This window comes from Bufo gargarizans, chromosome 6, assembly GCF_014858855.1.
Source record: "Bufo gargarizans isolate SCDJY-AF-19 chromosome 6, ASM1485885v1, whole genome shotgun sequence".
NCBI classification, from domain to species: Eukaryota; Metazoa; Chordata; class Amphibia; order Anura; family Bufonidae; genus Bufo; species Bufo gargarizans.
The window spans coordinates 101,687,686-101,759,774 of record NC_058085.1 but is presented as its reverse complement, the minus strand read 5'-3'; the positions used below and the strand labels follow the sequence as shown (position 1 = coordinate 101,759,774).

At 40.3% G+C, this 72,089-nt stretch overlaps 1 protein-coding gene across 1 annotated transcript; it reads right to left on the bottom strand.

Annotated features, from left to right (window-relative positions):
- Positions 1 to 19,354: 19,354 nt before the first annotated feature.
- On the bottom strand, positions 19,355 to 59,323 carry MEOX1 (mesenchyme homeobox 1). The gene is made up of 3 exons (XM_044298715.1): positions 58,621 to 59,323; positions 21,400 to 21,572; positions 19,355 to 20,073 (listed from the first exon to the last, which is right to left on the bottom strand). Exons 1-3 carry the CDS (start codon positions 59,066 to 59,068, stop codon positions 19,951 to 19,953), a joined length of 744 nt encoding a protein of 247 aa, XP_044154650.1. The 5' UTR covers positions 59,069 to 59,323; the 3' UTR covers positions 19,355 to 19,950.
- Positions 59,324 to 72,089: the final 12,766 nt, after the last annotated feature.

Here is a 72,089-nt window from a genome sequence, read left to right as displayed (position 1 = left end):
TTGTAGGCTTGGTCAAGCCCAGGAGAGGCAGTTCTCTTAGTGTTAAGGACCCATCTGCAGAAGCCACCTTGATGCCTGGTAGATGGGTCCGACACATGTTTGATCAAAAATTTGCACAAAGAGCTTCTATTTTTTCATTTATAATAGGTATAATATCACTTTAATTTATAATAGTCCCTATTTACCAGTTTTAGTGTTTGTATGTGAAATGCTTTGCTGCAATACCTGTTTTTGTCTGCTTTCTACATGCTAGCTTTATGAATGTGCACCTGCGACTATGAATGTGCTAGTCTAAATTTTCTTGTAGTAACTTAGCAAGGTCTAAACATTATAAATGCCACTTGATAGGTGGGGACAGATAAAGATTTTGGATCGGGGTCCAGGAGCTGTAAGTTACACCTCTGCATTTATCCTTTGGTTTCAGCTCAAATAACACAATTTATGCTCTTTTGAGCATTAATACTTTTAGCTTACTGTAAAGAAGATCAGGGGTCTATATTTGATGTTACTGTGGGGCCCCGTGGAATCTACTTAGACCATGTATCATTACCACCAAATGATCCATCCATGATCATGCTCGGCAACTCTGTCCACTAAACCCTGATTATAATTTATGACTAGGTCTGGAGTGAATTTATTGAATTTGACGGGAAATGTTGTATCCTAGATTTCTGCCATGTATCAACTAGTACTTACTTATGCCTTACTCATGCACATCTTAACCTTTGCTTTGTAACTCATCATTTATCCTTGTTATTTTCTGCTCAGTTTCTTTCCTTAGTTTGAGTGTTGTCTAGATCTAATTCAAAAGGATATTCTGGTTTTGCAGTTTTCAACAACAGGAAACAACATATAACTTACTAATAGTGATTGTTCGTCAGTAATGACCCGTTTTCCTGCACTTTATTGTGTTCACGTGACATCAGTGTCTGACTGGCCCATCAGAGTATTAGAGGATCCTGCTGTGGGCCATGCTCTCATACTATATTGTGCCCTAAAGGTTCGGGAGAAAAATCCCATTTGGAGCTTCCTTTGGAGCTAGTCACTTAGGTCTATTTATTTATTGATGATATATGGGTTAGGCCTTGACAATAATTATCTCCCCAGTCTGACACTGCGTGACATTTTCCACTGTGTTGATTCTATATTTCGATCACATTATGTCTGCAACAAGGCTTGTAAATCTCTGTCCTGTCGACACAATATCCTCAATGACCTTGCCTCTGAGGGTGGTGTTCTGCTCATTCTCCTGGACCCTGCTCTGTAACCGTGTGTGTTAAGGTGGGAACCTTTCGTCAGAGCTTCAAGCTAGCTTGGAGGGGAAGGAGAGGGAGAGACCTGATGCTACAGACCCTCCCTGTGAGTATTGCACCAGGATGTGCTCCCTTGATCTAATATATGCTGGATGAGTTAAAATGCATAAATGCACTTCATCATCTGACTTTTATAACGCAGAAAGGTTCAATACTGGTCTTATTTTTTATCAATCCAGAAATATTTTTTATTAATCCAGAAAACACCCTTAAAAATTTGTTTTGTTCCCATTTGTCTGCAACAAAATATGGACCTTTGTAAAAATCCCCACCTGCGTTTATTCTAGTGGATTTTTCCACTATGTATGAAGGCACCCTTAGCTTTGTTTTCTTTTTGGAAGGAAAGTTAGGCCTCGTTCACATCAGCGTTCAGCCTTTCCATTCTCCTGCTCCATTATAGGAGCAGGAGAACGGAAAGGACGGATTGGGCACATAACTGAGGCGAGCGGAGCCTACGGACCCCATAGACTATAATGGGGTCCGTTAGGTTTACACTCAGAAAATTATTTTGGAGCGGAGACAAAAGTCCTGCATGCAGGAGAACGGAAAGGCTGAACGCTGGTGTGAACTCAGCCTTAGTTTGCTTATCATTTCCCCAGAAACACAGAGGAGCGTTACCTCATGCTTACTAGGTATTCTCCATAAGGAGAAATAGTCCCCCCTTAATCCTGACCAAGGTATCTTACCTAGCTAAGCCAGTGCTTTCTGCTCTGCACTGATAAGTAGTGATGAGCGGCAGGGGCTATATTCAAATTTGCAATATTTCACAAATATTTTGTATTATATTCATCAAATATTCGCGAATTTTGAGAATTTTAGATTGTTTTATTGAATGCGAAAAATCAGCAATGTAAAAATCGCGTAATTTGAATTTCTCAAAGCGAAATACAGGAGTGGGTCACTTTGGCTACATTTTTCAAGCTGCTAGAAGTTTCATGAGTTTCTCCTGAGACTGGAGAAAATAGTTGGCACTGCAGAACATTACAATAGCTTTATATTCGCGATTGCGCTAATTGGCAGTGATTAGAATATTTTTTCGCACTACGTGCAACTTCACATTTTAGCAGGTCTGACTACAGATTACTAATTGGTGCACTAAGTATTGTTGTGAACTTAACATTGCTTCCTTCTCATTGGCCCACAAGCAAGAAGCAGAGAGGAATCCTGTGTTCAGATGGAAAAAAATGCTGACTATTCGATATAACGAATACATAGCACTATATTCTAAATATTCGCGAATTCTCGAAGTGGCGATATTCACAATAAAAATTTGCTGTTCGAATATTCGTGCTCAACACTACTGATGAGGGGCAATCATCCTGAACTGCAGAGGAAGAAACAAGTCATGGTTTGAGGCCTGTTTAAAAGGTTGAACATCAACTTTTCCTTTCAGCCAGAAAGAAAGTGTCTTCATTTTTCAGAGAATCTTATAGGAACATTGCCTGGCCTAAGGCTGGGTTCACACTTGAGCGTTGCGCAAACGCGCGTTTTACGCGCGTTTTTGACGCGCATTTTTATGCGCGTTTTTGTAATAGTAAACGCGCGTTTGACGCGCGTTTGTGTGATTCACTACAGTGTCCTATGGCCACAAACGCCCCAAAAGTCGCTCATGTACTTTTTGGAGCGTCGGGCGTTTTACAGCGCGATCGTACGCGCTGTAAAACGCCCAAGTGTGAACCATTCCCATAGGGAATCATTGGTTTCTCCTTGTTGAGCGTTTTACAGCGCGTAGGAACGCGCTGTAAAACGCTCAGGTGTGAACCCAGCCTAAGAGACTAATGAGAAAATGTAAAGATTCAGAAAAAAAAGTCTGGTCCAATTTTGCTTCTATGGAATCGATTCTCTCATCTCTTATCTAATTATTTATATTTTATGTATTCATCTAAATTTGCTTTGAGGCACCTTCCTAAATCTATCTGTGAGAAATGGACCACAATTTTCTTAACTTTTATTATCTGTGTATGTTTTATATCTGCCGTGTGACCTCATATATGTTCATACCATTCTATGATTGTATGTGCCAGTTCCGTCTGGGCCTGCAGTTGGAATACGCATTACCCTTGGAGGAAATCATTTTATCACCTGAATGTTAAAAAACTGGCCTTTTGCAAGTGGTAATGGAAAAGGTGGTTCCTGGAAATGCAGCCACTCAGACAGCCTGGAACCTCACCCCACAGGGGTAGAGAAGCTTTTCATATACAGTGCCAGGGGATGAAGAAAATATCTTATAAGCAATAACTCATCTCTGATACATCATTGTATTCCGCATGATGTGGGCATCGTAGGGGGTCTAAACATCCCATCCCTGATAGCCAGCATGCCCACATAACCAGTATCTCACCTTCTGGGACAACCACACCGGTCATGTGTGGCATCAAAATGATCAGCCAGATATAATATACATTATTAAAACATGTTGAGTCCCGAATATCCATTAGTGTGGACGGGAAGCCATGTTTTAATAATATTTCATGTATGCCAGCTGAGTAAGAAAGATGGAGCATGCACAGGTAATGAGGGCTACCCCAGAAGGCTGGGACACAATAGGAGGGAGACTCTTCTCAGCTCCACCCTCTGCCAAATGGGGATAAAAAACAGTCAGTATCTGGTGAGGCTACCATTTGCCTCACACAGTGCAACACATCTCCGACGCATAGAGTTGATCAGGTTGTTGATTGTGGCCTGTGGAATGTTAGTCCACTCCTCTTCAATAGCTGTGCAAAGTTGCAGAATATTGTCAGGAACTGGAACATGCTGTTGTATACGCCATATCCAGAGCATCCCAAACATGCTCAATGGGTGACATGTCCGGTGAGTATGCTGGCCTATGCAAGAACTGGGATGTTTTTAGCTTCCAGGAATTGTGTACAGATCCTTGCAATATAGGGCCAAGCATTATCATGCTGCAACATGAGGCGATGGTCATGGATGAATGGCACAACAATGGGCCTCAGGATCTCGGCACAGTATCTCTGTGCATTTAAAATGCCATCAATAAAATGCACCTGTGTTCGTCCATAACATACGGCTGCCCATACCATAACCCCACCGCCACCATGGGCTACTCGATCCACAACGCTGATGTCAGCAAACCGCTCACCCACACAACGCCACACATGCTGTCTGCCATCTGCCCTGAACAATTATAAAAATGGGACTTATTCATGAACAAAACACCTCTCCAATGTGCCAGACACCATGGAATGTGAGCATTTTCCCACTGAAGTCGGTTACGACGACGAACTGTAGTCAGGTCCAGACCCCGATGAGGACGACGAGCGTGCAGATGAGCTTCCCCGAGACGGTTTCCGACAGTTTGTGCAGAAATTCTTTGGTTATGCAAACTGATTGTTGCTGCAGCTGTCCGGGTGGCTGGTCTCAGACGATCATGGAGGTGAACATGCTGGATGTGGAAGTCCTGGGCTGGTGTGGTTACACGTGGTCTGCGGTTGTGAGGTCGGTTGGATATACTGCCAAATTCTCTCAAACGCTTTTGGAGACGACTTATGGTAGAGAAATAAACATTAATTTCATGGGCAACAGCTCTGGTAGACATTCCTGCAGTCAGCATGCCAATTGCAAGCTCCCTCAAATGTTGCGACATCTGAGGCTTTGTGCTGTGTGATCAAACTGCACATTTCAGAGTGGACTTTTATTGTGGGCATTCTATGGCACACCTGTGCAATATTCACGCTGTCTAATCAGCACCTTGTTATGCCCCACCTGTGAGGTGGGATGGATTATCTCGGCAAAGGAGAAGTGCTCACTAACACAGATTTAGACAGATTTGTGAACAATATTTGAGAGTAATGGGTCTTTCAGCTCATGCGTTTATATTTTTGTTCAGTGTATCTATATGTTCAAGATCATTGCTATGGTCTTAAAAGATCAGAGGCACAACCCAAAGATAGCCTCATCCTCATCTACCCCCTCATTAAAAAGAAGATGGTCTGCTAATTATTCAGACTTGAGCAATGAAGTATCTACCATGAAAATGGCCCTTCAAGCTTCAGCAGGGGAATATTTTGAAGAAAGAGCCTCATAAAAATTGGTCCTTACCCCATAGTTGTAATGCATTTATGTAGTTGGCATCCCTTTGTACATGTATCTTAGCACTAGCAAACAAGAGAGGTCAAATTTTTGCCTCTGTTTTTCCTCACATACTGTAACATGGAGAGGAGTAGTGAGAAGTTCATAATTTTTGGGGTTTTCTAATATTACGCTGTTATGGGTAAACCAAAGATCTCCCTCTGGCTGACTTGGCCCCTCCATGCATCACATAATGAGCTGTCATTCATATATCTAGTTGTCACGAAATGATAAATCGAAATGTATAATCAGCTAGAACTTCCCCATGCTATGTGGGGGCCATATTATGTATCTGTAATATTGTGCTCTGCTTTATAAATAAAGCAGATGAATTAATACAGTAGGGCTGGTCTTTGTTTGCCCTTGTGCAGCCGAAGGCCTAGCCTAATTTATGAAAAGGTTCGTGTCTCCTCATACATTAGGCTATTCTCTAGAAAAACTAGGTCAGCCCCAAAATGGCATTGTTTTTTGGAAACATGTATGCCTGGAAACAGCCGTACATGTTAATAAATTTGCAAGGGCCGACGTTTCAGTCCCAGCCCTGCCTTTACATGCCCACGGTCTGGCTCAGTCCTGCCCAACTGTTGAACTTTTTACACCGGCTATGTGACTTAATATTGTTGCATAGCCAGTCAAAAAGGAGACTTGCAACTATTTTTACAACTAAAATAGTCACATTCCCCAGTATTTTTAGAAATTGAAAAACTAGAAATTAAACTAGCTTTTTAACATTTTATAGTGTATATATATTATTACTTTTCACATGAAGAATTAGAACTAAGATTTATTTTTACATTAGTGAGTGGTATACCATTTTTGGTCTCTTGCTTGCTAACCTTGTGCTTACCATCTGGATCATCTACTTCTTTTAATCAGCATTTCAGCCAATCTATCAGCCTTTAAAGTGAAAACACATCACAAACGATAATCGTATGTCTCTTGCGCTCATCTTCTTCCTCCATAAATACAGGGAGTTCCCATGAGAAAGCAAGGGTAACTGACAGTGATCTGGGCCTCTGGGCAATAATATTCATTGGGTTCTTATCAACCACCTCTTGACTGAAGATAATATAATCACTTTGATCTTTATTTGGAGACCCTGCACTTAAACTTGAATGTACCTGGCTTAAGCTGGCCATACACATTGCATAGTTATCTGTCAAAAGCTATTTGTCTCAGCTATCTCATACATATGTACCATATACTCAGCCAAGTGTGCACATGGCCTCAATAGGGACAGGAGGGTAAAGCCTGTATTACAACTGCTGATTTTTCGGCAGATGATCGAAAACTAGCATTCGTATGAACGCTTGTTAACGATCATCTGGCAATCAAAATCTTTTAAAGTTAATAGCAGCGGTCTCCTCCTCTAATGAGCAGGCGGTTACTGGGAGGAAACGCTTCACTCCCAACAACCGTCTGCCACATTGGGCTGTGTAAGGCTACTTTCACACTGGCGTTTTGGCTTTCCGATTGTGAGATCCGTTCAGGGCTCTCACAAGCGGTCCAAAACGGATCAGTTTTGCCCTAATGCATTTTGAATAGAAAAGGATCCGCTCAGAATGCATCAGTTTACCTCCGTTCCATCTCCATTCCGCTTTGGAGGCGGACACCAAAACGTGTTTTGGTGTCCGTCTGACGAAACTGAGCCAAACGGATCTGTTCTGACACACAATGTAAGTCAATGGGAACGGATCCGTATTCTATTACACAATCTGGCACAATAGAAAACGGATCCGTCCTTAATTGACTTTCAATGGTGTTCATGACAGATCCGTCTTGGCTATGATAAAGATAATACAAACTGATCAGTTCTGAACGGATGAAAACGGTTGCATTATCTGAACGGATCCGTCTGTGCAGGTCCAAATGCGAGTGTGAAAGTAGCCTAATACAGCCTTAAGCCAGTGCCTGACTCTATTGATGGCGGCTTATCTCCCTGAGAACAATAGGATTGGGTTGTTGAAATCCAACTGCTCCATCCTTCTTTTTGATACAGTCTTTGAAGCCATTATCAAAGTCTTAAAAATAGATACTTTTCTTTTTTTGAATCCATTCCTGGGGTTGGCTTCAAAAGCTGCTACAAAATACCTGAACATGTGACTATACCGGTGATGATTGGCCGGTCCCAATGACTTGTCCGCAGATATACATCTATTTGGTCAGTCAGTTTCTACAAGAAAGGCTCACTTTACCTTTATATATCTGCCATTAGCACAGTGTGGTACATGCATGACCTTTCTAAATCTTGCCATACATATTAGAAAAGAGTCTACTAAATGTGTTGATGTTGGTGGAATCATTGGCCATGGAGAAAGAATTGGGCATGCAGGATTGTAAAATGCCCAATCCTTTGCTCCCATAAGAGAAAAAACAGCTGGCAGAGATGTCTGGCTGTGAGTTATTCCCCTCTCTCAATTGCAATAAACATATATTCTTGGCTGAGTATACATGTATATGAGTTGTGAAAAAAGCGCTATTGGTCTGCCTGTCAGAACTTCTAGATCACAAGTCCATTCACCAAGCTTTCTTTTACTGCATAAACTTAGAGAACATCTGTAGCGAGCCCCTGAGCAGCTGGGGATGGGAGAGTTAGTGGCCCTGATGAGATGTTGTGTCATGGTGTACTGCCTCAGGTTATCGCACCCTGGGGTTCAGTACAGTGAAAAGGTAGTTTGAAGAATCAGACCAGAAGTAAAAAAAAGTCTCTCATTAATTAGTGCAATGTATAACTTGTGGTACATCCATGTTGTAGATGCTTAGTTGCACACTGCTTCCCGTGTGTACAGATTTCTTGGAGTCGGGTCCCCACCCCACTAGATAATGTATAATAAAACTCCAGAAAAATAATATTGAGATTTATCTTATGGAATATGAGTTTTTTATTAGATATGCAGCTGTTTAGTTTGTGGTACATCCAGCAGTATAACGTACAAAGTGCAGTTTCTGGCACCAGATGAGGTGTGGTGGCTGGTTGTGTGGTAATAGATTGGCAGTAGCAAGCACTTGTGGATATACTGTAGGTATCCTCTATGATACAGACTTGATGTTAGTCTGGCCTAGCAATGGGTTAGGTAGGTAGTGGTGTCTGAGCTGTTGTCCCTCACTTTGCAGCAGTATCTGTAAAGCTCTATTTTGCTGATCGCTGCCTATCTTGCCACACTGATGCTTTCTTGTAGCTTTGCTCTTGAACTTTGCTGATATCTCTGGAGTGTTGGTCTCACGGGAGAACTGATCTAGTTCCTGAGATTCCCTCTGGAGTGTTGGTCTCACAGGGAAATTAGGTACAGTTCCTTGGAGAAGAAGCTCTGACATTTGCATCGCCACTACCCCACTATCCGAACATTCATTTTCCTCTTCCTTGTCTGTCCTCACTACACTCGCCCACTCCTTCCAAGAGGGGGGTAACAGGGTGGGTAATCCTGTTCCTGCCAACCATTGCCTCCCCTGCTAGAATAAATGGGATAGCATCTCATTACATAGAATTGCATATAAATCAATTCCAGATATCCCCAGGTCTAGGATACTGTATATCTAGTAAATACATACACAAGAGAACCATGTAACCCAGAGGGGGGAGTGACAATTACTTAAAACATATCTTTTACTGATGAATATTAAAAAGAAAACAAAACCACTGTGTGATGCATCAATGATAAAAACTAAGGGTCCAATACTGGTACCCCAACACTGGTAGAAAAGTAGAATAAATATATCCTGCTCCACCTAGGGATAGGTGCGAGCATTCTCCTGGAGGTATCAGTGATGGCAATTCTGGATGGAGATGTGGTATTGGTCCGGTGGAACAAGCCAGGGGTAAAGGATGGGTCAGTGCAGGTGGAGGAGCTCTGTACCCTATTGGGCCCTATTATGCCCTACTTGAAGGGGAAGGGGTCTATTATAGTCCTACCTGTCTATACAAAGCAACCAGCCCCGAAAGGCGCGACCCCGTCCGGATACCTGTCCCTGCTTGGGCCTAGTCCCTGGTTCTGGATGCTAATAAACACCTTATTGAGCGCCTAATAACATCCCGACGTGGCACGTTTCTGTCCGTGTTGACTCTACAGGGGATATAATGTACAAAGGAACCACCGCAGCAAATAAATTCTATAAGTCAAAAGGTCTACCCCTCGGGTGAGAGGAGGCACCAGCAGAAGGAGTTGATAATCTTATGCTAATTACTTGGCTACTGATATCCCCTATGGTTGGGGGAACCTACTAGCAATTGCAATGCACTGAAGATTGGAATTTAAATGGTGCAGACGCTCGCTTCCCTGTCAGGGCTTCCTCCCGCTCCCGCACCACGGTCACATGTAGACAGGTGGCCAATGAGCAGGTAAGGAGAGGTAGCATTAGGTGGTTGCCTGGATACCCATGTAATCCAGGAAACAGAAGGGGGACGCGACTGATAATGCGTGTCCATAGTAACCTGGTAACTAAGCTTTAACCAGTAATGTAAATAACCGGCATTTCACAGCAGGATAAGTAGCAGCGAGATAATGGTTAGATGAAGATATACAAGCTGTCCCAACTATTCATTTAATACACAAAATATAAAAGTGTCGATTAGACAAAAATATAGATTGACTATGGAACAATATAAGGAATTCAGCAATATAGAGTATCCAGCTATGTAGCCATGATCTGAGTATCAAACAAAGCAGCCGTAGTTAAGCCTCTCATTGAGACCCAGAGGGGTGGATGTTTTTAGATAGAAAATCCAGTGTGTTTCCTGCTGGAGAAGGATCTTGTCCCAATCACCCCCTCTGGTTGGTGGTTTGACAAGGTCAACACCCATGAAACGCAGTTGAACCCTGCCATCATGGACAAGATGCACATGTTTAGCCACAGGGGTGTCTCTCTTGTGTAAGATATCATTGAGGTGCTCCCCCATCCTCCTCCAGAATTCCCAGTTTGGTCCACAGCCATTTCACTTCTATCAATATGCATTTAACGTGGCGGCGTTCCAATGTCATAGGATGCTACAGATGCGGAAACTGCATTGCCTGTAAACATATACAGGTCACGAAAACCTTTACCAGTTTTGTTACAGGCAAGACTTACTCCATTTTACACTTTATCAACTGTAAATCTTAGGAAGTTATTTATCGCATCTCGTGTAAATGTGGCATTGAGTACATTGGAAAAACAATACTGGAATTCCGGAGGAGGGTGGGGGAGCAGCTCAATGATATTTTACACAAAAGAGACACCCCTGTGGCTAAACATGTGCATCTTGTAAATGATGGCAGGGTTCAACTGCGTTTCATGGGCATTGACCTTGTCAAACTACTAACCAGAGGGGGTGATTGGGACAAGATCCTTCTCCAGCGGGAAGCGCTCTGGATTTTCTATCTAAAAACATTGACCCCTATGGGTCTCAATGAGAGGCTTAACTACGGCTGCTTTGTTTGATTCTCAGATCATGGCTACATGATACTCTATATTGCTGAATTCCTGAAACTGTTACATAGTATATTTTTTACTAATCGCCACTTTGTTTATCAAATGAATAGTTGGGACAACTTTTACATCTTCATCTAACCATTGTCCCACCGCCACTGTGAAGTGCCGGTTATTTACATTACTGGTTAAAGCTTAGTTACCAGGTTACTATGGACACGCATTATCAGTCGCGTCCCCCTTCTGTTTCCTGGATTACATGGGTATCCAAGCAACCACCTAACACTACCTCGCCTTACCTCCTCATTGGCCGGCTGCCTCCATGTGACTGCGGCGCCGGCGTCTGATGCCACACTCCGGCGCGACACGTGGGGAGGCTGTCCTGGCAGGGAAGTGAGCGTCTGCACCATTTAAATTCCACTCTTCAGTGCACTGCAATTGCTGGTAGGTTCCCCCAACCATAGGGGATATTAGTAGCCAAGTATTTAGCATAGGATCATCAATTCCTTCTGCTGGTGCCTCCTCTCAGGGGTAGACCTTTTGACTTATAGAATTTATTCACTGCAGTCTAAAAATCTTAGGCTGCGGTGGTTCCTTTGTACATTATATCCCCTGAAGAGTCGACACGGACAGAAACGTACCACGTCAGGATGTTATTAGGAGCTCAATAAGGTGTTTATTAGCATCTAGAACCAGAGACTAAGCCCGAGCAGGGACAGGTATCGGGACAGGGTCGCCCCTTTCGGGGCGGGTTGTTCTGTATAAACAGGTAGACTGTAATAGACCCCTTCCCCTCAAGTAGGGCATAATAGGGCCCAATAGGGTACAGAGCTCCTGCACTGGCCCCGTCCTTTACCCCTGGCTTGTTTCACCGGACCAATACCACAACTCCATCCAGAATTGGCATCACTGATACTTCCAGGAGAATCTGGTCCCACTACATGTATTGGTTCTGGTAAGACTGTTCGCACCTATCCGTAGGTGGAGCAGGATATATTTATTCTACTTTTCTACCAGTGTTGGGGTACCAGTATTGGACCCTTAGTTTTTATCATTGATGCATCACACAGTGGTTTTGTTTTCTTTTTAATATTCATCAGTAAAAGTTATGTTTTAAGTAATTGTCACTCCCCCCTCAGGGTTAAATGGTTCTTTAGATTTTTGGAGTGCTTACACTACATTGCTCTCATTAGTGATTTATAAATACATACACTAGATGGTTGAAACAAGTGCATACGTACTACAGAGACAGACCAGTCAGATTCTATGTGGCCCTTAGAGAGAAGGGGCCCTTGTTAGTTCCATCTTCTTTGCTACTGTGTGGTGAGAACCTGAGAATTTGCTTCTCTAGTAGAGCTACATATTTAGCAAGCAAGGTGGTGGACACTTATAAACAGGCACTTTCCCCACTGATCTTAAGACCCTTTGTGCAGCTGGAGGAAGTGCCAAAATTACTGTATATAGAGGCACAGGCCTCTCACTAAGTTTAGCGCTGTCTCCAGCAGACTGCATGACAGACTTAAATTTACACCAGCTCACTTGTACAGGGCTCCAGATGGCGACCAAAATGGTTGCCAATGTGACTTAGAATTTCAAAATGGTGACAAGACTACAGTAGTCTTGTCGCCATTTGTGCCTAGACCCTCCGCTGCTCTGCCTCTTTCACACACGAATTGAACTGACATGGGACTCACTGCTGTCAGCGCGTGCCATGTTCTCCTCAACAGCACAGGGGAGAAGGAGGCAGTCCCTCCCCCTGTGCCGCTGCTGCTGCTGCCACCAATGGACTGATAGCAGGGAGGAGAAGAGGAGGGGCTGTGGCCACTGCGCCACCAATGAATATAGTTTATGCCTGAATACAAACGCAGGCTGCTGGTGCCGGCCATATCCCATACCCGGCACCCAGCCTCTATGACTGCGCGCTGCGATCTGCCATAATTAACCTCTTAGGTGCAGCACCTGAGGGGTTAATTGCAGAGGATCGCAGCACGCAGTCATAGAGGCCGGTATGGGATATGGCCGGCACCAGCAGCCTGGGCTTGTATCCAGGCATAAACTATATTCATTGGTGACACAGTGTGGCCCTCCCCAACCCCAGTATTATAAAGTATAATCATTGGTGGCGCAGTGCGCCCCCCCCCCTACCCCAGTATTATAAAGTATAAACATTGGTGGCACAGTGCCCCCCCAACCCAAATATTATAAAGTATAATCATTGGTGGTGCAGTGCGCCCCCAAACCCTCCCCCCCCAGTATTATAACTACTATAATCATTGGTGGCAGTGGCCACAGGGTCCCCTCTCCCCTCCTTTGCATTGGTGGCAGTGGCCACAGGGTCCCCTCCCCTCCTCCTCATTGGTGGCAGTGGCAGCTTCTGATCGGAGCCCCAGCAGTGTAATCCTAGGGCTCCAATCGGTTACCATGGCAGCCAGGATGCTACTGAAGCCCTGGTTGCCATAGTCAGCTCCCTGCTGCTGTGTGTACTATGCACAGGGCAGCAGGGAGAGTGTGAGATCCTATTCACCCTAAAGCCTCATTCACACGTCAGTGTTTTGGTCAGAGATTTCCATCAGTGATTGTGAGCCAAAACCAGGATTGGAGCCTCCACAGGTATAAGGGAAAAATCCGCACCCGTTCTGTGTTTAGAGCCGCACCTGGTTTTGGCTCACAATCACTGATGAAAATCACTAACCAAACACTGACTGTGTGAATAAGGTATAATAGAGCTCTATCAGGGTGAATAGGACAAGGGATGAAAAGATCCCAGGCTCTAGCCCATAAGGGGGCTAATAGTAAATAAAAAGTAAAAAAAATATATATATATGGATTCCAGTGTTATCCAATACATTCCAGAACAGTAAGGGTTACATAACATCATAAATCAATGTAATGCTATGTGACCCCCAGCAGTGCTGGGAGGTCAGGCCGGGAGCTGCGTTGCGGACTTGCTGTGGGAGGAACGCTCGTCTGCAAGGGGCCTAAAAGTTAAAATCGCCCCTTTCCCAATTTGACATATAAAATATATAAACAATAAAAAAATAAACATATTACATATCTCCACGCCCGATAAAGTGTAAAATATTAAAATATTTTAAAATATTCCCTATGCAGTGAACGCCGTAACAGAAAAAAAAAATATAAACTCTCAATTTGCCATTTTTGGTCACCTTGTCCTGACAAAAATTTGGATCGGACTGTTCTATTATGGTCCAAATGTTCCATAAAACGCAGAATGCACGCAACTTTTTGGGTGTTTTATTTTTTTTTCGAGTGGTATCGAGTATCACAATACTTTTTTATGGTATCAAAATCTAATCAAAATGTTGGTATCGTGACAACACTAGGTAATAGACACGTCTTTTTGTTTATTATTATACCGTAATTATGTATTTAAAATTTGGCGACAAATTTTTTTATTTGGCTCCTAAATTTTTCAGGTTAGGAGCCAATGGCTCCTTGATTATTATTTTTTTGTCTGGAGCACTGTTGTAGTTTTAACCTATTTTCCACACTGAAAATAATGCTCTATAATAATAGATGCAAGCATAACTCTATTTATACAATCTGAGACACTTGGTCAATACATTTTGATCAAAGCACATCTAAGCCCACCTACCAAGCGACAAGGTGGTCTCAGTTCAGGCGGGTCCTATGCTAAACCTGCCTATGCCGTTATGCATTTATGTTCAGGAGCGCAGATCCCGCACATATAGTGTGTTGCTCCTAGTTACCTCCATGTGCAACAGCAACCGGTGGGAGGAGGAGCACACAGCTATATGTACCACCTTAAATCAAGGTTGCCTAGATAGTGGGGCAAAAGTGCACTTGAATGCTACTCCCAAGATAGGAGCGTATTCACAAATGAAGGTGCCACTCCTTCAAGACAAGTTAAACAAATCACGGAAAAAAAATAAAATAAAACATCCTGCACGATATGATCATTAATGTTGCGGATGTACATGGCTACATAAAATCTGGTGTGGAAAATAATAAATGAGCTGGGCCTGCTCGCTACCCCACCCACAACACCCCCCTTTTCTCGCCACTTTGGAAAAGTGGCATGAGTAGAATATGTATGTTAATAAATGACCCCCCCTCCATGTGTTTCAATCCTGGGTAGCAAAACCCAGCACCATAATGTGAGGCCTAATTAAATTTTTGCTATGGAGCATTGTCTCTTCTACATACACCATGGGGTTGAAATAAAGTCTAACGTCATGTGCCGGTGGTGTTTGAACCTACCTGGTTTTGATTAAGAAACATTTCATAGCTCTTACTCCACAAAATAAATTGAAAAAAAAAAAAAAAGTCATTAAAAATGGATCATGCACTCACATTTGAGGGTAAAATATTGTATGCAGAAAGCACTTAATTTTCAGATTTATTTAACCACTGAGATTAAGCGAGATATTATATTGCACACATATTTTGTTACCTAATTGCTGGAGGACCTTACATTATCATGTGTGCACAGACATGATCATGTTATTGCAGCAAACGAGAAATCCCCTTTATACAATAAAATCATTAATCAAAGACAGAAGTAACATCACACCAGACAAAAATGATACCCAGGGGGACCACTATCTCCCAGCATCTGGTTTTGTCCTCAGCAGAAAATCCACTGACTAGATAATAAAATATAAAAGTTTGGAACTTTGAAGTAGGATTTATCAGAACACAGTCGTGCAGCAGGTGGATTAGGTTTCAAAAGACGCATTAGAACTAAACCCAAGACTGTCCAAGCTTGCCATTATTCTTCCAAGGTCAATGACATATAGAGTATCTTGAAATGTTCATAGATTTGACCTGTTTATTGTTGGGCGTGTGCAAGGCAATAGGATGTCAGTTTATTTTTACTGGTACTATCCTTCCCCAGTTTTAAAGGGATTTTCCATGGTTTGAAAAACATGGCTGCTTTCTTCCAAACAACAGTACGTGATCTCATTCAACTGAACGGAGCTAAGCTACGATTCCAGTTACAAGCCATGGAAGAAAGCAACCATGCTTTACTACTGGTATACATTTCTTTTGATGACCAGGATGTCATGCACAGCTGGTCATGAAGATTTATTCACTTTTGATTCGAGTAAAATTAATTTAGACCTGATTGTAATCACACCCCCCGTTCGAAAGAATCAGATCCAAACAAATTTTCTAAAATTTGCTTATCACTGAGTATATAGGTGAATTCTGGAGACTAGATAGGTACTAGGGTGGTATCAGGAGTTGCCTTTCACCTGTCATATCCTGAAAATATATATTCTAAGCGCAATTGATTTGGGTCTGAATTGAATCACGCCCCGTTCGAAAGAATCAGACCAAAAATAAACATTTAAATATTTGCTTATCTCTAAGTGAGACTAGAGGTGAATTCTGGAGACTAGATAGGTACTAGGGTGGCATGAGGAGATCCACTAAGGTGCCCTTTGACTGATACAGCCTTAAAAGATTTACTAAGGGTACTTTCACACTTGGTTAAAGTTTTCCGCTATTGAGTTCCGTCCTAGGGGCTCAATACTGGAAAAAAACGGATCAGTTTTATCCTAATGAATTCTGAATGGAGCGCAATCCGCTTAGTATGCATCAGGATGTCTTCAGCTCAGTCACTCTTCCGGTATTTGTCCGTCCAAAATTCCGGAACACTTGCCGGAATGCTGGATCCTGCATTATTTTCCATTGAAATGCATTAATGAAATGCATTGTAATGCACCAATTGTTCCAGCAAAATGGATCCGGTTTTCTGGTCTGTGCATGTGCAGACCTTTAAAAATGAAAATAAAAATATATACCGGATCCGTTTTTCCAGATGATACCGGAGATACGGATCCGGTGTTTCAATGCATTTGTTAGACGGATCCACATCCATATCAGTCTACAAATGCTATCTGTTTGCGTACAGGTTTCCGGATACGGCAGGCAGTTCCGGTAACGGAAGTGTGAAAGTGTAAAAGTGCCCTAAGCCCAATGGAAATAGTTAATAAAAAAGTAATAATAGTATGGTATAATAGGTATAATATAATAGTATAATAAAATACTTTATGTCTACAAGTAGCAAGAGGCTACTCTGCACCAGAGTCAGTATAACTACAGTATACATGCACTTAAATGTATGAAAAGAACCCATTTTGATAGCAGAACTGGGACACTTCAAGAAGTAGTATGGTTCCAGCAAATAAGGCTTATCCCTTGTTTAATGAAAAGTTAAATGATTTTACAATACAATTTCTGTACCAATTCCTCCCTGTTCTCATCATCACTGCTTACCAACAGTTAATAGGAAACATCACTGTATACTTCACGAGGATGAAAATCTGTCCTGGTCATGAAGGTTCCTATTGAATGGCAGCAAATTGGTTTAGTCACATTCATTTGAACCGGGATGAGCTGCAATACCTGACACAACCTATGGATAAGAGTGGCAGTGTTGCTAGAAAAAAAAAACAGACCTTTTTTTTCCAATGTTGGACAATAACGTTAACAATTGTGAATAGTTGATTAAAAAAAAGTATTGGAAAATTGCAAATTGTAAATTTTAAATACACAATGAATAACTTTTATTTTCTGGAGTACCCATTTATTGAAAGGACTAAAGAAAATATTCCTAGTTTAAGACTACATACTTTAGATCTCATTTGTGTACCTGAAATATCTCTACGGCGGTGTCATGTACTGCAATACAGGTGTCTTCTTTATGTTGATTTTCGGCCAACATCTACACAAGCTCCTTTCATACGTCACTTGCTACACTGTAGGTGGAACAGAACTCACAAGCTCTGCCATTTATGGTCAACTTGTCTTATACTTTTTCTTTATCGAAACTGAGCTCCTTTCACATGAACGTTTGACAGCTCAGACACTGTGAAATACAGTATTGCACATTCTCTGCAGTAGACTTTGGGATAGATTTGCACAGTCTTAAAAAGGAACTTGATGGAGAAAAATGTGCCAACTTGGCGAGTCTTGAGCTTTTCTGAAAACAGACAATAAAATCTACGCTTCTTAGGAGTAGGCATAAATTTATGCTATTATTTGTGACATTTCTAGGGATAACAGACTTAGGCTACATGCACACGACCGTGCCATTTTTTTTGCGGTCCGCAAACCGCGGATCCGCAAAAAATGGAAGCCGTTCGCGTGCCTTCCGCAATTTGCGGAACGGAACGGGCAACCCATTGTAGAAATGCCTATTCTTGTCCACATAACAGACAAGAATAGGACATGCTATATTTTTTTTTGCGGGGCCAGTGAAGTAAATGTGTCCGCATCCGAGCCGCAAAAACGGCAGCTTGGATGCGGACCAAAACAACGGTCGTGTGCATGAGGCCTAAGGGTACTTTAACACTAGCGTTTTTCTTTTCCGGCATAGAGTTCCGTCACAGAAGCTCTATACCGGAAAAGAACTGATCAGTTTTATCCCCATACATTCTGAATGGAGAGTAATCCGTTCAGGATGCATCAGGATGTCTTCAGTTCAGTCGTTCAGTTGACTGATCAGGCAAAAGAGAAAAACATAGCATGCTACGGTTTTATCTCCGGTGAAAAAAACTAAACACTTGCCTGAAGGCATGTTTTTTCATAGGAATGTATTAGTGCCGAATCCGGCATTCAAAATACTAGAATGCTGGATCCGTCCGTGCGGTCTACGCATGCGCAGACCAGTAAAAATTTGAAAAAAAATCTAAACGGACAAACGGACAGACGGATCCGTTCTTGCAATGCATTTTTAAGATGGATCAGGATCCTGATCAGTCTTAAGATGCAATCAGTTTGCATGCGTTTTGCCAGATTCGGCAGGCAGTTCCGGCGATGTCGCAAGTGTGAAAGTAGCCACAATGGAATGGCTTAAAGGGCCATTCCAATCTGAAAGTGTATGGCATTGTCAAAGAATATGCTATAAAATAAATGTCAGATAGTGTGGATCCCACCTCAGGAGAATAGAGCCCTATCTCACTGCCACTGAGAATGGAGATGTAGCAGTGCCAAGGTTATGCCAATTTTTAAAACTCCCTAGAAAACCCATTTTTGGATAATAGACAAGAATAGGCTAAACACTGCATATAGTATGATTATAAGGGATTGATCTAAGCAGTGCAATTCTGCAAAATAGGCTCTGCATGTACATAGGCTTAGACTGGCCAAACTAAACACCAGAGGATTTTCTGTTGGGCTCAGGTTCTGAAGGTCAAAAAACCCATTTGGAGCCAATCACTTGTTAGCATGGTCTATTTCTTATGGGTTAAAGCAAACTTTTTTTTTTAAGTATACCTCGTAGAGTAATTATTTATTTTATAGGCAAATGGTGGGTCAATGAGATCTTATGGATATGATCAGCTACTGTGATGACCTATGACAAATGTACACTGTAAATAGCCTAAAAAACTGCATCATCCCCATAGATCTCCCTCCCAACCTCTCTAGCCAATTAGTGCTGAAGGTGTATGACATGACATTCAAGGTCTTCCATATAATTCGGAAATAAATTCTGTATGATATTTATGTAAATAAATTATTACAACTACTTTGTAAACAGCACATTTTATTAATAAAAAACTTGTAATAAAAGAGAAGCTTTACACAGTATTTCTCGCAATACAATAAAAAAATGTAAAAAACAACATAAAACATTGTTTGTCTTGGGGTAAAAAAAAAAAAAAGGAATTATTTTGGCATCTTATTCAGTTGAACAGTTAATAAAAATATGAGATGAACTTGTCTGATCATGAAGAAATACATAGAAATTTCCATCTGAGACCTGTCAGAAATAAATTCATGAGATGGGCTTCTTTTTATGCATTTCAATATAGAGGAACCTTGTGGAAAAGTAGTACAAAAATATTATTACTATACCAATTTCAATATACATTTTCCGTATACAAAGATGTCTGAGATAGCTTACAACTATAAGTTGGGGACATTTTATGATTGTGAAAACATTGAATAGTCTCATAATGCATTTCCCGTCCTCTGGGATCCTACCCATTATGTTTTCAAATAAGAAACATAGGATAAATGTATCTGCAAAGGAAAAAGGTAAAAACATACTAGCTTGGTTAACCAGTATGATCAAGGTTGGAAGACCAAGAATGGAGAGTTGTCTTGTGGAAGTATAATACTAAAGTTCATGGAGCATGATGTAAGCATGCTATTCAGAGCTAGGAGATGCTGTAGAGTCTAAGTCATCTGCATCTTGATCATTTGGAGACACTGGCTGTCCACCTTTGACACGTTTCCACTTCATTCTTCTGTTCTGGAACCAAACTTTAACCTAAAAAAGCAAAGTAAAAATGTCTTAGCACAGATACAAATTACAATTTTAGGTAATTTTGGGGCCAGCTCTAATATGTAAGCCCTTGGGCAACACATTCATAGTCTACCCCTGTCTTGGTTTGACAAATGTAGAACATGTTTTCCCTTGTGACAATAGACCCGGTTTGGTGATAACCTAAATTTTTGCTATCCTTACTGTGGTTACCCCTAACTGGATGACCCCCTATCCATATATATATATACAAAAGAGAAAAAAGAGATTGGCAGCACCGTCCTAAATGCAAACGGATAAAGGGTGCACCACCCCAATGTGGATATAAGCCAATCCAAATGAACACAAAAATATGTAAAAACGGGCAGCACTCCAACGGATAAAAATAGAAAAATACTTTATTTACCCACAAAGATCATGCAACGTTTCGGCTCTACACAGGAGCCTTCCTCAAGCAACTGCTTGAGGAAGGCTCCTGTGTAGAGCCGAAACGTCGCATGATCTTTGTGGGTAAATAAAGTATTTTTCTATTTTTATCCGTTGGAGTGCTGCCCGTTTTTACATATATATATATATATATATATATATACTGTATAGGCTGTCATTGAAGGGATCTCCTGCTAGGGACCCCTCTTTACCGATCAGAGGACAAAACTTTGACAAAGAGGGATTTTTTTTTGCTCTGGCAGACCCAGTAGGACTATTTGAATGGTCACCATGTGCTATAATCTTCTCCACAGTTGTTTACTGCATGGGTTTTGGCTTTTAAGGCATTCGGCACAACTCCTTTAAACAGGGTCCTCAGTCTTATTGTCTTATATATCACTGAGATATAAAATAACATTAAAGGGGAATTAAAAGAGATAACTATTAGATTGTGGGGTTTCAACCACTTGGACCCCCTCCAATCATGAGAATGAGTGCTTGGCTGTCTATTGAACTCCTGCAGAGATGAACAGAGTGGCCATGTGCATGCTCAATCTCTTGATCCAATAATTTCAGGGGCCTCTGAGAGTGACACCCTTTATTATGAGTGATGGTGGTCCCAGTGGTAGGATCCCCACTGATCTAATAGTTATCCCTCATCCTTTGGATAGGGGACACCTTTTAACAACCAGAATACACCTTTAATAAAGATTGTGAGCTGGAACCCCTGAACAAGATCATCCTATTCATGGTCATGGCTTTATTGAAATTAAATAGTGCCATCAGAGACAATGAGGGTTGCCCGACACCCTTTAGCTTAAAGGATGTCTGTACCCTGGAAATTGTTAAGGATAATAGAGGGTTCAGTCATGTTACCTAACTCGTAGGACAGCAGATTGGTCATACCTGTCTTTCAGTGAGGTCGAGGTTCACAGCTATCTCGTATCTTCGAAGTCGGGTCAGGTAATTATGATGAGCAAATTCAGCTTCCAGCTCCCTCAGCTGTTCTTTGGTGAAGGCTGTTCTTTCTTTTCTGGCTTTGCTGTTTGTTTCTGGTTTGGTGACAGTATCTCCATTTTCTGTGCAAGAGAAGACACAAGAACATGTAATAAACTACCATTTACAAATTATATTAATATACCATTAAAAGTCAAAATCACAGCTTTAAATTAGTAAGTAAGATGTCCTTGAAACAACTACTTTTGAAAACTACTGACACATCTATGGTGGTCCATAGGTTGACTATGAAGGGAAGAGTTTATAGTGCAACTCAACTGTCTGTAGCTCATGTATGGGGTTGAGGCAGATAGTGGAGATCTGAATTTACCATTCTCAGTTTAGATCTTATAACAAGTGTATATTAGGGAACTGTATGTGTTGTAGCCCCTAATTATATTAGTGTACCAGTAAACTGGAGGGATTTTGTAAAGTATACATTTGAGATATGATAAGCACCCCATCATCCCTATCCAAAAATTAGGATTGACCCCTTGTTTTATAGAATATAAAATTAATATTGTGTTATACAATGTTCTTGCTCAGTTTATCATGTTCTTAGCGTTTTTATATATTCTATACTTCTGTAGACAGACAGCACATATTCAAGGTCAAAATATGCTTCAAGGGCATCTGTCAGCAGATTTGTATCTATAAAACTGGTTGAACTGTTACAAGTGCTAACACCTGGTCCCTGACTTCTCCGAAACTTCAGTATCCGTGACAGGAGCAGTATAGGCAAGAGGCTTGCACTTGCACAACTTTCCATAAATGAATAGTGCAGGGCAGGGGAATATAAGAAACTTTGTAATATATATTTTGATAAAGAAAATTGCTTCTATCTGCTTTTAACAGGCTGCTTTGCTCTTTCCTGCTTTTACATTGATGTGTACGGAGTGAAGCTGCTGGATGAGAGACGCACAAACTGCAGTTGCTGAGCTCTGCTACACTTGTACATCTAGTAGGATAAGGCTCTACCACTGTTCAGAGTGAGGTAATAAATCACTCCCGTACATGCTGTTAGTAGCCTTCTCCATTGTGTGTGAGGCTAGAGACTGAGAAATGAGTTAACAGAGATAAGAGGCTGAGTGAAGGGAAACAGGAGGAAAACAGCATGAGAAGCAAAGTAGTAAGCATCATTCTATAATAAGAAACATTACAAAGTTTCTCATATTTATAACTGAAGGTACACTTTAAGGTAGTTCCATCCCCTGACCCAAGAAACAGTGTAATCTATTCAGGCATCCTGTATCCTCAAATACCAGAAATAACCTAATTTCTCTATTCCCACTGCAATCAGGGAGGCAAGCAAGGGAGTCTCATTTTAAATTAAGCTATCAAGACTTTGTCTATGTTATACTGTACACATTTCTCAGTAAAATTGAGTTATATACATTGCTGTATAGTATAGAGTTTTATTGCAATTTATTAATTTACATTCACTCTTTTAGAAGGAACATAGGGGGAGATTTATCAAACTGGTGTAAAGTAGAAGTGGCTTAGCTGCCCATAGCAATCAATCAGATTCCACCTTTCATTTTTAACAGCTCCTTTGGAAAATGAAAGGTGGAATCTGATTGGTTGCTATGGGCAGCTAAGCCACTTCTACTTTACACCAGTTTGATAAATCTCCCTTATAGTCTTGTGCTTCCCTAAAATATGCCATGATGCCATATAGGTTAGCCTAGATTATATTGAATAATAAGAGTGTTATATTCAGGGTCGTCTGCTTCGTTACTCTGATGATGAATGAAACAAAGAGCAGCCCCGACATAAAAATATGACATTGAGAGTTAGCAGGTTTTAAAATTGTACTCAGACAGCCTCCCAGACGTTTGCCGTATGATATCATTATTGCATTACTATCCTTGGAACTCTTTGACATACTGCAGCCATCCTTATGGAATATTTTGTCTCATCTGGAGTTTTTTTTTTCTTTAAGACATTGTTTTAAGTGCGAGACTCTTTCCAGTGTGTTTTCCTCATGCTCCACATGAAAAGACTCACATATTGGATCACAAATGAGGCAGCATCTGGCTTCTGCACAGTAAAGCCTAGCAGAGATCACACCTCAAGCTGCTTCTTGCTGCTCGTAAACCCTGTGATAGTCATGCACCGGCAACAAAATTGCACCTTCTGTAGAGGTGGAAAGAAAAATATTACTTTGAAGTGTGCAAAAATGAAGATCAACAAAATGTTGTAGTCGGGCCAAAGTACAGTTCAAACTAACGTACGTTCTAAGAACTAATAGACGGGCAAGCCTCTGTCTTTTAGCAAACTAAAAGTCAGACTTTTCCATTTCTCCTTTCCTGTCCTTATATAATTTCAGACATTAAATACATTTATATATTTCATTTTATTTTTATTTTTTTCACAACAATGTTGCTATGCTGGATTATGTTATCAAGATTTTCCAGATTTTGAAAATTACATTGGTGGTAGTCTACAAATCGGAATCTTAAAAGAACACTAATAGAGACGACTGTGCTATGACTAGTGTAGGGTTTGAGAAGGTGGAGCGTGGCACAAGGATGATCTCTTTGGTGCTCCTTGAATTCTTCAGCCATGGTCTACTCCCTCAGGTCCAACATAGATGTAACACAGTGTATACGTTTTTCCTGGACCGTCCTTTTAACCGATCCTTTTGGTCTTAGTCGGTTACTAAAACTGGCTAAGATGTTGTCTATCTATATATTATGTATATCTCTTAATCTATTAAGATTGCCTTATGCAAAACATAGCAATGCCTCTAGGGAAAATAAACCTGATGTAGCCGCTCTAAAGCTATGGCTTCTGAGAAATTCATTCTGATTTCATAACACAAAATTAATTTTACTCTTTTTTTTTACCACTCAACTCAGTTTATATAAAACAGTATGTGGTATATCTGATACTTTAGCCTTGGCACACACTGCATAAAATGTGAACCTATTTTGCCCCTCTTTTGGCACCTGTATCAAGTTAGTACCTTGGCTCGCAATGATTATGACTCTTAAGCACAGCATCGTAATGTAGAACACATGTTCGTGTGATTCTAGATGTTGAGTATATCATTAGCAGCAGAAGAGATGCCAACAATCTGATATGTCATGCTAGACTCTTCAGAAGGATAAGCCAGGTGGTTCTCTCTGAAGGTGTCAAATTCTAGTAGGTAGCAGGCCGTTCTCCACAGTGACCATCAGCAGATCACAAAATCCAGCCAGCACTCGCTCTCAGGATTGGCGAAGCCCCACGTGGAACAGATAAGGAATCCCAGCAACTCCTGTCTTGCTTGAAAGTAAATTCTTTCTATTCCATATTCATTATGAATATGGAATAAAAAGAATTTACTTTTAAGCAAGACAGAAGTTCCTGGGATTCCTTATCCGCTCATCAGCAGATCACAGGCAGAAAGAGAACAGGACAAGTAGTAACACAAGACGAGTTATATAAGAAAATGAAATACAATTATAAGGTATTTTGTAAAAGTATGGCAATAAAATGTACAAAAAAATAAAAAAATTGAAATTAAAATTCCACATCTGACTTTGGCGAGTGAATTGAAATATATAATATCCAATATATTTTATTTCAAGTTTGGATGTAATGTGCCAGTGCTTTATTATAGGAGCAGTTGTACGAAGGGTGTATGCATTGGCTAGTACTTCATGTACAGATGTGTTCTCCTTTATGTATCCTCTTGGCTCAAGATATTGTGAGATGAGAGGCATTAGATAACCTGCATTAATCTGTTGGAAGTTGTGATTTACACAAAAGTAATTTTTTTCCAAAGCAGGTCATTTCCAGCCAAGAGCTAAGGTAAGAAACGCCAAGTCTGTACTGCATGTTTTTAATATGGAACTGCTTTAGAGAGGCAACGGTTCTAAAGGAACACACCACCCTAACACGGCAACTTATGGAACAAAGCACACATTTTTTAATCAAACTATGCCTCTCTATGCAATTGGTGGAGAAACGACTCCAAAATTGATATGGGTGCCATAAGGCAAAAACGAAGGCCTCTTTCACATGAGTGATACAGAATGTATCAGGGTCTGTTCTGTGAAAACTGATGGTTTTGCATGCAAGCTGAATTTGTTTTGTCTGTGATTGCCTTGTGTTTCAGCTTTTTTGGTCAGGATTACTGTACATCAGTTTTACATTAGTTTTTTACTCACATGAAGAAAAACTAAAGAATAACTCAAGGCATCTCCAAGCAACTATCAAAATAAAATAGACTGCATCTGGATGCCACGCATGTGCTGTAAGTTTTTTCACTGACCGATTGACTTGAATGGCCCAGTCTTGCAATGAAAAACAAATGAAGAATGAAAAGGCTCAGATTTTTCCTGAATGGACAAATGATCACTGTAAAACAATGCTCATGGGCCAATAGCCATGAAATGAATGGGTCAGGGTTCAGTTCGGATGCTGCCCGTTCTCGAAACGAAGCGCATCTGGATGGTAAACTCGCTCATGTGAAATTATCCTAAGTGGCTCACTTCTCAAGTTCTTTCAGTTTATTCCTTTTTTTTACATATGGATAGCAGGGACCTCCGACCACTGTTCCATCTCTGTGTCCAGAGAGGATGTGGGCTGGTTTCCCATGTCTGCAAATTGTCTATAGTTTCATATCTGGAACAATCGGAATCAACTGGTGGATTGTCCTGTTGCATGGAAGGGGCTGGAGCAGTGTTTCTTCCCTTTCAATACAAGACACCATATACTGTATAGGGTCAACACTTCCTTTATTGAGCCTGTCAACTTTAGGGCTCATGCTGCCATGTTATGCTACTTTCACACTAATGTTAAAAGTATTCAGGCCCACTGATATGAGCATTTCATGCTCTGATTCTATGTATAGCATAGGGACAAGGGAATTTTTGTTTACATTTTTCACTGCTAGGAAAAGGCTTCCACCTAGAAATGTTCCTGGTGACATCACCAGCACTGATGGGCGGGCTTTAGCACTGCCCTAGCCGCTTAATGGTCTAGGGCAGTGCTAAAGCCCACCCATTAGTGATGGTGACATCACCGGGCTCAGTGCTCTGTGGAAGTCTCTGCCTAGCTTACCCATGGAGAGCCTGGTACATGACCGGATCTCCAGAAAAAGCCCTTGCCTGCGAGATTTAGCACAGGGCTAGGGAGAGCATTGGAGCATGAAAGAGTGGCTGAGTGGGGTAAGATGGGGATATGTCCATCTTCAGCTCTGAACTCAGACAACCCCTTTAATGTTCCGGCAAGGAACAGCCTGCTGGAGCTCTGCAGGTCTGGACTAGCCAGACACTGCCGTTCACTGCCAGGGCCCATTGGCTATAATGGGAACCGACAGAGATCTGGCTGCTTCCTGGCATTTTGACAGCCGGACAAAAAGTTTTGAACACATTAATGTCTGTCCGGCCGAAACCCGGCATAAATTCCTGGGCACAGCCAGATTGCCACCAAATCCCATTATAGTCTCTGATTTGATATGGAGATTTTTCTGTTGAATTCCGGAATTATGGCAATCCATAAAACCTACCCTATGGCATTCTAATATGTTGCAGTGAATTAAAAGATAGCTGCCTATATCATATAGTATATGATCTGCAGATTACATGTGTATAGCACGCCACCAGCAACAACATTTCTAGGTTCCTATTATTTCCCCAAACGCACATATATGTATTACTTACAGCAGGTCTATTTTAGTCAGTTATATCACTGAGCGTCTTTTGTAGTCGTGGACTGGTGAAAAAAACACTTCAGAATAAAGTGGAATTTCCTGCATATAGATAGAGCTTGGATTGTCTTTCCTACTTGTGGTTACGTAACAAATGCAGGAAAGCTTAAATCATTTCCCGCATATAATAATATGAGGGATGTTTATTATGAACGAGAAAGAACGGCTCTTTCTGCTTAGGATTTACTAGCATTGTGTGTTAGTCACTACGGAGAAGGAGAATGGGATTTCAATACAGCGTGAGCTTCTCCTGGGCCCATTTTGTAATAGCTTAAACTATAGCTGATCCTCGCTCTTGCTATATAATTGAATGCATGTATCATTGTGTTATACTAGCCCCAGCTGAGGGACATGTAACCTGACTGTGTCCTCCTGCTCCATACTGAGATAAGGAATCTGAGGAATTAATGAGTCTTTAATGAGCCGATAAAGGCTAATAGGAGCAACCCAACCTGGTAAAGTGTCCCTCACCTGCAATATACACAGATTAAGCACTGAAAAGCCGACACTTCAGTCAGTGTAATTTCTTCAGTTTTCTTTTATTGTTAATTTTATATTCAGTTTTTAAATGTTAATAATCCTATAAATATTTTAGACGCTAAACTAGAGAATTAAGAAGACTTCAGGAAATATTAGACATTTTAATCCACCCCACCACCACTCCATGGGACCTGTCAAGTGAAGCATACTTACCTGCTCCTCAACACTTCAGACTACTTGAGTCCACCACTCTCTTCCCCAGATTTCTAGCGGTGCAGGTAAACATTCGGCATGGATAGGTGACCCAGTGACGTCCTGTTTGGGTGGGACACCACCCTTGTGGCCACACATGACCCCTTTGTCTCTGGAGCGAGAACTGAGAATCTGGGAGGTGGTAAGTATGCTTCACCCAACAGATTCCACAGGTTGGGAGAAGGGGGATTGATTAACAATTGATATGAGGCTGGATAATCCCTTTAAGCTATTGGTGACAGAGGTATGGTTTAATGCTTTTGAGACCCAATGAAAAATCTTCTGTAGAAGGCCCCACCAACTACTGCATGCCTTTTATTACATTGGTGGCCATTCATGTGATGGAGGTGCCGTTAGGCCATTATGACACTAGGACTGGTGTGCAGCTACTACCTATATCACAGTTGGCAACATTCCCAAACTTGCAGGTACTGTTCCTAATCTTTCGAGATAATCCATGCAAATTCTGGCAGTCCCTGGCCAAGAAAGGGGAAATGGAGGGATTTTTTAGGATTGGGAGGTCCTGCATGGTTTAGGGCATTCTTGGGGTGGCATCTATTTGACCCTAATTTGCTAACTACAAGGATGGTTACGTATGCTATATGCCCCCTATAGCTACAACCCTGATAGGTGTTATCAACATCTTAAGGCCTCATGCACACTCTGTGTGCTGTCCGCAAACGTGGCTCCGTTCCGCGGCCCCGCTAAAAAAATATAACATGTCCTATTCTTGTCCGCGCTTTGCAGACAAGAATAGGCATTTATATTGCCAGTGCCCGTTCAGCAAATTGCGGAAGGCAACACAGGCAGCTTCTGTTTTTTTCGGATCCGCGGATTGCGGACTGCAAAAAACGGCACGGCCGTGTGCATGAGGCCTAATAGAGTTGTCCAGGAATAGAAATACAAAGAAGAACATCACCCCTTATTCCACCTAGGTTTATCTCATTTCACTTTAGTGTTGCTGAGCTGCAATACCAGGCACAACCCATGAGCAGGAGTGGTGCCGTTTTTGCAGAAAACACCCATATTCTTATTCTGGACAGTCCCTTTAAGTCATTTGCATATCACACTATGACTACACAATAATGGTCACATATATGCAGCATCACAGCCAATCGCAACAGCCACAATTATAATCCTGCACTGGAAGATGTGCTAAATACAAAAACTCTGCCTAATTTTCTGGTCTTTTTTCCACCTTTCCAGCTTAGAGAAAAAAAATGATTTGGTTAACAGAGCTAAAAGAGACACAATCATGAAAATTGTCTACCAAAAACACTGCCTGTTGCCCATGACAACCAATCAAAACACAGCTTTGGTTTCTAATAGTGCTCTTGAAAAATGAAAGCTGTGCTGTGATTGGTTAGTATCGATAGCAAAGACAATTGGGGTCATTTATAAAACTGGTGTAAAGTAGCACTGGCTTAGTTTCCCATAGCAACCAATCCGATTCCTTCTTTAATGTTTGACAGCTCCTTTAGAAAATTAAAGAAAGAATCAGATTGGTTGCTATCGGCAACTAAGCCAGTTCTATTTTACACCATTTTAATAAATGACCCCAAATATGTCTAGTAGACAGTTTTCACGACTCTTCCATGTTAATATGGGGCTAGGACTTGCTTCAGAGTGTTTTGCTTGTTCTCTAGTTTACATGAGATTGGAGAAGTAGCATAAATGGAAGGGTGCTTGGCACTGCCGGTAGTTGATCCCTCAGTATATATAATAATCATGACATCAGGCCAGCTCCTAAAATGTGTATGATCATGTTAGTCACCATGCTTTTGTAGACTCTATGAAGACCGTGATGCAATGATACGTCCTCTGCTCCTGTATTACTGCATAAATAAGCAGGAGTTTGTGAAGCCGGGTGACACCCCATCTGGGAGCTGTCGTGACAGCATAATTGGTCACACAACTTTCCTGAAATCAAATAAGCAAGGGGGGCATTACTAGAAGGTGTAACGAGATTGTATGATATTGGATAAAAAAGGACTTATCTTTTAGGAAACAGTGCCCCTATTGACCGTGGACTGTCCATTTATTTCAATGATGCTGAGCTGCAATACTAGGCACAGACTGTAGGGAAGAATGGCGCTGTTGCTAGAAAAGTGGTCTTTTTCACCCCATGCAGCTCTTCTACAAAAGGACCTGTCAGCAGTCATGAGTAGTCTGTTTTAGAAACTACTTATATTCAGCATGTGATAACAGGGGGTTAATTATCCCCATAGCAGCCATAGCGGGTACTTGCTACTATAGTATCTATCTATCTATCTATCTATCTATTTATCTATCTATTTATCTATCTACCAGCAATCAGCTCTCTCTCTAGTTGTATAGTATTAGATATTACACTTGTGTTCAAAATAATAGCAGTGTGTTTAAAAAAGTGAATAAAGCTCAAAATCCTTCTAATAGCTTTTATTTCCATACACACAAATGCATTGGGAACACGACACATTCTATTCCAAATCAAAACATGAAGAAAAATATATCAAATTTGTGTTGTTCCTCAAAAAAAAAAAATGAAAAGTGAATATTAGACTGTTCAAAAAAATAGCAGTGTTTGTGTTCTTTACAAACTCAAACATTCACTATATAAACTGAAAAATGTTTGAAGATTTTTTTTCCCTTTGAATCACTGAACTATGATTTAGTTGTATAACCGCTGTTTCTGAGAACTGCTGTACATCTGTGTTGCATGGAGTCAACCAACTTCTGGCACCTGTGAACAGGTATTCCAGCCCAGGATGATTGGACTACATTCCACAGTTCTTCTCTATTTCTTGGTTTTGCCTCAGAAATAGTATTGAGCGTGAATATTCGAATAATGAATTTTTATTGCGAATATCGCCACTTCGAGAATTCGCGAATATTTACAATCTACTGCTATGTTTTTGTTATATCGAATATTCAGCATTTTTTTTCCATCTGAACACATGATTTCTCTCTGCTTCTTGCTTGTGGGCCAATGAGAAGGAAGCAATGTCAAGTTCACAACAATACTTAGTGCACCAATCAGTAATCTGTAGTCAGACCTGCTAAAATGTGACATTGCACGCAGTGCGAAAGAATATTCTAATCACTGCCGATTAGCACAATCGCGACTATATTGGAGCACTTGACTCTATCTGCATATAAAGCTATTGTAATGTTCTGCCGTGCCAACCATTTTCTCCAGTCTCAGGAGAAACTCATGAAACTTCTAGCAGCTTGAAAAATTTAGCCAAAAGATCCACGCCTGTATTTCACGTTACGAATTAGCATTACGCTTTTTTTACATTGCCGATTTTTCGCATTCAATAAAATAATCTCGAATTTGCAAATATATGACGAATATTCTACAAAATATTTGTGAAATATCGCAAATTCGAATATAGCCCCTGCCGCTCATCACTACTCAGAAACTGCATTTTTTATGTCAACCCCCAAGTTTTCTATTGGATTAAGATCTAGGGATTAGGGCTGGCCACTCCATAACGTCAATCTTATTGATCTGGAACCAAGATGTTGCACATTTACTGGTTTGTTTGGGGTCGTTGTCTTGTTGGAACACCCATTTCAAGGGCATTTCCTCTTCAGCATAAGGCAGCATGACCTCTTCAAGTATTCTGATGTATTCAAACTGATCCATGATCCCTGGTATGCGATAAATAGGGCCCAACACCTAGTATGAGAAACATCCTCATATCATGATACTTGAGCCACCATGCTTCACTGTCTTCACAGTGCACTGTGGCTTGAATTCAGTGTTTGGGGTCATCTGACAAACTGTCTCCGGCCACTAGACACAAAAAGAACAATCTTACTTTCATCAGTCCGCAAAATGTCTCTTTAGGCCAGTCAAGTGTGCTCTTTGGCAAATTGTAACCTCTTCAGCACATTTTTTTCAACAGTGGGACTTTGCGGGGGCTTCTTGCAGATAGCCTGACTTCACATAGGCGTCTTCTAATTGTAACAGTACTCACAGGTAACTTTAGACCTTCTTTGATCTTCTGGAGCTTATTGTTTGCTGAGTCCTTGCCATTTTGGCTATTCTTCTATCCATTTGAGTGGTAGTTTTTTGCCTTCTTCCACGTCTTTCAGGTTTTGGTTGCCATTTTAAAGCATTTGCGATCATTTTAGCTGAGCAGCCTATCATTTTCTGCACTTCTGTATATGTTTTCCCCTCTCCAATCAACTTTTTAATCAAGGTACGCTGTTCTTCTGAACAATGTCTGGAACGACCCCTGTTCCTCAGAATTTCAGAGAGAAATGCACTGTAATCAGCATGTACAACATTTGCTGCCTTCCTTCCTTAAATAAGGGCAATAACTGCCACCTGTTTTTCGAAGAATGAATTACCTCAATAATTGAACTCCACACTGCTATTATTTTGAACATGCCACTTTTAATTAGTAATTCAATTACACAGAATCAGCAGCATTCATGTCATGACTGTTGGGTCTGTTGGGTGTCTATTACTCTACTACACCTGCTAGTAAATTATTTGCCATGTAGAAATATAATGTCTACCAAAAACTGTGATTGATTAGGTTAGTGATGTCTGACTGCTATTATTTTGAACACAACTGTATATTCTTTGCAGTAACTATTCAGCGCTCATCCAATGCCATACTCCAGTCTGAAATAAAACCCTCTCTTTATGAAAAGCAACAAATTATTCCAAATTATTTTGTGGCCTTGGCTCGCTGTAGATCCAGAGCAGGGCTGACGGAAACAGATAAATTAAGCGTTACTTGCAATATGTGTCTTTCCTGCCAAAACTACTATGTAAAAAAATAAAAGCATGTGTAAATAGAAGATGTTTTCTAAGTAAGTGAGCTCCAGTTATTTATGTTTTGTTGACATTTTAAAAGATGAAATTGGCAATGAACCATTTAGGATCAGGGCCATAAAATGCGGACAATCCATCCACAATAAATTACATTCAATTTGTTTGCCTAACTCTTGTAGTGTGGAGCGCTGGTAGCTAAATGATGAGACAGATGTGTCGGTCTTCTACTGGATTAACATATGGTACTGTATATTACACCAGGACGTATTAGAACCTCTCATTCTCATAATATACTGTATATATACTCTCACTAAATTTGACAAGTATCAAAACAGTTGCAAAAAAAATATATAGATTTTTCACCTTCTCCCTTTAACCCCCTATTAGACTTATCAGGAACGAAAGTTCATGGGGATGCTCGTTACTGATAACTGACCCGTATAATTGAGCACCAGAAAAATGAGCAAACACTCAATCAGCGGCAGATGGGCATCATTCATCAGGATCAAAGAGGCCCGATTATCGGCAGTGCCGCTCCCTGTGTGACCAGGGATGTGCTGCCAATAATGAATTGAACAGAATGAGGGAGCAAAGAATCGTTCCTCGCATTCAGTTTGCATTGGCTTGAGTAATCAGGTGAGCGCAAATGAGTGCCGATAGAGGTGTTATTATAATCTATCGGTGCTTGCACTGCAGTATAATACCAAACTTACCAGTTTGATACATTACCCTCATTGTCCTAGAAAGAGTACTCAAATATCAAACTGATAAACCAGGCACAATGCCTTGTAAGGCTGGTTCAGCTAAATGTAATGATATCCTTCAGTTAACGATCTGCTGCTTCATTCTCCAGAAAGAGTATTTTCTAATCCATATGCAAATAAACATTCAAGTGCACTGAGGGTGGATCCAAGCCATTAAGTGCACCCTTGCTCCTCCAAATTCCTCTGCAAGCACCTCCCTCTCCTTCCTGATTGACAGGGCCAGAGAAGATGACTATGCAGGAACCTGTACCTATCAATCAAGAAGAAGATAGAAGGCTGGCAGAGGAGGCAGGAGGAACAAGGGTGCACAGAGTAGCTTAAACCTGTCCTCAGGGCACTTACCTGCTAATTTGCATATGGATCACTTTATCACAAGTGTCTGTAAAGGTTCTCATTTATCCAGGTCATGGTATATCTGTAAAGAATAAATCAAGGCAACTGGACTTACTGTAGATTTCTTGAAAACGTTTTACTCGTTCTTCCAACGAGCTTTCTCAACATTACCAGATGTTGATTCAGTTACATATTTATTCCCAGAGAATTCTTGTACAGTCACTCAGAATTGAGAAAGCTCATTGGAAGAACGAGTGAAACGTTTTCAAGAAATCTACAGTAAGTCCATTTGGCTTGATTTATTCTTTACAGATTTACCACAAGTATTTTTACTCCATAATGAAGCAACAGTTCGCTAAGTGATGGGTAACATGCAGATGAGCTAGCCCTACAAGACCTTGTGCCTGGCTTAACAGCGAATTTCCTGGTGTCAGACTCCCCATAAGACCAAGAGGAACAGGTCACCTGCTTCACGCCCCCCTCTGTGGCTTTGTCTCCTCAGTAAGAGAGCACCCTTCTTACTCAGCACAGACTCTACAGTATCAGGATGTCTAGATGTTTTGTGTCTAGCTGAGATCATTCTATGTAATATAATAACAGTCCCAAAGGCTGACCATAGAGAGAAATATTGGTTGTCAGATTTAAAGGGGGTGTGCCACTAATATAAATATATCTCCCCCAACAGATTTCGCTGTTACATCACTTTTTGCAAAACCACCATTTATCAAAACTGCCTTATTCTGAAGTTATTATCCTACCATTGCACCCTGTGGCAAATGTTCAGTTGCTGTAGGTAATGTCCTGCGTTGGAGTCTTGTAACGTAGGATGCACAAAGGGGTGTGGTTAGTGTCACATGTCCTGCTGATGTCATGACATGATGGGACAGCAGTCACATGACAAACTAGGAAGCATGGAGGATAAGAGAAAACTGCAAATGAGGTAAATTTGGAATGGAAGGAATGGACCTAGAGTAAAAGATTAAAATATACTTTACAATGAAAAGCAGTTTATGACACAACCCCTTTAATTTTCTACCCCAATTCTCAGTAATCAATTGACCACATCTTTGGTGCAAGTGATTTGCAGTATCATATGAATTTGATGAAGCCTGATGACCTATTTAGGATACTCAAAGCGAGGGTAACCCGCGTATTTGCTACTATGTGGACAGACCTTAAAGAGATGGTCTTATCTCACGGTTACTAAGGCGAGATGAGACAGTCACGACCACCTCCTCCGGGACACAGCAGAGCCCTCTGACGCTTGCTGTTTCAGTAGATCCCATTGCGGTGCATGAGAGTTACGGAAACAGCGTAACAAAGCAAGATATGATGTTTCCCTATGTCCCATATCTTGCTGTGCTACTCTGTTTCCATAGCTCCCGTGGACAGCAATGGGAGCTACTGATTTCCCGGCCAGCTGGTGGTCGGGACTGTGTCTCATCTCTCCTTAGTAACGGCGACATGAGACAACCCCTTTAAGTAGCTTTGAAAGCAGTGGCATGCACTGGGGAATGAAGAATGGTATATAGCCTAAGGTGATATCTGTGCATAATTATATTAATAGGTTCATTAGCTAAAAGAAGATGGGCCTTATATAACTCATGGCACGTCTCCTTGCTGTGTATTGTGCAGAAGGACACCACATATCTGGTACCAGTCAGTAAAGCCAAGAAAGACCTTGGGCTCAGTTGCCCTTTATCTCTTTGGCATGCTGCTGCTGTCCTAGAAGTTCTCTCCATATACCTTTGATATGTATGGTTTTAGAAAGTACGTACATTAAGCTAAAAAGATATATACAATACAAATAGTAAATAATGTCTAAATATATCACTTTTTTAGGGAAAGAAGCAATGACTGGTGCAGGTGATAAATACTTCTTGAGAAGGAATTGTTCTCTCTTCATAGCCCATATGGCAAGTGAGCACCTTATAAAAGGGGTGGCAGGGGTCAGAGGTTTGAGGCCATATACAGTTCCCTCTCACATGTTTTGGTGGCAGGATTTGCACATAGTCTGCAATTAGACGCTTGTGCTTTCATGGGCTGAACAGAGGTTACACATGGCCTGCACAGCAATAAAAACCCTGTGGGAGAGACTTGTTCTTCAAGTGAACCAGCCTGTTACCTAACGCAAAAAGAACCTGGGAAATTATTTTAGAAACTAGGCTACTAACGAGAGATAAACTTCATTGTATTCCAAATTGATGTATATATAGCACATGAAGGCAAACTCTACTTTTAAATAGCAATTTGAAACATTCTACATGTTAACTAAAAAGGTAAAATAACTTTATAAATTGTTTCATTTTCTGAGTTTATATGTTATTTTCCCCTCCACTTGCCGTAAGAGCTTAATTTACAATGCTCAAAAAGAGCAATGCGCTGAGGAGGAGGAGATGCCAAAGAGTTTGGACCTAAGTTATATGGACACCTGTCTCACAGGAGATTTACCAGTCCAGTATGTTTCCGAAGGTGGAGAGCAGAATTTTTATGCAGAATTTTTTTTTTATCAAGTTTTAAAACTCTATCTCTGAGCATTAATCTTCGCTTAGTCGCTGAGGGTACCTTTATTTAATGCACATGATTATATAATGAGGAGGGAAGGAAGGGTGGAATGAAAGGTAGGTAGAATGAATGGAAATAACAAAAGGATGGAGAAAAGAAGAAAGATAAATGCAACCGATAGGAAAGGAAGCAAGGTAGGAAAGATAGAGAGAAAGATAAATATAAAGAAGTAATAAAAAAAAGAAGTGTGAAATGAAGGAAGATATAGTAGGGAGGCAAGAGAAAGGGGAAAAAAAGGAGGAAAGATATAGGAAAATAACAATAGAGGAAGCTACATGCCAATGACAGAAAGGAAGGAAGGATGGAAGGAAAGAAATATGGAAAAAAGAAGGGAAATAACAATGGTATGAGAAAGGAAGAAAGCTACTTGCTAATGGTAGGAAACAAAGGAAAGAGGTAGGGAGGATTAAGGGAAATAAAGAAGGAAAGAAAGGAAGAAAATTATATTCAAAAGAGAAAGAAAGAAAGAAAGAAATAAAGAAAGAAAGAAAGAAAGAAAAGAGGGAGAAAGGAATTAAAAATAGAAGAAGGAAAACACGAGAGAAGGAACTGAGGGAAAAATGAAGATTATCTGCATGTAGCTAGACCAATTATGGATACATCCCACGTAGGGATAACATAAAATTAGCACTTGATTTGTAACAATCGGCTGACTAATATTACTGGCATATTGCCACAAACCACCCGGGATGAGACTATTTTTATAGCTAAGAATATAAAATTAGCACTGGTAGTAACAGTATGATGTACACTGACAACTGATATACTGGTAAAAAAAACTTTCATGTGTGAATAAGAACACAAATTCCCTATCTTATATAAGGAAACTTTAAAATTATATATTGTTGGAGAATGTTTTCTATATAAAGTATTTAGTGGACTTTCAGTATTTCAGAGTGAAGTGTATGGCTTATTTTACAGTAAGCACTGTCCCAAATCCAAAATATCCAATAAGTGACATCTCTGGGACTCTGCTTGTTTTAATACAAATCATTTTCACTCAGGTTTACTCCCTATAGGCTAAGAAATAGGAGAGGGAGTATTTGTATGTTGATATAGACTGGCAGACAGCCAATAAGAATGAAAACCTAAATGCAGGTGTCCTGGGTGATTCCTGACCTTGGCTTTCCCGCTGCTACCCTGCAGTCCCCAGGGTGGAATTTCAGCAGCACTGATATAGATACCTACTCTGAGCTTTACTTTTATTAATAAAGATCAAGTGAAGTTATGTTGGACTTAATAATATATTAAACGACATTTGGCAGAGGACAGTCTTTAGAAGACAACAGGCAACGTTATACAAAATGGAGGATGAAGAATAATAAATTCTGGTATTATCCACACACAGTTTCCATTTCCTAGGCTTAATTGACATCCCTCAGAGTACATCTAAATGGAAGCTAAAAGTTTTTTTTCTATGTTAAACACGTTTCCTAAAATTCCTCTGGAGCTTTCAGTGGAAAAATTCAAGTTTTGGAAAACAATCAGATCCGTAAAATTCAATCTTTCATTTTAATAACTGCTGTATAAATTCCTCTAAACACAGCATCAGATGTGGGGCAGGAATTAAATGGTCCATGTCGAACAAGGGAATAACTTTAAAACCCTTTGTGGCTATGGGATCTTTCCACTAGACTTAAATACATCATCTCAGTTCAATGTGAATAAAATACTTTTGACTAGAAGGAGAACACTTGCTAAAAAATATTTGAATAAATAGAATAAAATTAATATTTGTATGTGGAATGGAAAATAATATACTACCAAGATTATATGGCAGCTCTTGCCCAGGTAACTTTCTGCCCAGATTATCTGACTCCTAATGCCCAGATTATATGGCAGCTCTTGCCCAGGTAACTTTCTGCCCAGATTATCTGACTCCTAATGCCCAGATTATATGGCAGCTCTTGCCCATGTAATCTGACTTCTGACCTATTTTATGTTTGATGATTGGTTTCATAATTCATAAAAAAGTAAGCCTGGACATTTCAATAATCTACATGTTCTGCCTTCCATGCTGACATTTTGAAAAAAATAATAAAAAAAAGTTAAAAGGGTTTTCCCATGATTAATATAAAAAAATGAAAATGAAACATCATATAGCACACAACAACGTATTTCTAACAAAACTAGAACAAGCCCTGGATCCAGAGATCTCCCCATTCATTGCTACAATGCTCTTCTTGACATTTCAAGGGGGTTTGCTGCAGCTCTCTCTGTCACAGCTAATTTGGTGCGTCCTTTCTACTGCAGCTCTCTGCATGTCATAGCTCAGAAAACGTGTTCTTTATGCTACAGCTCTTTCCCTATAACAGCTCAGGGGGCATGTCTTTTCTGCTGCAGCCATCTCCCTGTAACTGTCACAGCTTCTAACAGTAGATATGGCTGGTGGCAATTTAAGGATAGAACTGAGCATGTGCGACCACCTCAGCATGGTTACTGAGATGGACAGAAAAATGAAAAAAACACAGTTGGTGCTATACAGAGAGATGCTTTGGGTGCTGCTTTGAAAAATATAGATGATGACAAAGGATATCAAAGTAAAAATATTGAGGGGGAATTTATTAAACAATTTATGTCAGTTTTCTGATGTATAAAAGTCACAGATCTTGGTGCGTGTGATATTAGCACTACAATTTGTGGCTTTTTACTTCTGTAATCACTTTTTAAAGCTGTAAATTTGGCCCTTCTTACTGTATTCTAGATGGAACATCCAGCCCCTCGCGGTTCTACCAAACCACATTTACAGCATCTATTGTGCTAGACTAAGGAACAATGCTAGTAGAATAATTCAATTGACTGGTTACATTATACAATTTGAAAAGTGTTCCAGGAGCGTGATCATGATTTAGTAGAGCAGATGACCCACTACTAGGGCCTCTGTATGACTCTCTGGGTGCTTGGACGGTATCTGATTGCCCCAGAGAACTCTGTAACGGTCATGAGCATTCCTAGCAGGAAAATACAGAAAATAAATCTCATATATAAAATGATCACGGGCCAGCTGATGGGTGCAGGAACACCCCCAGTAATGTGCCCCTCACTGATGAAAGGTGTCCTACTTAAATTAAGTCTGTTTTGTCAATGTATCACTACAGTATGTCAAAATACGTAGTATTTTCCAATTACTACTATTATGACTACTACTACTACTACATTACTTCTACTTTTACCACTGCTACTTCTATAACTTCTGTTATCACTACTGCTATTACCTCTACTGCTACTACTATTACTACTACTTCCATAACTACTACTATTGCCATTACTGCTACAGCAGTGCTACTATTATTACCTCTACTGCTGCTGCTGCTATTACTACCACCACTACTACTACTATTTCCTCTATTGCTACTACTATTACTACTATAACTACTTCTACTCTTACCATTACTGCTACTGCAGTACTACTATTATGATCTGTACTGCTGCTACTACTACTACTACTACTACTGCTAATTCTATTATTATTACTACCACTACTATTTTCTACTCTCACCACTACTACTACCACTACTACTGTGATGATAACCCACTGAATAATTTCTAGAGCCTATTTGACATACAGCTGCTTGTCACCTGAGATATGTATTACCTCACCGGCCTTCCATGCCTCACAGTCAGGACTGTGACATCATCTGTCTAGAATGAAGGCTCCATGTGAGTCAGTAGTGTGCTGAGTTTGTTAACTTCAGGTTGCACAGATTTGTAGAGGGATTTCCTTTTACTTAAATGTAAACATGTTTAGGATATAAATCAGTAGGACAGGGGGAAATGGCATTAAATAATGCTTCTGGAAAAAGGAAGGGGGCAGTTCACAGTGAATCTTCTTAAATGTGAAATTGCGAATATGAATTTTTGACTATAATTTTTGCTTAACATGTAAATGTATCCCTACTATTTGCAGTGTATAGTATGGTTATATTAAATTCATTTATTTTCTAAAGAACATAAAGATAGGTGGATAGATATAGACTGATATATACATACAAAGAAAGATAATAAATAAACAGATACATTTTAGTTAGATATGAGATAGACAGATAGATAGATATTAGATAGATAGATAGATAACCAATCGTAAACAAAAATAGTAAAAAACTTCCGAAGCACTTCCAAAATATTCATTAGTAGTCGTGTCCTATATTCACAATGCAAAGTTTCCGTCCTCTTACTGAGACTTTTCCCGAACAGTGCTGAACATTTTGGGAGTGCTGGAGTGCTGCGGATATTTTTTTACTAGATAGATATGTGACTAAAAGATAGATATTTTGAGAATTTGTATTTTTATAGTTCTATATAAAATATTCTGACTGCATCTGAACCCAAATCAACGCACTTTAAATAACTGTCTGGTTTTATTGATTGATCCGGAGTACACATCCAGGCTGTTATAGGAGGGCTTTAGATCACACATCCAGGCTGTTATAGGAGGGCTTTAGATCACACATCCAGGCTGTTATAGGAGGGCTCTAGACTATACATCCAGGCTGTTATAGGAGGGCTCTAGGCTACACATCCAGGCTATTATAGGAGGGCTCTAGATTACACTTCCAGGCTGTGATAGGAGGGCTCTAGTCTACACATCCAGGCTGTTTTAGGAGGTCTCTAGATTACACTTCCAGGCTGTTATAGGATGGCTCTAGATTACACATCCATGCTGTTATAGGAGGGATCTAGATTACACATGCAGGCTGTTATAGGTGGGATCTAGATTACACATCCAGGCTGTTATAGGAGGGCTCTAGATAACACATCTAGGCTGTTATAGGAGGGCTCTAGACTATACATCCAGGCTGTTATAGAAGGGCTCTAGACTATACATCCAGACTACTGGTAGAGGGGGCATAATGAAAGAATAGTACAAATCCCTTTTATTCCAGATGCGATGTTTCAGCTCACGTAGACCATTTCAAGCATGCTGTTTCAAGCAAGCCTTTTTTCCTGACTACTGTTTTTGGGCCTCCAAACATCTCTTATGGGGGGAAGGGGTCCCACTAGACTACGTAGCCAGAATAGGCATTCATAATGCTGTTATAGCGGGTGTCCCAGATTACATCTGTAACATAAGAGACTATCCGGACTGTTTACACAGACTTGCTGTGCCATCCTAGTTACACAGCTGGGAAGGGACAGTCCGGACTACAATTCAGACTTCTATTAATCCAAACTAAACAGCTAGACTGCTGTTATGGCTGAAATTAGGGAACCCAGACTACAGAGGTACAGTAGGATTGCTCTAATATTAAGAGGTCTGACAATTAAAGAGCCTAATAATTAAAGGGACTGCAGTGGTCATATGATCCTGTGTCAGGATATCATTGCTGGACCAGGAAGCAGAGAGCGGCGGGAAAATGAGCAACATCAGCATAGGAGCAGCGGGGGACCTATGAGGTAAGAACTGCTTTTTTTTTTTTTTAAATAGTACTTCTAACAGTTTTCAGCCGGAATACCCCTTTAAATATACTAAAGTGAGAAACAAAGCTAAATTTGTCTATTTTCTAGTTTGTTGGCTCTTTCGACTACAATGGCTACCACTCCTAATGATCATCATCTTCATTATATCATCATATATACCTTGGTATTAAAGTGAAGATGTCAATATAGTATACCCTGCTCGGAGATTATGGTTTAATAATCGACATGATATAAAATGGACGGCCCATGTATACTTTAATTAGAACCATCTTTTTTTATTTTCCGATCTTCCTCCTACTGTTAAATGTTGATATATTAGTGTTGGGTAAAATCTAAGAATTCTTCTAAGAAAACATCACCGAAAAGTCACAAATGTGTAGTCTGGGCTTCAGGCGGATGAAAATTTTATGAGCCAAGATAATATTTACTATCCGCAGTTTGTCATAATTTACACTTTGACTATTGCATTACACAATGAGGGCGGAAGACTCCGTTCTGCTTCTAGCTTATGTTCATTTGATATTGCTGTTAGCTGTGGGTTAAAGCCATAATGCAGAACATGTGCGGTGACTGTGGTGAAGGACTCGTCGGGATGGAATTGTGTGGTGCAGCAGTTTAAGATACAACGTATTTTATTCTATTAAAAAATTATATATCTCTCCAGTGCAAGGAAATTGTTCAAATAAATAAAATCTTGTATGGTTAATAGACCAATAAAACCGGGGAAAATAATAATATGTGTCTGAGTTCCAGCGGCCAGAAGCCTGATGTCACTTTTTGGGCTATTTTCAAGAGGTTGAGTTGCCACAGATCGGTATGATCTTTCCCTTACTTGCCAATTGAGTACTTTAGAAATGGGTGCTTGCCCATTGGCCATGAATGAAGTAAGGAACATATATTTTACTGGAATAATATCTGAAAGTCAAGTTTATTGGATTCAGGTCAAAAGTATTCTGGTCAAAACTGTCCACATTTTGAATGCATTTTTTAAAATCCAAAGTAAGGAGAGTATCCTAAACAGCAGGCAAGCCCAAGCTATGGTCATGGATGATAGCTGCTAATGTGAGGGCGCCACTCTGCCCTGGCCAGGAGATTTAGATAAAATGCTAGAGTACCAAACAGAACCTTTCACTCTTTTTCGACTGTTTCAGTTGGAAAAATAAAAACACCTGAAAAACTTCAATGAGTGGAAGAGGTTCTTAGGTACGACTCTCAAAAGAGCTCACAGCAGGATGACTTCCTGTCATGGAAGTGGCCAACAACTGCCTGCTTGTCTTGTGATTGGACAGTATTTGAGCATGAAGGATAGCTGGAGTTACTGGGACCTGTTTAAGGGTTCTCAATTTGAATTTCAAAAGGTGACCTCTGAGTTGCTTACCTCCATATATCGCTATATCATTTTTAATGTGGGAAAAAGTGATGTAAAGGAGAAGTCAATGATACTTGTAAAGTCATTCAGTCATAGAACAGTGTCATATACACAATGAAACCACGCAAAGGACAACCTCTTAGAGAAAAGCAGATTTCTGTGTGATACATTTTCATTCCCTTCATATTCTGCTTATATTGTCCCTCCTCATTAAGAGAACAACCCTCTAGGTCAGTGATGGCTAACCTCCACCGCTCCAGCTGTGGTGAAACTATGACTCCCAGCATGCTGCATTCATTTCCATGGAGTTCTGAGAACAGCCAAGCTAGTGTACATCTTGGGAGTCGTAGTTTTACCACAGCTGTAGTGTCAGAGGTTAGCCATCACACCTCTAGATCACTTTTCACTGCAATTTTGGGTTTTCTTAACGGATATATTTCTGTTTACCATTTTTAACAACTGCCCAGATAACGAATACATTAAGAAACCAGTTCATAAATTTTGTATGGTAATGTTTGATGATGCCTTTAAATTGCTTTTAGACATTTCCATCAAATTTTTTTATAACGTTCACAATCTTTACTAAAAAACAAAACAAAAAAACTGGTGAATTGTTTTCTGGATATCATTTTTTGAAGTCGTCCCATATATTCTTCCTATTATGGATTTCTAACTTCCTGCTTGTTTGGACTTTGGGTGTGGCAAGCAGTCTGGATTAAATTTCAAACCATCCCAATTCTACACCTACCATTTTCATGGAGATTAGCATGCGGATTACACCTCCCCTTGACAGCAGCAGTAAAGTGACAATAGATTACCTATCCTATCACGTGAGCTGACTGCTACAGAAGGACAATATTTTGTATTGAATTTTTAATGGCATAAAACTGCTGAAATGTAAAAGAAAAGCCGCCAACAAAAAAAAAGCTATGAATATTGGCCCTGATCCCTGATTTATCATGCCTTCACGCCAAACAATTGGCTTCAAAAAGTCTCAAAATGGTGTTTTGTGACTGTTTGGCATATATTTACATTTGCATATTTACACCACTCACTCCAGCTTTGAAATACGGTATGGATGGGAAAGTGGTTAGCTGTGTTAATGAGTGTCACTCCAGATTTATCACTGAGACTTATTTAAAGAGTTGCAAGTTGAAGGTGGATGGAAGAGCAAAACTGGAGTAGTTTATCTAGTCAAAAGTATTAGGTTTAAGGATGAGATACATTTATCAAACACCATGCTATATTTGATAAATGTGGCATAAAGTACGTCTAAACGAAACTGATTTCGGATATTACCCTCATGATAAATTCCCCCCATTGAGTTTAAAAATAAAAGAAACCCCTTCTGATGGAAGATTCCCTTTAAAGTGATTTTTATACTGGGCAATTTGTCACACTGGAAAATTGAGACACATCTGTGACATTACATGATTGGAAAATTCAGGTCATAAAGCCGTCCTAATCGTCTCTATAGAGAAGTTGTGTAAGTTCCTTTCAATTTTGAGGACTATAGAGAGTGAATCCTTATTTCAGGCACTCCAAGACTGTAATTACCGTACTTATACTGATGATTAGATAAATATATAGGTAGATAGATAGGTATAGATAGATTAGGTATAGATAGATATAGATAGATAGATAGATAGATAGATAGATAGATAATGATAGATGAATAGATAGATAATAGATGGATAGATAGATAGATAGATAATGATAGATGAATAGATAGATAATAGATAGATAGATAGATAGATAGATAGATAGATGATAGATAATAGGTAGATAGATTAATAGATAGACAGATGATTGATTAATAGAAGATAGATGAATAGATAGACAGATAGATAATAGATAGATAGATAATAGATGAATATATATATATATATATATATATATATATATATTTATAATATATGAATAGATAGATAGATGATAGGTACATAGATGAATAGATGAATAAATAGACAAACAGATGAATAGATAGATAGATAGATAGATAGATAGATAGATAGATAAAGAGCTGTACTCTAAGGCTTCCGGTTGTGATCTTGTGCATTTCAAAATCTTCTGTTCTAGAAATACGTAGCAGATTCTAAGGGCAAAATGAGACAATCTATTTTCAATCATTTAAATAAAAAATATTTGATATTCAATTAATATTTCAATTTAACAGTCTTTAAAATTAATTTAAAAGTTCAATTTTCCATTTCCAAGACAAAATTCACAGTACTAAAAGCTAAAAATATTGAAAGCAACTTCTCACTTAAATAATGTAGAGTCCCGTAAACCCCTTACACACGTGGCACAATGGGGATACACACAAGCCTGAAACATTCCTGCCAGACCGTGCTATATACGATTCTCCGGCCAATAAGATTTGTAAATGGCTGTAATATTAAGGCCTCAGACACTTGGCTTGCATTAGAATTTCATTTTAATTAACGTGTGCCGTCTGTCAAAGGAATTTTTCAGACAGTTTTTGTCGCACACAGTTTTAGTGCCGTTGGCTCATGGGCTTTGGGATGGAGAGGGGAATGGGAAATGAGCACAGTGCAAACAGTTGGAACTGCGTCAGAAGCGTCTGCCAACTTTATAATGTGCTCTATATCCTCCGCCAGGTTAAACCGGTGAGTTTAAATGAGGGTATTTTAACATAGCATTGGTATGTCATTCTTCTTCCTAAAATAAAACTACTACTCATACTAAAGAGGCTTTTTGGAAAAATATTCAAAATCTCTAAGGTAGTTCCAAATAAGAAAGTTTCGCCCATATAGCCAAAAGGGGTTTTTCAGTTTTGGGAAGAGGTGGAGGTCCACCTTGTACCCATAAATATTGGCAAGACTGAGTCTTCTATTGTCAATAGTGTGTACTCATCTTAAAGGGGTTGTCCAGGTGTATGATACTGATGATCTATCCTCAGGATTGATAAGGGTCTGACTCCTGGCAGCCCTGACGATCAGTTATTTGAGGAGGCCATAGTGCTCCAATCAGCACAGCGCCAATCATTGGATAGTGGCTGTGCTTGGTATTGCAGCTTAGCCCCATTCACTTGAATAGGGCTGAGCTGTGCATAGGTCATGTGACTGATGCATGTGATATCACAGGCTTAGGAAGAGGTCGCAGCACTAACCAGAGTGTGCAGCTGATTGGAGGGGGTGTTGGGAGTCGGACCCCCACCAATCAAATATTCAGGGGATAGACCTTCAATATGAACATTTCGGACAACTTCTTTAAGTATGCCCCCCACCTATCCAAAGAATATGGGTTTGGCCCAGTCTCCATATAGTGGAATGAAAGGGGTAAAATGCTCTGAAATTGCCATGTTGCAACCAAATATCCATTAGAGATGCTTCATAGACCAGGCCTAAAGACTATACGTGAATCCAGCTTTAAAAAGGTTCTCCAACCAAAATTCATGTATCTGAGGTAAGTGCAAATAGGTATTTAAATGGAACTCACTGTCTATTGCTGAAGACCTTTGATTGGAAGAAATAAAGTGTCAGCAGCAGGTATAAAGTGCAGTCCTCGCCAGGGGTGGACTGGGAACTTAAAGTGTCCCCGGGAATAAAATTTAAAAGTGGCCCTATGTTGTAGGTGGGTCCAAACTAACATAAGGCAGGGCAACACAGGCAGGTGGGGTTAGCAATACCATAGCTCAAAATGAATCATCCCATCATACCCATATACCACAGTGCAGCACAATATACTGCCCCAAAAATGGTCCCTCTGTGGTGGCCACCAATAGCTACCACCTTCTGTCCTCCTCCTCCAGTTGTCTATGGAGCAGAGGGCTTAGGAGGTGAGATGCTGGCCAAAGCAGTTGAATTCAGGTTAGGGTATGTGCGGTCACTGCCCGGGTACATGAGTGCCTGCTTCTCACTGCGTTAATTACTGCTGAGCACGCTTATGAACCCTGCCAGCGGCAGTGAGGCCACTAGGCCATCGGCCCACCGCAAAATAAAAAGAAAATAGATTTAGAAAAAACTAAATAAAAATGCAAAAATCACAACTAATTCCACAAAAAGCAAGCCCTTGTATGGCTATATTGACTGACAAACAAAAAAAGAAAGCTTTTGAAATGCAGAGATGCAAAGAAAAAAAAAATCACTACCAACTAGGCAATGTCCTAAAATGTAATTATTCCTATGAGAAATCCACTTTAGAGAATGAGGTGCAGTAAGAATATTGTGGCCTGAAGAAGCAGCGAATCGCTGCCATCGATTTTTATAGAAACAGACTTGGTGAAGGACAAACACAATGGGGCAGATTTACTATTTAAAAATGCGCCAGATTTTTGGGGAGCGTTTTGCAACAGAAAAATGGAGTAAATGCTTTGCACCACATTTACCATCTGTTTTACACACTTTCTAAGCTGCTTAAGTCTTGCCCAACAAGGGGGCATGGCTTGGCATGAAACAGGCGCGACTTCACAGGAAATGGGCATGGTCTAAGTGTGCCTGTGCACCAGACATTATGGCAACATTTTTGTGCATTTTTGGAGTAGAACTTTGACAACTTATAGGTGGCGTTAACTTATCTGTAGATTAGACAGTTTTTTGGGGGGCACAGACAGATTTTGTGAGCACAGACAGTGGATTTGGCACACAGACAGAATTCTATCATAAATCTGGCACAGGATTTAAGATGCTCCAAATTTACAAGGGTCCATGTACCAGAATAGTAAATTTGACTGTAATTGGTATTCTTAGATAGCGTAAGGCCTCTTGCACACAAATGTTTTTTTTCTCCGTTTACGTTCCGTTTTTTGCGTTCCGTATACGGAACCATTCATTTCAATGGATCAGCAAAATAAACAGAACGTACTCTCCGTATGCCTTCCATTTCCGTATTTCCATTCCTTTAAAGATAGAACATGTCCTATTATTTTCCGCATAACGGACAAGGATAGTACTGTTCTATAAGGGGCCAGCTGTTCTGTTCCGCAAAAAATTGAATGCACGCGGACGTCATCCTTATTTTTTGCGGATCCGTTTTTTGTGGACCGAAAAATACTGAAAAATCCATACGGTCGTGTGCAAGAGTAGGCCTCTTGCACACGACTGTATGGATTTTTCAGTATTTTTCGGTACGCTACACGGTAATAGTAAATATGCTCTAGTGTTCTGATTTATCATGGTCCACTAATGACTGCATGATGTTCTGTATAGCTCCTATATATTCTACAGCCTTGTATACAGAACATATTTATTCCCCCTGACACCTACCCAAGTGGAGTAATGCAGGGGTAATACACCATGTCTAGAGGGAGTACTTTCACTGCCCCCTTATTGTATTTTAAAGAGATTTCATCTTGACATGTTAGTGAATACTTGTATTCACCATTATATAGCAATTCTGGAGCACCTTTTTCTCATATGTCTGTGTTTTGCCAACCTTCTGTTATTCCTCCTAGAAATTTATGAGCATATTGAAAACCGGCTGTTACCAGGTGGAAGTGTTTCCCTATACCCTTCCGTCCGATCAGCGCTTCCAGTGTCAGACTATGGAGGGACACAATCTCAACTGGTAACTTTCCCTTTTTCAATTTCCTCATATATTTCTATAGAGGTATACATATTAAAATCTCTTTAAGGGTGCATTCACATCACTGTTTAGCTGTCCGTTCTTCTGATCCGTCAGAAGAAGAGAGAGAGAAAAAAAAATAATGGATCTAGTAAAAAACGGATCCTGTTGCATCAGTTGTCATCCGTTTGAGCCATTTCTGTCTAAGATCCGTTTTTTTACATGGGAAAAAACTGCATGCAGTACTTTTGTTTCCATCTAAGGGTACTTTCAGGGTACATGCACACGTTCAGGATTCATGTGCGGAGAATACGCACTGAAATCCGCAGGTGTTGGCAGGCAAATCTGTGCGGATTTTCCACATGTGGATTTTACTAAGTGAATGAAGAAAATCCTGTCAGGAAAAATAAAATTAATTGACATGCTGCGGATTTTAAAATCCTCGCGGAAAAAAATCTGCACCGTGTGCATTGAGAATTTCAAATTCTCAAAGAATACAATGTACATGACCTACGGTGCGGATTTTCCGCACGCGAATCCGCTCGGAAAATCCACACGCGATCCTGATCGTGTGCATTTAGCCTCACACTAGCGTTTTTGTTTTCCGGTATAGAGTTCCATCCTAGGGGCTCAATACCAGAAAAAAACTGATCAGTTTTATCCTAATGCATTCTGAATAGAGAGCGTTCCGTTCAGTATGCATCAGTATGCATCAGTTCAGTCCCTCTTACGTTTTTTGCCGGGAAAAAATACCGCAGCATGCTGCAGTTTTCTCTCAAGCCAAAAATACTGATCACTTGTCGGAATGCCGGATCCGGCATTCATTTACATTGTAGTGTATTAGTGCCAAAGTGTATCGGCAAAACGGATCCGTCCTTTCCGTCCGCGCTTGCGCAGACCATTAAATCTGTGAAAAAAATAAATACCGGATCTGCATAACTGATGCAACAGGATCCATTTTTTTGCAGGATCCAGTTTGTTTTTTCTCTCTCTCTTCTTCTGACGGATCAGAAGAACGGAAAGCTAAATGGTGATGTGACAATCATCCAAAATTTCACTGGGGGAGGGGGGGCGGTCTTCTCAAAGAAGAAAGTCAATATACATACAGTGATGATCGCGGCATCAGAGATTAATATTAATGCTTTTCAGGAGTTACAATTTTTTTTTTTATTCTGTTGTACTTACCTTATCCATTCGAGCACGAAGAGGCCGCCGCAGCCCTCTTACTTGAATATCCAGTGCGAAATATCACTCGGTGCGTGATGACGGCATCACACTGGCCGGCATGGTGACGTCATACGTCACCGTGCATGAGGTTTTGCATGGGATCTTCAAGCAAGATGGCTGCGGCTGCCTCTTCACACTCAAATGGATGAGGTGAGTATGATTTTTTTTTTTTTACCGCCATTACGGGGAAAATTGACTCTTTACCATGAAGCACGAGGAAATTCGGCTACGCGGTGAATCGATTTTTCCCTGAAATTCGGATCGAAGTCCACTTCGGATGCTAATCATAATATTACTATGTTTTTTTGGTGTTTTTACAAAGAGCTACAGGTAAACCTACTGCAGATCTCACGGCATTATCAAGGTGAACGAATAGTTAAAGGACAAATTCAGTTCTGCTACATGCGTAGGACAAATATTCCATGTGTTATGCGTATTCAGTGCCTATTACTGTATATGTGCATGGTTAGTGGATTTTTTCTTACACTTATATCCACAAGGGCCCCAAAGACAACACAACCATTTGGTATGGAATTAGTTGCAAATCACAGATTTCAGAAGCGGCTTCAGACACCTCTCTGTGAGCAGACAATCCTCTTCCCTTCTTTCATCTAATCTGTTTTTCCAGCACCTTGTAAGCTGTGAAAACAACAGTTTATCACGTCCTCCTATCTGCCACCTATGGACTCAGTTCTCCGTCCCCCTGGAGTCCTTCCCTCACTATCCAAACAATCCCCGGACCTTTTGGCTTCTCTGGATCACAACTGTAATTCTCCATCTTCTGTACTGCAAATGTGATCTCGCATTGGGGGTCAGCCATACCGCCGCCTTTGTTTTAAACCAAAAAGTAACGTTAAAATGTATTAAAAGTAAGAAATGTGGATCAGACCCACGATGCACTCTAATTGTCCAAAAATCCAGCATCACATAACTTCACGTGCTCATGATCACTTTATGTTTTTGGACACACGAGTTACCAATGCGTTGAAAGTGGTTAGAATGAAATATGACACAATAGATGAAAAATATAAAAATATACATAAAAAAAGTATTAATATGTAACTCAACAGTTTATTTACACAGTGCTTTAAAAGGATAAAAATGTGATAAAAATGTATATCATAATAATTATAAGAAATATGACAAAAACTAGGTGATGTGATTATAAAAAAATAAGCTTTATTATTTTAAAGATTCTAACACAGATAATAGGAAAATATATATAAATTAGAGGAAGCAATGCAAAGCATTTTAGGTTTGAGCCAAACATTTCATGTGTAGACAGAGTCGTGCTCCTCTAATCCCGCCCTAGTATGTTTATTGTTATATGATGCGTTGATTTTACGTATTTAGGTTATTTTCTATATTCCTTTAATTGCAATTATTTTCTTTGTTAAGAGATTTCGTTAATACTTAATATTAGTGTTGAGCGAATCAAAATCAAATGAATTGACTTTAATCCAAATTTCTGGAAAAATTTTATTCGCCACAAAGCCAAATTTCCTTGCACTTTATGGTAACTAATCTATTTTTCCCAAAATGGCGGTAAAAAAAAACTAAACAAAAAACATACCATCTTGATTGAAAAAAACGACAAATGTCGCGATCAGCAATGAACGCAGCATCTGAAGAGTTCAATGCTGGGGGATGGAGGGAGGGGGAAGGAGCAATCGCTATTCCCCGTCATTGCACCAGCTACATTCAATGGAATGCGATTTGTGACGAAGTAATTTGTAACTAATCGAATCTCTCTGCAAAATTCGGTGAAGCAGTTGAATCTTGGAGAACATACAAACTTCATGCAGATGTTCTTCTAGGTCAGATTTAAGGCACTGCAAGGCACCATTGCTGACCACTAATGATGATAGATGGATAGGAGGTAGGTAGATAGATAGACAGACAGACAGACAGAACGATAGATAGATAGACAGACACACAGCGATACAGAGATAGATAGCAGATCAGCCGATGGGTAGAGAGTCCCATTACTACTATGGGCAGAGACACCGGACCACATCTCTTGACGCATGTGCGAGAGTGGCCGATGTTCTCGCGCTACTAACTGACAGCGCACGCGCACAGAGCCTCATGGAACGCCACATATCGCTCACATGGTTGGTATTATGGGTGAGCGCTCCATGAATTTTAAATATATATACACAGATGCACTTTGTTATTCATTATTAGTGTTGATGACCCACAATTATAAACTTTTTATATCTACACGGTATCATGTATTGGAAGTTATGTTTTTATACTCAATTCATTCACTAAAGTCGATTTTTTGACCATGGATTATACACTGATTTAATTTTATATAACTTTTATATGTGTAAATCATGTTTATGATTAATTGAACAATTAATGATTTGTACTTTGTGTGATTCACCTCCCTATATATACACTGATTGTGAGCACTGTTATCACTGCTGGGCTGAAACGTTGCATTGGGCTTAATAAAAATCCACCTTTTTTTAGTGAAGACCGGAGTGCTGCCTTCTTATCCAATTTTTGCTTTAGATAGATATGAGATAGATAGACACACAGAGAGATAGATACATAGATAGATATGAGATAGATAGATAAATAGATAGATACGTAAACAGACAGTAAGACAGGCAAGATTTTTTTTAATTAATACTTTGCTAACACCTTCTACTACCAAACAAATTTTAGGCATATGAGAAAACTAAAATAAAAGACATTTTAATATTTAAAAAGGTAAAAATTACAGGTAAAAGGACTAATTTGAAAGTGTATAAACTATTAAAAGTGGTAAAATGTGGTGGGAAGGCAGGAAGCATTTAATAGAACTACAGAGTAATAATAAAGTAATGATGCTTGATATATAATGTATTTTCGTTTAGGGTGACGAAGGCTGAAAGGAACTAAAATGGCCTTTAACTCCAGCAACACCTAAAATCTTCCTGAAAGAGAATGTATTTGGATGCCGGCAGCCATCACACATCCTTCCTCTGGTATGGAGGGTGAAGACACAAATTCTTTATTTGTGAATATTCTGGATAGATTCATCTGCATATTACATACTGAGTCCTGATGTTCTCCGTCTGAGAAGTGGAAACATAATTGACCCCACTAATGACACTTTAGTCACTAAGTCCTATTAAGACACATGTGTGACTCAAAGCTCACACCAGCCTGTTAATGGTAATCTGTGATTTACCAAGAGCAATAAAGCAAATCCAGAGAAAGTTGTGTCTGCTCTGAGTTAAACCAATGTCCTGTCACTTTCTCTGCTGCAAGACGTTTATTGGACCAAGGGCAGAGGGGGGGCTGGGGGAAGGAGTCCTAAAGTAATAGCTATCCAGATGATATGTGGACAAGCATGAAAACAGAGGATATTGCAGATTTTACTGGCTTTTTGGCAGCAAGGAAATCAGTCAGGAAATCAGTCCAAGTAATAATAGTTATAGATCAGATGAAAGGATAAATAAAGGAAAAAATCTTGAAAAGTACAAAAAATACAAAAAGTGACCATAATGGACATTAAATTCACTCCTAAAATCTGGCCATGGCGAGGAAGCCTAAAGGGGCCAATGTGCTGCTGTAAAGCTAAAGCAATACATAAAGTTCCACCCTTGTTGGTTCTGTTGAGCACATATTATTACTACTAATATTATGTTAGATCTCAGGTCAATACATTCATTTTTAGCAGGAACACTTTTTTAGAATAGGTCATGGCTCAGTTCTTTTTATTCACTAGGGAGTGCCTAACGAGATTCCAGACCCTGAATTATTTGGTATTAATATTTTTTTAGGTTTTGCTAATGATGGTCATATTTATCGGTGACTGTCATGTGACTAAAAGTTGCTGTGGAGTCCAAGCCTATCCATTATTGATTGTTCCCTGGGATCATCCATTTTATTTCCTTGTGACTGTAGGAGACATTAATGGAAATAAAAGTGTCTAGATATGTCTATCATTGCGTCTGTATCTGGCATGCCACCACTTGTGAAGACCTCCATGACTATATAAATACATATATTTGCCTACATATAATAGCAGTTCTATTTATTAGGATTGATCTTGGATGCATACAAATCAGGCTACAGGATGCAGCAGGATCTCAGCAAACTCCGACACCAAGTTGTTATAAAACTACAACTCCCAGCATGCTCAGAAGTAAATGGATCATGCAGGGATTGGAAGTTTCAGTTGGAGAGCCGGAGGCTGCTGGCCCCTGGGCAGCAATATGGAGTTAGATGACAGACTGGTCTACAGCGAGTAGTTCAGGAGCTCAGTAGTTGTGGATCTCCTATGGAACATATGCTAATATTAATATGTTTTAGCAATGTTTTTCCCTATACCTTCTTGCGATTCTAAAGACGGAACTGGGGCAAGTAAACCATGCAGTAAATGTGTAGTTATACTTCACAGCAGAGAAAACTAATGTCTGAATAGTAGTCCTCATATGATCTAATGCATGGTGTTCCTCAAGATTAATTCTTGGGACTGAATGTTAACGTAGAGACTAACTTCAACCTTTTATAGTAGTGGTCTCCAACTTGAGGCTCTCCAGCGATGGAGGACATATAGTATACCTCCCAGGATGTTGGGAGTTGTTGTTCTGCAACAGTTTTCTGTTACTAAAACTGGATATCTTGAGCTATAGACTGGAGATTTGAATTCTTCCCCAGAGGTAGCATACATGGAATATGTGTTACCTGGGGACACATCATACAATGCTACCAATGCTACTAAAACATTTCCCAGAATCCACCGTTATGGAAAGTGAGGACTTCCTGAAGCATCTGTATCAGTAGGCGCAGGGTCAGCTTTCATGTGTCCAGGATAGTGATTTAATAACTTCACAGATTTGCTTAACAGCTTTTGCCAACATGAGTGTAATTGACTGTGAAGAGAAAATGTTTTTTTAAGGGTTGGTTTATTTCCTATTAACCTCTGCACAGATGACACCATGTATGCTTATATATACAATGGCACATACATAATCATTCCAGGGATGTATTCTAGAGTTAGATTCATCATGAAGAAGGAATGTATTGCAATTATGACTGTTGGTGTATACTATAGTGTAATGGGCTGGAACATTAGAAACTTCATTATCCAGTAGTTACAAGGGTATCTGCTGGTACATAGACCACATTTTAACATTGATGTGGTCTCCAAATTAAAATCTTATAATAAGGTCCTCTTAATAACCTAAAGGCGGCTACATGAGATAGAAGTTGGCTGATGGTTGTACAGGGGTTGAGCAAACATCTGGTGAACGATCATTTTGCAGAAACGGTCATACACATTAGATAGAAGTTGGCTGATGGTTGAAGAGCGGTTGAACAAACATCTGGTGAACGATCATTTTGCAGAAACAGTCATACTCATTTTAGTTCATATTGGCCGTTACATACACATTCAATGAAAGTGGGTCATGGATGAAAGGTCTTTCTTGGGATATTCTTTCAAAGAAACATATACAACGAAAGACCTTTGTCCAACTATTGGACAACAATATTAAACATGGCCGACTTCTTTTCAGATGCTAGTGGTCTGTCATTGGTTGGCTAAAATGATAGTTTGTTGCTAAATTTCACCAGACGAATGCTCATTTTGGTTAAAATTGGCCATTTCAATTAACGCTAAACTAATGAGTATGGCCACTTTAACACCAGGGGTGTAACTACAGAGGGTTCAGAGGTTGCAGTCACTTAAACCTGCCTAGGGAGTCCAAAAGGTCCTACACGAGAAGACCAGTAGACCAGTAGAGTAAATGAGGTGGCTTTTACAAATTTTACATTGGACCTCAGGAGCTTCAGGTTACTCCTCTGATTGATACAGTTATGTAGATCCTACAAAGGTGGTCTAGATCTTACTATGGAGGTAGACTCATGGATGTCTTACAAATATTGTATCTGTGTTTGGACTATCAATATGAGCACATTTAATATAAAGCTATTCAGGGTATAGATGTTCCAGGGTTATAGATTTCACCCCCTATAAAGTACGTTTTATCAAAAATGTCACCTTCTTTTACTAATAATATGGAAACCTGCAAATGTGACTTTTTTACTGTATGCTTTAATACTCCTAATAGTACTATACAATGATGCAGATGTGTTATATAATAAGACAGAAGTATCATACACCCTTACAGTACTTATATGTATAATGGCACTTAGACATGTATTATATAGTCACACACCAATATTATAGTCAAGAGATCAGACATAGACATTTGCTTATGGATCATGTTATCACATATTTCCCAGACACTTCATTATTAATATGCATTATTTTATGTTATGTGCCCAATCTGGCCTGATTTATAATCTATGGCCATTTGACAGGTTTTTGAACCAAGGATTTACATTCTGAAATAGCTCTTCTGGAGAAGTGTTGTTATTGCCAAAAATGATCAAATAAAATCAAAACAATTTGTCGCAAAGTATTTTTGAGCACATCCAAAGGTGATAACATGACATGTATGGGGTAAGCTGTCAAACTATTTGGTAGCATTTTTCATGGCATACATAATATAGAATACAACAGATATTATAGGACGTATCCATAAAATTTAGGAAAGTTTAAAACCCTCTAAACAGGTCTACATAGAAGCACAGCCTTTATTTGGCCGTGATCATATCAGTGCTTAAGGTCAGGTAGAAGATGATACAGTTATGCACAAGTAGGAACTCTGCTGTTCCTCCTGGCAGTGGGACAATCGTCACTTAGGATAATACTGCTGGAATATTCAGCAGGAAAAAGCTTGGTGTCCTCCATAGTCTACATTATTGTGTGTATTTGTAGACTTTTCTTGTATTGCTTATATTTCTACAATGTTTCCATGATTTTGGTGACTCTCCTCTTGTATATGAAGGAATTGCCCTATGGGCAGTTCTCTGATACACCTCTTTTATAGAACTCTTCTTCACCAGAAGGCTTGATTGGGTATTAGATGAGCAATATCTTCATCGGTGACGTGTCATTGATAGGGTGAGGATTAATTAGACTAGTCTTCAACAGGTTAGGCTCTGTTCACATCACAGGAGGATTTCCTGATGTACACCTCCTGATGTATACCTGGTGCAAAGGAAAACTGACTTAGTTGCCCATAGCAACCACTTAGATAAGACCTTTCATTTTTCAGAATTAATCTGATTGGTGGCTGAGGGCAACCATTATTTTTTATTTTGCATCAGTTTTGATGGTGTCATACATCAGCCACGGGCTTCCATGTTAAAAAAAATCACAAACGACTAGCTATGCCTCTGCATATAGAAGTGCAGACGACTACGTTTTCATATGCAGTAAAAAAAAAAATGAAATAGACACAAACCAGCCTGACAGAGGCCCAAAAGACATTATTTAGCACCTGTCAGGTAAATAAAGGCCTACTGATATATTTGACGTGTACGCCAAACATATGCCATAAATGAGGTGTGAACAAAGCCTTACCCAGTCTTAGGGTCCATTCACGCGTCCGCAAAATGGGTCCTCATCCGTTCCGCAATTTTGCGAAACAGGTGCAGACCCATTATTTTTCAATGGGGCCGGAATGTGCTGTCCGCATCCGCATTTGCGGATCTGCACTTACGTGCCGCAAAAAAATAGAACATGTCCTATTCTTGTCGGCAATTGCGGACAAGAAAAGGCATTTTCTATGAGAGTGCCGGCAATGTGTGGTCCGCAAAATGCGGAACGCACATTGCTGGTGTCCGTGTTTTGCGGATCTGCAAAACACATACGGACGTATGAATGGACCCTTACAGTAAAGTGCATCAAGTGTATCAGTCTTGTCACTAATAATGTATAAAATGGTTGTCTGTAGCTCTCAAAATGGTCCACAAATTTTTTTAGGGTCCCGGTACTTATATCATGAAATAATATACAAGTTGATGTGTAATATGAAGTTAGGGGCTGTTCACGTCTCACTTTTGTTTTATGTTAAGCGGATGCGTTTGTAAACAGAGAAAAACGTATAAAAACGTATGGCTTGACGTACCCATAGACTATAATTGGGCAAACAGTTCAAAAGGACTTTCTTTTGACTCCGTTTGTCGCAGTTTAATAATAATAATAATAATATATATATATATATATATATATATAGCGCCAACATATTCCGCAGCACTTTACAGTTCTTAATGTTTCTGTACGTTTTTTTTTACAGGACAGAATACCGTAGAATACCACGCTTTTCTGTCCTGTGAAACAAACAGATAGAAACATATAAAAAAATTTCACATTAATGTGAGAGGGAGATGGATGGAAACGTAAGACAAGACGTTTCCATCCGTTAAACGGATAATGCCTTTGAATCTTTAAAACTTTATTTAAAAAAAAAAAGTCTCACCAAAATCATATACATTTTTGGTTAAAAAAAGGACACAAACCTATTGAAAAGGTATGCTCATCCGTCAAACGTATACGTAAAAAAAAAAAAAGAATAGAGAACCACAAAATTGCATATGTTTGCTTGCGTTTCTTTACTGTATGTCTAAACGGATCCGCAAAAACAAGATGTGAAGAGCCCCTTAGAAAGCAGGTACTGTATACAGAAATCTACTTCCCAGGTCAAAAAGGTGGACATTAAAGGAACAAAGAGGGACAAATTGAGTGAGAAAATAGGGACATAGGGACTCCAGAGGGGTGACGCTTGTGAGACATGAAGGCAGATTTTCCTGGCCTGCACCCCCCACATTTTGCGTCACATTTATACGCGCATGTTACAGTTCTTCTTACCTGCAATGTCTTTTTTCCTCTTTAAAGTCTTTTTCTCTGTCTCTTGAGATGCTCCACTTGACACCCCATACTCTTCGTCGATGCACCCCGAGCCGTCTACCAAATTCGGACTGCTGCTTTCTGTTTCTCCTGAGCTCAAGCCCAGTTCGGGGTTCAGTCGCCTCCGGGCTTCTGCCGCTGGAAAGTGCCAATCTGAGTGATGAAACGTGTGATGCTGTTCTGCATACAACCTCTCTTCTCGGGGGAAGCTGTGGGGTGCTGTCGCTAGGCATGACGCTGAGAAATCTGAGTATGCCGCATAGTCCGGCTTCTGATGAAAGAATGAGACTTGTTGGTAAGGGTGCAAGGGAGATGCTGAATTCAGATCCCCTTGCGGATTTCGCATACAGCCCCATAGAGGGGCACCTGAGTGGCTGCTTCGCATACAGCTACTTGCTGATGGATCCATGGGTAAAAGCGTCGGGTCAGTCACTCGCACCAGGCCACTAAGAAATGTCCAGCTCCTCCAAGAAGTTCAAAAGTTTCTCCTTCGACAATTGGAAATGTCTTGGCTTCCAGTGCAGAAATCTACAGAGACCAGAGCTTCATTCACAAGACGCAAGCATCTTCACAGTACACGTGTGCTGGCCAGTCTGACAGGCAGTAGAGTATTGTGCCTAAAAACTGTGTTGTACTCTATATCCAAAGGGGGACAGATCCACTGTTTAAATACTATGCAGGGAGAGAGAGTGACAAGTTTGTGAAGTGAAATACGAGAGAGGGGAGGGAGGGGTTAACGACACACATTGCATCCCTCCAACCAAAGCAAACCAGGGCTACTATTAATCATCAGTAACCTTATATCTGCATCTAATGGGATTTGCAGATGCAGACTTTTTTTTTTTTTTTTAAAGATACATTGTCTGTACTGTGAAATGGATAGAACTGCACACACAGACAAGGGGGCTCTTTTATCCCCCCCTGTAATTCGGCACACAGGTTTTTATTGCACTGTTAACTAAATTCTTTGAATTTGAAGGAAGGGAAGAACAAAGTTGTGCAGCTTGGTTCTCTGGATAGAAGGGTTAAGATCTTGACAAATGGACGCATGGCGAATTAACCCCCATATGCCAGGGAGTACACAAATCAAGCTACTACTGAGGGGCAGTAACACTATAATATATACAATAGATACAACTATAATATATACTGTAGAGTATGCTCACATCTGCATTGGAGGCTCCGTCACAGAAATTGTCAAAAATATCAGAGGGAAACGTCCTGAATTTTTTCTATGCTAAGAATATATTCTCCAGAACGGAAAACAGACAGATCCCACTATAGTCAATGGGATCTGTCAGGTTCTGTTCATGTCAGTTATGTGCTGAATCCAGCACTTCCGATATTTCTGTTCTTCTGCTCCTGTAACGCAGCAGAAGAACAGAAAAAAATAGCGCTGGCTTGCGGGCATCTAGGGCACATGATCTCCTGCCAGACCCCTCCCCCAGTAAAGCTCCTGTCAATCACATATCTATCTATCTCTTTATCTATCTATCCAGCAGTGGCGTAGCTATCAGGGAAGCGACTGCTTCGGGGCCCAAGCTCAGAAGGGGCCCCAGAGCAGGACTGAATGTTTTCATTAGATCTAGGGCTGCCCCTACTCACAACTGCTGCACTTTATAATAGCAGATGCCACTTACAGCTGCAGTGCTGGAGCTCCTCCCACTGAAGGTCCTTACTTCTCCTCCTATGGCCGCTCTTAGGCTGGGATCCGCAGTACTGGCACACCACTTGCCAGTACTGCTTATTGTTTTCTATTGGCTGGCAGCTTACTATGACATCAGCTGCCAGCCAATAGCAGAACTTTATGGGATCAAGCCCCACCCACCAGTGTGAGGCTACTGTAGAGCAGGCTGGCTGCTCCAGCACATAGTGCTCTACAATGCCTCCCCCCCCCCCCATGTGTCTTGTTCTCTGACCCCCCCATAGTAGGTTACTGATTAACCCCTCCACTGCTGTCAGAGGGGTGATGGCACCTACTTCTCCAGGCTGCCTGTGAGGACCAGATATCAGCTGTCTACAGGAAAAGTAAGTGTCTGTGTGTATAAATCGGTGTATAACTACTTGTATGTTCATGTGTGTGTGTCTGTGTGTGTATATATGTATATATATATATATATATATATATACACAGTATATATGTCCATATATGTGGTGAGTGTGTATGTGAGTCTGGCCATGTATGTTGTGAGTGCGTCCATGTATGTTGTGAGTGTGTCCATGTATGTAGTGATTGCGTGTATGAGTGCATCCATGTATGTGCTGAGTGCATGTATGAGTGCGTCCATGTATGTGGTGAGTGCGTGTATGAGTGCGTCCATGTATTCTGGTGAGTGCGTGTATGAGTGCGTCCATGTATGTGGTGAGTGCGTGTATGAGTGCGTCCATGTATGTGGTGAGTGCGTGTATGACTGCGTCCATGTATATGGTGAGTGCGTGTATGAGTGCGTCCATGTATGTGGTGAGTGCGTGTATGAGTGCGTCCATGTATGTGGTGAGTGCGTGTATGAGTGCGTCCATGTATGTGGTGAGTGCGTGTATGAGTGCGTCCATGTACGTGCATGTATGAGTGCATCCATGTATGTGCTGAGTGCATGTATGAGTGCGTCCATGTATGTGGTGAGTGCGTGTATGAGTGCGTCCATGTATGTGGTGAGTGCGTGTATGAGTGCGTCCATGTATGTGGTGAGTGCGTGTATGAGTGCGTCCATGTATGTGGTGAGTGCGTGTATGAGTGCGTCTATGTATATGGTGAGTGCGTGTATGAGTGCGGCCATGTATGTGGTGAGTGCGTGTATGAGTGCGTCCATGTATGTGGTGAGTGCGTGTATGAGTGCGTCCATGTATGTGGTGAGTACGTGTATGAGTGCGTCCATGTATGTGATGAGTGCATCCATGTATGTGGTGAGTGCATCCATGTATGTCGTGAGTGCGTGAGTCCATGTATGTGGTGAGTGCGTGTATGAGTGCATCCATGTATGTCGTGAGTGCATGTATGTGGTGAGTACGTGTATGATTGCATCCATTAAGTTGGGGAGGGGCCCTGTACAAAAATTTGCTGTGGGGCCCAGTCAGTTCTAGCTACGCCCCTGCTATCCAATATATATATATATATTTGACAGGAGGTTTTCTTGGGGAGGGGGGGCGGTGTCTGGCAGGACCTGTGCCCTAGAAGCCAGCAAGCCACTTTCCCTTGGCCAGGGTATTTGCATTTATCCTCTTCACCTCTTTGACAAGACTGTCAACCTGTTACACCTCTGCTTTAAATGGGTTGTTCACCTTTTTGCGTATTTTCTACAGACACCACAGCATGGCCGTACCTGACTGGCCACAGCAGTTATGTATCGCCCATGCAGCACATGACCCAGTAACGCATTATGGATTTTCATTAGACAATTCTTTTTTTTTAAGTTTTAAACTTAATTACATGGTTATAGCATCATGTCAGAATTTTTGATTTGTTGGGGGTGTTGGGTGGCAACCCTCCAACTACATGTATTTACTGATTTTACCAGGCAATGCCTCTTTCGCTGTGATTGGCTGTTCCGTTCTATCACCCTGCACATCACTCTGCACAAGGAGAGCTGAACAAAGCCAGAGGGGAATAGTCAGCTGAGGGCTTCTGCCCCCTTGTTCTAATGATTGGTGGGGATCTTGGTACCTCAACCCCTACCAAGCAAGACATCTGATATGTCACAATAACAGGGGTTATGCACTGATTAATCATTGTTAAATCTTTCATAATAAATATGTTATTGTACAGATTTAGCGAAGCCAGCACATTAAGTAGAAGTTTCTATGTGTACAATATTTTCAACCACACTCCCGGACATGGCTTATATCACAGACAATGGTTGTGGAGCCACTGTACCAACTAACCAGTTTGATGTTGGGCTAGTCCAGAGGACATTATCCTAGATGGTCATTTTTTACTTTTAACCCCTTTACATGGATCTAGACTTCATTGTATTGGAGCCACAAGGCCATTACCTCTTGGAATAGTCCCAGTGTCCCACACACAGAAGTCATAGACTGCAGTGCAAGGTACTGAGCCACAGACAAAGCACATAGACAGAACCAAGCAGAGAATAGGCTGGCAGAGTAGATGCAAGACCAAGGCAACCACGGACTGAACAAGACAAGATCAGGCACTTAGAATACATACAAATTCATGGAAAAGACACTAGGGAATGGCAAAAGGCAAAAGGAACTTAGGTCAGAATTCAGACACAGAACAAGCAGACAAAATCTGAATGGCAGACAGAACTTGTAGAAATCAGGCAGGCAGAACTTGTACAAATCAGGTAGACAGAACTTATAGAAGCAATGCAGATAGAACTTGTGGAAACCAGGCAGACAGAACTTGTAGATACCAGGCAGACAGAACTTGTAGAAACCAGACAGACAGGACTTGTAGAAACCAGACAGACAGAACTTGTAGAAACCAGACAGACAGAACTTGTAGAAATCAGGCAGGCAGAACTTGTAGAAACCAGGCAGACAGAACTTGTAGATACCAGACAGACAGAACTGTAGAAACCAGACAGACAGAACTGTAGAAACCAGACAGACAGAACTTGTGGAAACCAGGCAGACAGAACTTGTAGAAATCAGACAGACAGAACTTGTAGATACCGGGCAGACAGAACTTGTAGAAACCAGGCAGACAGAACTTGTTGCACAAACAGGCAACAGAAAGGTTCCCACACAGAACAAGCAGACAGAGTCCAAACAGAACCAACAGGGCAGGAAACACAACTCAAAATATATAGCACAGCAAATAAACACATAAGACAAGCAGGTGCACACAAAGAACCAGGGAAAGTTAACTCTAGCAGCTAATGAGAGATACAAAGTACAATGGCACCAATTCACACCCACAATAAACCAACACCAGGACGCATGGAGCAGTGGCAACATGAACCCACAAGAAGCTGGCACTTGTGCACACAATGGCAACAAGTGAAATGCCATTGTAACAGATTAATCTAGAACTAAATTACTTAAAGTAATTTGTATTAGTAATTCCTGTAATCTAAGTCATATACTCTAATCTCTCATATACTCTCTGTCTATTCAGAAATATCTTAGTTTACAATCCCCTTTGTGTCTGATACAGGGATATTACCACTGCATTAAATATCTTGTAGACGACAGCATTTTACAAGGATAGCCTCACACAACTCATCAGAAATCTAGTACTTATGAAATCTGAATTGTGATTTTGCTTCCAAGCCTTACATAAGCAAAAAGCTCTAATGTCCTTTTATAATTGGTGACATCACTGCTCCCATTACAGCAATATAACTGTAAGAAGCCAAGACTAGACATGAGAGCCTCAATAAAAACAAGCTAGGATTTCTAATATAAAGCTTTAAAGTCAGCTCACAAGCTGATGGATAGATCTGTATTTGGATCGTTATGCTTCAGAGAAGTAATTCTAAGACTGGAATACTTTGTGGGCATCAAGCAAAAATAGGCCATGGTTTTCTGGCTTTTGGTCATTTGTGGACATTAGGACTACCTGTTAGACAATCAGGAGTTTGGGGTTGTCTCTATTAGGGAATTTAGGACTAAAGTGCTATCCATGACCTAAAAAGTAAAAAATAATAAAAGGAATTTATACCAGTAGCTGTTTCAGGAGAGCAGAGTCCCAGAGTGCCTGGCGGTGAACCTTTCCTTTCTTCTCAACCTGCCCACTATACCATGTTTTACATTGAATGCCCACCCATGTGTGTGTGTGAATACATTGGCTATCTCATTACAATGGCACCTGTCAAGGAGTGGCATATACTAAGCAACAAGTTGAATTTCATGTGTTGGAAGCAGGAGTAAAAATCTGAGCAACTTTGACAAGGGCCAATTTGTGATGTCTAGACAATTGTGTCAGTGTAACCGCGAAAGGGACGGGTTTGTGTCGCATATGCAGTAGTTGGTACCTACCAAAAAAAGTCCAAAGACGGGTAAGTGATGATATTACATGGATAGACATACAGGGAGTGCAGAATTATTAGGCAAGTTGTATTTTTGAGGATTAATTTTATTATTGAACAACAACCATGTTCTCAATGAACCCAAAAAACTCATTAACATCAAAGCTGAATATTTTTGGAAGTAGTTTTTAGTTTGTTTTTAGTTTTAGCTATTTTAGGGGGATATCTGTGTGCAGGTGACTATTACTGTGCATAATTATTAGGCAACTTAACAAAAAACAAATATATACCCATTTCAATTATTTATTTTTACCAGTGAAACCAATATAACATCTCAACATTCACAAATATACATTTCTGACATTTAAAAACAAAACAAAAACAAATCAGTGACCAATATAGCCACCTTTCTTTGCAAGGACACTCAAAAGCCTGCCATCCATGGATTCTGTCAGTGTTTTGATCTGTTCACCATCAACATTGCGTGCAGCAGCAACCACAGACTCCCAGACACTGTTCAGAGAGGTGTACTGTTTTCCCTCCTTGTAAATCTCACATTTGATGATGGACCACAGGTTCTCAATGGGGTTCAGATCAGGTGAACAAGGAGGCCATGTCATTAGATTTTCTTCTTTTATACCCTTTCTTGCCAGCCACGCTGTGGAGTACTTGGACGCGTGTGATGGAGCATTGTCCTGCATGAAAATCATGTTTTTCTTGAAGGATGCAGACTTCTTCCTGTACCACTGCTTGAAGAAGGTGTCTTCCAGAAACTGGCAGTAGGACTGGGAGTTGAGCTTGACTCCATCCTCAACCCGAAAAGGCCCCACAAGCTCATCTTTGATGATACCAGCCCAAACCAGTACTCCACCTCCACCTTGCTGGCGTCTGAGTCGGACTGGAGCTCTCTGCCCTTTACCAATCCAGCCACGGGCCCATCCATCTGGCCCATCAAGACTCACTCTCATTTCATCAGTCCATAAAACCTTAGAAAAATCAGTCTTGAGATATTTCTTGGCCCAGTCTTGACGTTTCAGCTTGTGTGTCTTGTTCAGTGGTGGTCGTCTTTCAGCCTTTCTTACCTTGGCCATGTCTCTGAGTATTGCACACCTTGTGCTTTTGGGCACTTCAGTGATGTTGCAGCTCTGAAATATGGCCAAACTGGTGGCAAGTGGCATCTTGGCAGCTGCACGCTTGACTTTTAACAGTTCATGGGCAGTTATTTTGCGCCTTGGTTTTTCCACACGCTTCTTGCGACCCTGTTAACTATTTTGAATGAAACGCTTGATTGCTCGATGATCACGCTTCAGAAGCTTTGCAATTTTAAGAGTGCTGCATCCCTCTGCAAGATATCTCTCTATTTTTGACTTTTCTGAGCCTGTCAGGTCCTTCTTTTGACCCATTTTGCCAAAGGAAAGGAAGTTGCCTAATAATTATGCACACCTGATATAGGGTGTTGATGTCATTAGACCACACCCCTTCTCATTACAGAGATGCACATCACCTAATATGCTTAATTGGTAGTAGGCTTTCGAGCCTATACAGCTTGGAGTAAGACAACATGCATAAAGAGGATGATGTGGTCAAAATACTCATTTGCCTAATAATTCTGCACTCCCTGTAGATAGATAGATACTTAGAATAATAGAAGATAATAGGTATGATATGAGATGGAGACAGATAGATAGATGGATAGATAGAGAGATAGCAGGTAATCACTGCTTGAGAATAGTCCCACTGGGAGGACTGAAACATCGCATGATACCGGGTGAATAAGCGCACATTCACGGAAGTGCCGCAGAGTTTCTTTATTTTTTGCATTTTTGGGCCTTTAGGGATCGCCCTTCAGCCGCTGGCACTCCAGCATTTGCTTGATTTACAGCGGTAATTCCTGATTTATTTATTCTTAGATAGATAGATATAGTTAATTAGTTTGAGCATGTGGCAAAACCATTGGATATTTATTGCAAGTTTACATATTGCAGTAGCAAAAAGTAGCAAAAAAAAAAGATAATACAATTGCTCACTATTGATACGCTGCTTTCAAGAACATTATACAGATATAGACAATAGATAGCAGAATGAGGTAGATAATAGGTATGATATGAGATGGCTATAGATAGATGATAGATAGATAGATAGATAGATAGATAGATAGATAGATAGATAGATAGGATATACATAGATAACATTGACAAACTGGTAACACCCAGTTGGACATTTGAACATAGAACAAGAACCATTGGATATTTATTGCAAGTTTATATACCTAAGTAGCGGAAAAAGATACTACAATTGCTCACTATTGATACGCTGCTTTCAGGAACATTATACACAATACAGATGTTTGGTTTTCTGCCGGGAGCTGTGTAAAGATCATACAGGTTACCAGTAGCAGATTGTTTTAGTATTGTTCTCTGTAACTGATCAAAGGAGAGGGGGAAATCCTCTGACATGCAGTTATAGCGAGCTCAATGCTAAGGATCTGGGTGTTTTCTCCTCCTGGGAACTGAACGTGACACAAGTTTCCGAAAGTGACAAAAGATATTGTAGAAGAAATACCATAGCAATTCTATAATCATCATTGTGAAATCTTTTTGTGAATTATACTCACCACCATTTCTAACAAAAATTTATAACAGTCGTCCACATTTGCTTTCGCGGCTGGACCTGAATCCTGGAACAATTTTCGCCATAAAATTGTGCATTTTTGCCCATTTCATTTTAGACATCGTTATAAAGCAAATAACCCCCAAAATGTTTTTCTATTGCCCCTCGTCTGCCGAGTGGGCATAGCTTAGAGCGATGGGGCATTACTTTGTAGGAAAGGCATAGCTTAAGATGTGCCATTTTTCAGCAACATTTTGGAGATTTAGGCCTCTTTCACACGAGCGTGTCCGGATAAGGACCGGATGCGTTGCGGCAAACCCGCGCAAGTAGGTACGCAATTGCAGTCAGTTTTGACTGCGATTGCGTTCCGTTGTTTAGTTTTTACACGCGCGTGATAAAAAACTGAATGTGGTACCCAGACCCGAACTTCTTCACAGAAGTTCAGGTTTGGGTTAGTTGTAGTGTAGATTGTATTATTTCCCCTTATAACATGGTTATAAGGCAAAATAATAGCATTCTGAATACAGAATGCATAGTACAATAGGGCTGGAGGGGTTAAAAAATAATAATTTAACTCACCTTTATCCACTTGTTCGCGCAGCCGGCTTCTCTTCTGTCTTCATCTGTGAGGAATAGGACCTTTGGGGACATCACTGCGTTCATCACATGGTCCATTACCATAGCTGATGGATCATGTGATGGACCATGTGATGAGTGTAGTGACGCCATCAAAGGCCCTATTCCTCAAAGAAGAAGACGATGAGATGCCGGCTGCGCGAACAAGTGGATTAAGGTGAGTTAAATTATTATTTATTTTTTTAACCCCTCCAGCCCTATTTTACTTAGCATTCTATAACCATGTTATAAGGGGAAATAATAATGATCGGGTCCCCATCCCGATCGTCTCCTAGCAACCGTGCGTAAAAATCGCACCACATCCGCATTTGTTTGCGGATGCTTGCGATTTTCACGCAGCCCCCTTCACTTCTATGGGGCCTGCGTTGTGTGAAAAACGCACAAAATAGAGCTTGCTGCGATTTTCACACAACGCACAAGTGATGCGTGAAAATCACCGCTCATGTGCATAGCCCCATAGAAATGAATGGGTCCGGATTCAGTGCAGGTGCAATGCGTTCAACTCACGCCTTGCACCCGCTGCAGAAAACTCGCCCATGTGAAAGGGGCCTTACTAATCCTGTCTAAAATGTTGACAGTGTACAATGTGTTATTTTTTGACATTTTACACCGCTCTTGTCATTTTTGAAACGTGTGAAGAAAAGTGAGTGGTTATCTATATTGATTATTCTTACAACAGATTTGTCACTAAAAAGTCACAAAAGAGTTGCAAATTCACTCCAGTATGGAAGTGGCATTAAAACCGAATTAGCATTTCTAGACAAAAGTGAAATGTTTAACTCCTTCCTGACATGACGATTTTCCTTTTTTGTGTTTTTTTTTTCTCTTTGCCTTCCCAGACCCATAACTTTACTTTTCAAGCATATAGCTTTATGAGGGCTTGTTTTTTTTTTGTGTGGAACAAGTTGTACATTTAAAATTGCATACAATGTTGGGGAAAGGCATAAAAATGTTTCAAATGGGGTGCAATTGGAAAAACATTTTTGAGGGTTTTGTTTGCATTCCTTATGCGGTAAAACTGACCTGTTACCCTTATTCATCTGGTCAGTACAATCACAACTGTATTACATCTATATGTTTTTTTTGTGATTAAATACTAAAAAATATCAAAACCTTTGAAAAAAAATATTTTTTCTTATCCCCATATTCTGATCCTCATAACTTTTTTATAGTTATGTCCATGGAGCTGTGCGAGGGCTCAATTTTTGCAGGACGATCATTAGTTTTTTATTGGAGTGTATATCTTTTTGATAATAACGAAAAAACAACAGCGTATCGACCATTTTGATTTTTCATTACGCCATTCGCCATATGGGATAAATATTTTAATAATACAGGCATTTTCAGACATGATGATATCTATGATGTTTATTTTTATTTTGGGGAAAGAAGGGTGATTTGAACTTTTATATTTTTTTTACCTTTTTTATATTTTTAAAAACTTTGGGGGTCATTTATAAAACTGGTGTAAAGTAGAACTGGCTTAATTGCCTATAGCAACCAACCAGATTCCTCCTTTCATTTTCCAAAGGAGCTGTCCAAAATGAAAGGTGGAATCTGATTGTTTGCTTTGGGCAACTAAGCCAGTTCTACTTTATACCAGTTTTACAAATGACCCCCTTTATTATTTTACTTTAAGCCCCCAATTCCATTACTTAATAGAAATGGCAATCTATTGATTGCATGTTGAAATGATTAGATTGCTATTTGTATTAAGTAATGGAATTTTAGATTACAAAAAATTGTGAAGGAAAATTCACCTAGCCTTGTGGTGACCCTCTCCACATTCTCCACAAAAATCGGTATATTCTAATGCAGTGCTGCCACATACAGGCCTGGAATGCACCAGTAATAGGCCTAGAAGCCTTGTACAGGCTTTGGCCTATTATTACTAAGGAATGGCTTCCCAGTTCTCAGCCAAGAGAATTGTGTTCCTGCCCGGGAAGTGGGTTGTTCTCGGTTGTTGTTTTTTTTCTCTCAGATGTTGTGGTTACATTCGACGGCATCTGAGGAGTTAAATGTCTGTGATCGGTGTTATTGCTGATCACAGACATTAGCCAAAGAGTCTTCTGTGTGAAACAGCAGGCACCTAGCTGCTATGATGCTCACTCTACTTCTAAATAGGCGCCATCCACCATACACGTACGGCAGATGCCGGGAAGAGGTTAATGGTGCGTCATATTTATCAAACAATGTGTGCTGTTTGATAACTTTGGTGCCATTTTTGTCATAAACATAAACTCAAAGCAAAACTCAGATGTTCAGATTTATTACAGTGGCTGATGTTTGATGGTATCACATATTGGTTGGCTTAAAGGGGTGTTCCAACCCCTATAATGAGCCCCCCTTGCCCTGGCCCCTTGTATACATTATACGTACCTCCCTTATGTTTTCATCCGAGTGACTGGGAGATGCAGCGATGGGTGTGCAGGGATCCAGAACGAGGCGGGTGCCAGGAAGCAGGTAAGTATAATGCATACGAGGGGCCCGGGCATTTGGGGGGGTCATTTTAGGGGTTGGATAACCCCTTTAATTTTCTTTTTTACTCATTTTATTCTGTGCCAAATTGCACAAAAAATACACCAATTGTTGCTGCTATGTATGCTACAATTCAAATACAGCCACAATAATTTTTAAAATGTCACAAAAAAGTTGCACTCCATCCTAGTAGGGGGTTGTCATAAAAAATGTAAGTACCATTTCTAGACAAAAGTGTTAGGTTTAAGAATTAAACATCTTTAAACCCCTTCCAACTGCCCCACATAAATTTACGTTAGCGGTCGGGCATTTAAAAATGGTGCCCACTCGCAAGCAGAGTGGGCACCATACAGTCATGTGAAAAAATTAGGACACCCTTTGAAAGCATGTGGTTTTTTGTAACATTTTTAATAAAAGGTTATTTAATCTCCGTTTCAACAATACAGAGAGATTAAAGTAATCTGACTAAACAAAGAAAACTGAAGAAAAGTATTTTCAAGATCTTCTGTAAATGTCATTCTACAAAAATGCCTATTCTAACTGAGGAAAAAGATAGGACACCCTTGCCCCTAATAGCGAGTGTTACCTCCTTTGGCTGAAATAACTGCAGTGAGACGGTTCTTGTAGCCATCTACCAGTCTTCGACATCGGTCTGAGGAAATTTTACCCCACTCCTCAATGCAGAACTTTTTCAGCTGTGAGATGTTTGAGGGGTTTCTTGCACGTACAGCCCTTTTCAAGTCACCCCACAGCATCTCAATGGGATTCAAATCTGGACTTTGACTTGGCCATTCCAGGACTCTCCATTTCTTCTTTTTCAGCCAATCTTTGGTTGATTTACTAGTATGTTTTGGGTCATTGTCATGTTGCATGGTCCAGTTCCGCTTCAGCTTTAATTTTCTAACTGATGGTCTCACATGTTCTTCAAGCACCTTCTGATACACAGTAGAATTCATCGTGGATTCTATGATGGTGAGCTGACCAGGTCCTGCTGCAGCAAAGCAGCCCCAAACCATGACACTTCCACCTCCATGCTTCACAGTTGGTATGAGGTTCTTTTCTTGGAATGCTGTGTTTGGTTTACGCCAAACATGTCCTCTGCTGTTGTGTCCAAATAATTCAATTTTGGACTCATCTGTCCAAAGAACATTATTCCAGAAGTCCTGGTCTTTGTCAACTTTATCTCTGGCAAATGTCAGTCTGGCCTCGATGTTTCTCTTGGAAAGCAAAGGTTTCCTCCTTGCACACCTCCCATGCAAGTTAAACTTGTACAGTCTCTTTCTGATTGTAGAGGCATGTACTTCTACATCAACAGTAGCCAGAGCCTGCTGTAGTTCTCGAGATGACACTTTAGGGTTTTTGGAGACCTCTTTTAGCATCTTGCGGTCTGCTCTTGGGGTGAACTTGCTGGGGCGACCAGTCCTGGGCATGTTGGCAGTTGTTTTGAAAGCCCTCCACTTGTAGACTATCTTCCGGACAGTGGAATGGCTGATTTCAAAATCTTTTGAGATCTTTTTAAATCCCTTCCCAGACTCATAGGCTGCTACAATCTTTTTTCTGAAGTCCTCTGACAGCTCTTTTGCTCTCACCATGGTGCTCACTCTCACTTCAACAGTCAGGAGCACACCAAACTAAATGTCTGAGGTTTAAATAGGGCAAGCCTCATTCAACATGCAGAGTAACGATCTACTAATTATGTGCACCTGGTGTGATATACCTGTGTGAGATCTGAGCCAATTTAAGAGGGAATACATGTGAGGGTGTCCTATCTTT

What these genes read in the sequence shown, in the direction of transcription:
- MEOX1 (XM_044298715.1), bottom strand. Translation starts at nt 59,068, where the DNA reads ATGGATCCATCAGCAAGTAGCTGTATGCGAAGCAGCCACTCAGGTGCC. An exon ending in GAGGAAAAAAGACATTGCAG is followed by an intron (nt 21,573 to 58,620) that starts GTAAGAAGAACT and finishes TCTCTTGCACAG; the next exon opens with AAAATGGAGATACTGTCACC. An exon ending in TCGACCTCACTGAAAGACAG is followed by an intron (nt 20,074 to 21,399) that starts GTATGACCAATC and finishes TTGCTTTTTTAG; the next exon opens with GTTAAAGTTTGGTTCCAGAA.